At 35.8% G+C, this 62,919-nt stretch overlaps 4 protein-coding genes across 9 annotated transcripts; 1 reads left to right on the top strand and 3 right to left on the bottom strand.

Annotated features, from left to right (window-relative positions):
• The first annotated feature begins 7,826 nt into the window (after positions 1 to 7,826).
• LOC132158918 (leukocyte elastase inhibitor-like) lies at positions 7,827 to 28,317 on the top strand. Of its 2 annotated transcripts, XR_009437726.1 has the most exons (9): positions 7,827 to 7,891; positions 11,240 to 11,416; positions 12,085 to 12,222; positions 22,885 to 23,040; positions 23,142 to 23,259; positions 26,291 to 26,433; positions 26,516 to 26,683; positions 26,996 to 27,638; positions 28,220 to 28,317. XR_009437726.1 is itself a non-coding variant. In XM_059568543.1 (8 exons), the coding sequence occupies exons 1-8, from the start codon at positions 7,859 to 7,861 to the stop codon at positions 14,748 to 14,750; spliced, it is 1,338 nt and encodes a 445-aa protein (XP_059424526.1). In that variant the 5' UTR covers positions 7,827 to 7,858; the 3' UTR covers positions 14,751 to 15,297. The 2 variants fall into 2 exon arrangements, 1 of the variants encoding a protein (XP_059424526.1); XM_059568543.1 differs by lacking the exons at positions 22,885 to 23,040; positions 23,142 to 23,259; positions 26,291 to 26,433; ... (1 more) ...; positions 26,996 to 27,638; positions 28,220 to 28,317 and adding exons at positions 12,365 to 12,520; positions 12,622 to 12,739; positions 12,877 to 13,019; positions 13,102 to 13,269; positions 14,346 to 15,297.
• Positions 28,318 to 43,800: 15,483 nt separating this feature from the next.
• On the bottom strand, positions 43,801 to 50,960 carry LOC132158917 (putative transmembrane protein ZNF593OS). Of its 4 annotated transcripts, none has more exons than XR_009437724.1 (3): positions 50,827 to 50,960; positions 46,435 to 46,555; positions 43,801 to 44,903 (listed from the first exon to the last, which is right to left on the bottom strand). XR_009437724.1 is itself a non-coding variant. In XM_059568542.1 (3 exons), exons 1-3 carry the CDS (start codon positions 50,622 to 50,624, stop codon positions 44,757 to 44,759), a joined length of 285 nt encoding a protein of 94 aa, XP_059424525.1. In that variant the 5' UTR covers positions 50,625 to 50,815; the 3' UTR covers positions 43,801 to 44,756. The 4 variants fall into 4 exon arrangements, 2 of the variants coding, with proteins under 2 accessions (XP_059424525.1, XP_059424524.1); XR_009437725.1 differs by lacking the exon at positions 50,827 to 50,960 and adding an exon at positions 47,247 to 47,536; XM_059568542.1 differs by lacking the exon at positions 50,827 to 50,960 and adding an exon at positions 50,608 to 50,815.
• Positions 50,961 to 51,895: 935 nt separating this feature from the next.
• hmgn2 (high mobility group nucleosomal binding domain 2) lies at positions 51,896 to 54,786 on the bottom strand. Of its 2 annotated transcripts, none has more exons than XR_009437723.1 (6): positions 54,582 to 54,786; positions 53,453 to 53,488; positions 53,040 to 53,069; positions 52,912 to 52,962; positions 52,674 to 52,768; positions 51,896 to 52,518 (listed from the first exon to the last, which is right to left on the bottom strand). XR_009437723.1 is itself a non-coding variant. In XM_059568540.1 (6 exons), the coding sequence occupies exons 1-6, from the start codon at positions 54,594 to 54,596 to the stop codon at positions 52,483 to 52,485; spliced, it is 231 nt and encodes a 76-aa protein (XP_059424523.1). In that variant the 5' UTR covers positions 54,597 to 54,779; the 3' UTR covers positions 51,896 to 52,482. The 2 variants fall into 2 exon arrangements, 1 of the variants encoding a protein (XP_059424523.1); XM_059568540.1 differs by having other exon boundaries at positions 52,706 to 52,768; positions 54,582 to 54,779.
• Positions 54,787 to 56,109: 1,323 nt separating this feature from the next.
• On the bottom strand, positions 56,110 to 61,024 carry LOC132158915 (dehydrodolichyl diphosphate synthase complex subunit DHDDS-like). The gene is made up of 8 exons (XM_059568539.1): positions 60,906 to 61,024; positions 60,701 to 60,817; positions 59,560 to 59,702; positions 59,357 to 59,473; positions 58,588 to 58,689; positions 58,385 to 58,499; positions 57,242 to 57,349; positions 56,110 to 56,497 (listed from the first exon to the last, which is right to left on the bottom strand). The coding sequence occupies exons 1-8, from the start codon at positions 60,966 to 60,968 to the stop codon at positions 56,255 to 56,257; spliced, it is 1,008 nt and encodes a 335-aa protein (XP_059424522.1). The 5' UTR covers positions 60,969 to 61,024; the 3' UTR covers positions 56,110 to 56,254.
• Positions 61,025 to 62,919: the final 1,895 nt, after the last annotated feature.

Here is a 62,919-nt window from a genome sequence, read left to right as displayed (position 1 = left end):
TATGGGTGGAGTAGTCCGGAACACGCATGCTGGGGTGTACAGCATTGAACAGAGCGGATATGTATGTTTCCTTGTTTTCTATTGTTTTCATTAGAGATGTGCTGAGCAGTGTTGCCAGATTGGGCGGCTAAAGATTGTCTTGGGCGGGTGGACAAAATTTGGGCTGGTTTGGGGTCAGTTTGGCGGTTTTCAAAAATATAAATTGTATAGGCTAATTGGCTAACTAACAAGCTCAAGTGTGCATATACTGCATCCGAACAATCATCACGTTGGGTCCGTGTACGTTTTGATAGTTTGTTTTCCAATTTGAAATGAAATAAGCAGAAACGAGAAAACGGCCCCTTTATTCGTTTTTTCGTTTTTTAGTTCAGAGGCATAAAACGAATAAATGACTTCAAAATTCGTTTTCCACATGTGGGCGCTCCTGAGACGCCCCTACCGCCGATTGGTCAAGCAAATCTGAGCTTGTGACGTCACCAGTAGTCGCTCAGGTCTGTTCAACAAAATAATAGTCCTCTAACGTTACTATGGCTACCGATTCTTAAACTGTACAGGGCAGGTCCTGTTGGGCTTTCTTCTGTGCAACTTTACGCGTTTCACAGAAATCTTTACATCAGAAATATTAAATATTAGTCTGCCACCAGCCAGTTTTATTTAGCTGTGCGGAGTTAAATCTGTGTGGTGAAGCTGCGCTAGACAGCGCCGAGCGGGAGAGGATCACTGACCAGTGTTCAGTCAGCAGTCAGAACTTGGGTACCGATGATGGTCAAATACATTTCTACTGAAAATGACCCGCGAGTTTGATTGACAGGACGATAGCGGAGGCAATTAAAAGCGCACTATTAAAAGCGCACAACTTCTGTTAACAAAAACATAATTTTTTTTTTTTAATATAAGTGCTATGTCCTTGTTTTAATCAAATAATTGTGAACCACAAACCGTTTTAAAGGGCGATTTCCAAATATATTTTATTTATTTGTTATAATATGGGTATTTTATGTCACCCGTCTTATTAGTTTATTATTATTATTATTATTATTGTACTTTTTTACTGTTGTTTTTTAATTAACAATATATCATAACAACTTATAAGGATCAAAATCTACAGAAGAGATGAACAAATAACATTGGTGTTGTCATAAGTTAACTAATCAATGGGAAAATTTCCTCACCGGCACAACCCTATTCTTAATGTTGGCTACATGTTACAGATTTAATATTGAGCACATAATGTTAAAGGCTTCTTAAATACCATTTCACTCGGTTGAAGAGTCAAGAAGGATGTGTTAATTTACTGTAGATTTCAATCTGTCATTAGTTGGTGACCCGGTGTAATTATAATAGCATAAATAAAAACAAATACACGTAATAGGCTATGTATGCCAATAAGCAAAACACGTCTGCTTTTCCTCTAGATCACTTTACAGTGTGATGGAAATAAACTTTTCTTAAAGCGTGTTGTATATCACCACAGCTTTATTGGCACGCTTCTATATGTGTTGTATACTGTAATAGACAATTGTCCTGCAAAATGATGAGGTTTCGTAAAAAAAACATTGCGAGCAAATGTCGAATTGTGTTTTGAAATTTAAATCAACAACGTAAGGCTTCAGGCTGTCTGATGGACTCTGTATGAACAAACACCCAGCTTTGCAGTATAGGTGGCACAGAAACAGCATCTGACCTGGCATTTAGATGTACTTTACACACTGTCTATTTCATCTCAAAGGAGGCACTGTGAATTTACATAGCAATTTCATTCTTAGAAGCTATTAAATGTGAAGTGACAACATGAAACTACTTTCAATATGTATAAAAAACACCAGCAGTTGGTGGCAAGTCACCCTGATAATGATTAAATAGCAATTTACTCATTTAGGCTCACAATAAGCAGATTACATAATTATACCATGAAAAAAATTAAATAAATAAATAAATATATATATATATATATATATATGTGTGTGTGTGTGTGTGTGTGTGTGTGTGTGTGTACAGTCGTGGCCAAATGTTTTGAGAATTACATAAATATTGGAAAAGTTGCTGCTTAAGTATTTAATAGCAATTTGCATATACTCAGATTTCACTGCATTTCATTGCTGTCATTAAAGGACCTGCTGAGATCATTTCAGTAATCGTCTTGTTAACTCAGGTGAGAATGTTGACGAACACAAGGCTGGAGATCATTATGTCAGGCTGATTGGGTTAGAATGGCAGACTTGACATGTTAAAACCAGTGCAGAGCTTGCTCAGGAATGGCAGCAGACAGGTGTGAGCGCATCTGCACGCACAGTGAGGACAAGACTTCTGGAAGATGGCCTGGTGTCAAGAAGGGCAGCAAAGAAGCCACTTCTCTCCAAAAAAAACATCAGGGACAGATTGATCTTCTGCAGAAAGTATAGTGAATGGACTGCTGAGGACTGGGGCAAAGTCATATTTTCCGATGAAGCCCCTTTCCGATTGTTTGGGGCATCTGGAAAAAGGCTTGTCCGGAAAAGAAAAGGTGAGCGCTACCATCAGTCCTGTGTCATGCCAACAGTAAAGCATCCTGACACCATTCATGTGTGGGGTTGCTTCTCATCCAAGGGAGTGGGCTCACTCACTATTCTGCCCAAAAACACAGCCATGAATAAAGAATGGTACCAAAACACCCTCCAACAGCAACTTCTTCCAACAATCCAACAACAGTTTGGTGAAGAACAATGCATTTTCCAGCACGATGGAGCACCGTGCCATAAGGCAAAAGTGATAACTAAGTGGCTCGGGGACCAGAATGTTGAAATTTTGGGTCCATGGCCTTGAAACTCCCCAGATCTTAATCCCATTGAGAACTTGTGGTCAATCCTCAAGAGGCGGGTGGACAAACAAAAACCCACTAATTCTAACAAACTCCAAAAAGTGATTATGAAAGAATGGGTTGCTATCAGTCAGGATTTGGCCCAGAAGTTGATTGAGAGCATGCCCAGCCAAATTGCAGAGGTCCTGAAAAAGAAGGGCCAACACTGCAAATACTGACTCTTTGCATAAATGTCATGTAATTGTCGATAAAAGCTTTTGAAACGTATGAAGTGCTTGTAATTATATTTCAGTACATCACAGAAACAACTGAAACAAAGATCTAAAAGCAGTTGAACTTTTTGAAAACTAATATTTATGTAATTCTCAAAACTTTTGGCCACGGCTGTACACATTGTCTCATTGACTTCCATAGTAGGAAAATATATATATATATATACTATGGAAGTCAATGAGACCAGAAACTGTCTGGTTACTGACATTCTCCTAAATATCTTCCTTTCTATTCAGCAGAAGAAAGAAATTCGTACAGGTTTTGAAACAATATGAGAATGAGTATATGATGACAGAATTTATTTTAAAGTGGAGTATCCTTTAACAAGTGAACTGGATCAAGTTCCTGTGGAATAAAAAATGTTATTGATGGCATGCATTGTTTCTCGATTTTATTGTTTGATTATACTGCCAGGACTGGACTTCCGTTTGGGTTCCACCCAGTAGGTGATCCTGCTTTTACACACACACACACACAAACACACACACACACACACACACACACACATATATATATTTAATTTTTTTCATGGTATAATTATGTAATCTGCTTATTGTGAGCCTAAATGAGTAAATTGGTATTTAATCATTATCAGGGTGACTTGCCACCAACTGCTGGTGTTTTTTATATATATTGAAAGTAGTTTCATGTTGTCACTTCACATTTAATAGCTTCTTAGAATGAAATTGCTATGTAAATTCACAGTGCCTCCTTTGAGCTGAAATAGACAGTGTGTAAAGTACATCTAAATGCCAGGTCAGATGCTGTTTCTGTGCCACCTATACTGCTCGACGTACATTCTCATCACATGTTAATGCAGCGGTAGAGTTACACTCACGGGACACTGCACTTATTCGCAATCATAAAAGTTCATTATTTGCTTGTGCTTTAAAGTTTTGCCGGGTAAACATTTCATTGGCATTCTGTTCTGACATGATGCACTTTTTCTGAGCTCTGAAGTGCGCGCGCACTGTCCAACAGCGCTGGATTTTTGTTGGGTCAGACGCATCTGATAGCGATGGGGGGCCGAGACCACGAGAGCTACATGGAGCTACATGTAAAAAAAAAAATATGCACCAAACAAGCCACTTTGAGATGTTGCTGTTTTCACAAAAGTTGGGTGACCCTCCCCCTAGACAAAAAAAAGTTGGATGACCCTCCCCTCAACAAAGAATAAAAAGACATGACCCTCCCCTATTTTCCTCCGGTGGCCCCTTCCATAAATACCTAACGGTCCCTTGGAATGAAATTGCTATGTAAATTCACAGTGCCTCCTTTGAGCTGAAATAGACAGTGTGTAAAGTACATCTAAATGCCAGGTCAGATGTTTCTGTGCCACCTATACTGCAAAGCTGGGTGTTTGTTCATACAGAGTCCATCAGACAGCCTGAAGCCTCACGTTGTTGATTTAAATTTCAAAACACAATTCGACATTTGCTCGCAATGTTTTTTTTACGAAACCTCATCATTTTGCAGGACAATTGTCTATTACAGTATACAACACATATAGAAGCGTGCCAATAAAGCTGTGGTGATATACAACACGCTTTAAGAAAAGTTTATTTCCATCACACTGTAAAGTGATCTAGAGGAAAAGCAGACGTGTTTTGCTTATTGGCATACATAGCCTATTACGTGTATTTGTTTTTATTTATGCTATTATAATTACACCGGGTCACCAACTAATGACAGATTGAAATCTACAGTAAATTAACACATCCTTCTTGACTCTTCAACCGAGTGAAATGGTATTTAAGAAGCCTTTAACATTATGTGCTCAATATTAAATCTGTAACATGTAGCCAACATTAAGAATAGGGTTGTGCCGGTGAGGAAATTTTCCCATTGATTAGTTAACTTATGACAACACCAATGTTATTTGTTCATCTCTTCTGTAGATTTTGATCCTTATAAGTTGTTATGATATATTGTTAAATAAAAAACAACAGTAAAAAAGTACAATAATAATAATAATAATAATAATAATAATAATAAACTAATAAGACGGGTGACATAAAATACCCATATTATAACAAATAAATAAAATATATTTGGAAATCGCCCTTTAAAACGGTTTGTGGTTCACAATTATTTGATTAAAACAAGGACATAGCACTTATATTAAAAAAAAAAAATTATGTTTTTGTTAACAGAAGTTATAGTGCGCTTTTAATTGCCTCCGCTATCGTCCTGTCAATCAAACTCGCGGGTCATTTTCAGTAGAAATGTATTTGACCATCATCGGTACCCAAGTTCTGACTGCTGACTGAACACTGGTCAGTGATCCTCTCCCGCTCGGCGCTGTCTAGCGCAGCTTCACCACACAGATTTAACTCCGCACAGCTAAATAAAACTGGCTGGTGGCAGACTAATATTTAATATTTCTGATGTAAAGATTTCTGTGAAACGCGTAAAGTTGCACAGAAGAAAGCCCAACAGGACCTGCCCTGTACAGTTTAAGAATCGGTAGCCATAGTAACGTTAGGGGACTATTATTTTGTTGAACAGACCTGAGCGACTACTGGTGACGTCACATGCTCAGATTTGCTTGACCAATCGGCGGTAGGGGCGTCTCAGGAGCGCCCACATGTGGAAAACGAATTTTGAAGTCATTTATTCGTTTTATGCATCTGAACTAAAAAACGAAAAATCAAGCCGAAATCTCGTTTTTTCGTTTTTTTTCAAAAAACGAAAAAACGAATAAAGGGGCCGTTTTCTCGTTTCTGCTAATTTCATTTCAAATTGGAAAACAAACTATCAAAACGTACACGGACCACGTTGTTCTGCAGTGCAGAGGTGCTGATGCTGATGTGGACGTCGCGGCCGTACTTTTAGCCAATCACTAGTGATCTACAAACACACGTGATGATTCATGAGCAATAACGGATCTTATTTTAACCCTCTGGGCTTCTTCGCCCGAAAACGGGCGAAAACTTGAAAGTTTTGAAATGTTTAATTTTTTTGCTTCATCGGATGGGGATGAAACTTGGTGACTTTTGTTGTATTACCTATATGAACACACAAAAAAATCAAGGAGATGATTCTGATATGTTAAAGGGTCGTAAAAAAAAAAGTCACACTTAGCTTCCTCCCGCCCGAAAACGGGCGACATAGGAAATGAATGGGAAATACGAAAAAATAGGAAAACTCAGAGAAACTTTTGGTGGTACAAGCTACAGATCAGCAACTGTGCTGAAAAAAAGTGTACAGCAATGAAGGGGTGACACTCTAGAACATCAAGAGTGCAAATAAGATCCCCCCCCCCCCACACACACACACACCCACGCACACAAACACACACACACACAGATAAACTGGCGACTGCAACAGCAAATTTGTAGAATATTCCACATAAAATCAATAAATGAAAAAAAAAAACTTGCTCAAATGCACACACACACACACACACACACAGAGAGAGAGAGAGAGAGAGAGAAAGAGAGAGAGAAAGAGAGAGACTGGTAAGACTGCAACAGCAAATTTTGAGAATATGCAAAAATAAATAAATAAAAAATACAAAAAGAGACTCTCGCTCAAATGCAACACACACACACACACACACACACACATTCACTCACACATACACACACACACACACACACATTCACTCACACACACACACATTGTGTTCCCTTTCTAACCAAATGCTATAGTTTGATTCTAATCATAATGCAAAACCTGATACTTATCTAAACATTTTTGTTAAGAAAATAAAGTAATCATCTTTTAGAATATCTAAATGTATATCTAAATAAAAAAAACGAATAAGATAGAGAAATCATGTCTAAAACAACAAAAGGAATCAAAAAGCCTTTCTATATAGGATATATAGGAAGCTATAGACAGCCTACAGGCTGGTACAGGACATTACACAAAAGTGGCTATTTTTTAAAGCCACTAGATGAAGTTCTTCTCCTGGAACATTTTTTTTTAGGCTGGCACTCTATTTTGATGTGAAATGCTGCATTTATTGAATTTTTTTTTTAAATAAATATAAAATAAAAATTTATATATTAATTCTAATGGAAAAAATAGCTCATAAAAATTATATAATTAATGCAAAGTATCATAAAAAAGTCTAAAAATTCTAAATAATAATCAGAAAACATTATAGAACAAAAATATATTTGATTGGTTATCCTGGGAAAAAGTAAAGTACAATTTTAAGGCTTCGCCCGTTTTCAGGCGGGAGGAAGCTAAGTGTGACCCATTTACGAAGAAGCCCAGAGGGTTAAATGTATGAACTGTATGAGTGATCATAATGCCTAAATATATGTTACATGGTAAAGAGTGGGAGAGTGTTTTAACACTCAAAACGTGAATTACACCTGTTGAGGGAAAGATGACACCAAGACTCTAATATTACTGCAACTCCTAAAATAGAGCACAGTTAAATTATTTAATTTATAACATAATCTATTTATATCTAATCTATATCTAAACGATCTTTTTCTTTTATCTTTTAAACAGTACAGATTGGTATATCTTCTTAGTTTTGACTGTGCAAACTGTTACGCACACACATACGGCTGCCGAGACGGAGAGCGCCGAAGTAAAAAAAAAAAGATAACAATAGTCTGTGCAGGACCTGATTTATTTGGACCCAGAATATAAAGCGAGGAGCACTAAACACTCCTGTGTGTGATTCTGTGATTCTTTCATTCCTACTCTCGCGCAGAAACTCGAACCAGGAAATTGACAGAAAGCATCCAGCCCTAGCTGTATGAAAACAGAAAAACGGAAACTTTTGGAAACATGAAGACATTAAACATACGATTGCGACAATATATGGTTTATTTGTGTTTTTCATATCATCTCCAGGTAATAAATAACGTTTATGAACAATGCAGTGCTCAATGACATATCATTTATTACAGTTTAGAAACTTTTCTGCCAAACAAGTGTTTGTAGTATATAAACATTAACAAATTATTATTGATTATTGTCCAGCAGTTATATGATTTCTAAGCCATTTAAAGCTAGATATTAGAGTAAAAATAATGTTGCCTATACTCTACCAGTCAAAAGTTTTTGAACAGTAAAATTGTTTTTTTTTTCTTAAATCTCTTCTGTTCGCCAAGTCTGCATTTATTTTGATCCAGCAGTCAGGGGCGTCGGACTGGGGGGGTAAAGGGTACCGAGTACCCAGGGCCCGAGGCAGGGGGGGGGCCCTTAGAAGTCAGTTTTCTATACATACATATACATGCACTAACATTTGTATAGCATTTATGTACAACTAAAAAAGTTCCTGTGCAAAACTAAACTTGTAGTTAGGCGCTGGTTTGGTATAAAAAAGTCATTTTCATGCTGTGCAGGGCCCCACACCCCTCTCGAATCAATGCAAATGGTACGACCCGCAGGTCAGGTGCTTCTGCTGCGGACCCGCGGTGATTGAATCAGTTGATGAGACAGGAGCTGGAGTGAGCCGTGAAGAGTCATGTCTCTCCTTAAGAAAGGAAAATCAGGGGCTCAAAAACGAAAAGAGAAGCAGAATAAAGAGAGAAGGGCAAATGAGGGCAAGCAGTTGCTCACAAATTTTTTTGAAAAGAGAGGTGAGCTCCAAATGCATCATCAAGCATTGACATTGTTTTAACATAAATATCTACTCCCGGTAGAATAGCATACATTTATGTTTGCATTTATGAATAATATACCAATACTTTATAGTATCACACCCTTCATAGCGAGCAAACAATGTTTCTGATTATTACATGGCTTGGCTGAATTCCAATGTAGAATGCGGTCTGTTATTTCTTGATAACAGACCGCTGCGAAGTATAACAGACCGTTGCCATGAAAAACAGCGTGTTGCTATGGACGCGGAACGGACTATTTTCTTTGGCGGAAGCAATACAATCGTTTTTAAATCAATAAACTCCTTTTTAAATCAATAATTTTTTGTGGCAAATTATTTATTTATTTTGTGGGTAGCCATGTAATAAGCGGGATAATGTATAGAGAGGCGGTCGTTATAGCGAATAACAACCCCGACAGGCTGAACAGGACCCCGACACGAAGCGGAGGATAATGTAATCTAACGTTATACATTATCCCTTACGTAAATAACAGGGAGTGAGAAGCAGACGGAGCTCAACACACTGCCACTCCAGGCAGCTGCCTAAACGCTTGTCTCCTCTTCTGCTGCAGTTCTCCCCACTCTCAGAGTCAGAAGTTTACATGAAAACACTGTATATTTCCCTCCATTGTTAAAATCTAACACCCGCGAAAACACAGATCGTTAGCGCCTATTTTACCGCATTGTTATGCAAATTAGCTCGCACACGCTCTTACATTAAGTACAGGATGTTCTCAGTATAATAATGCACATCTTAATGATTGAAAAATGACTTATTTTAAAACATAATTCAAAGACTGAATGTCTAGTTTGGCGGTTAGTTTACCCTGTGATTCTATAGTCTAGTCTGCATTTATTTTAAACAGACAAATAATCATCAATTATCTTGTACTTAGCCTACACTTTAAAAAAAAGGTATTGTGACAATAAAGGATATTTAAGCAACCATTTGAAGCCATATATTTCAGTTTCAGAGTCAGACCCTGCAGCAGCAGGCCCCTCATCATGGCTAGGTGAAAGCAATGACAGTGAGGTGGATGTGAGTGTGACAGTGAGACAAGGTGAGCTTTTTAACACTTAGTAATTAGTAATTAAGTGTTAAGAGGAAATAAGCAAAAATAGTACATTGTTATTGTACACATTTAAACTTTAAAGTGTAATTACTAATTACAGTTTAAAGTTTACAGTTTAAAGTTTAAATGTGTACAATAACAATGTACCCATTTTGCTTATTTCCTCTTGTAGCAGAGGCAGAAATAGAAGATGAGGTTGATATTCATATAAGTGATCAGAGGGAAAGTGAAGAATGTGATGAAGGTAGTCAGGAGCAGGAGGACAGAGCTGAAGAGGAAAGAGAAGAGAATGAGAGACTTAGGGATACTGGAGAGGGATTGTCAGAGGACCCAGGATTATGGCCAACAACTCTTACTGATAAGCACAGGAAAACTATTGTTCAAATACTAGCAAAAAACTGGACTTTAAAGACCTGATCAGCAAATTTGCGCATGCAAAGACCCGTCAATGGGCATTTAGTAAAAACTGACATTATTTAGTTTGTGTTTCAGACCAAAGTTTTTCTCATTTGGTATGGTCATTTTCAGAACTGCTTTACAGTATATTTGATTTAGTCCAGGTTTGGACCTGCTAGACCTTTTGTCATCTCAGTAAGTAGTACTTTCGACAATAAAACAAAAATATATTAATCAGAGTGTGGCCTATTTTGTTTACATTTTAAGTGTTTTTATGATAAAAATGCAATACCTTACCCATTGGTATCACTATGGTATTGGGGGCCCAGCAAGATGGTTTGTACCCAGGGCCCAAAATTTGGTGCTACGCCCCTGCCAGCAGTACAGCAAATGTAAAAAAAAGTACAGCAAAACAGTACAATTTTGAAATATTTTTAGTATTTGGAAAAACTGAGTATGTTTTTTTTTCCAGGTATCTTTGATAAATAGAAAGTTCAGAAGAACAGCATTTATGTGAAATAGAAATATTTTGTAAAATTATACATGTCTTTATCATCACTTTTGATAAATGTAAAGCATCCTTGTTAAATAAAAGTATTAATTTCTATCATTTCTTTTCCAAAAAATAAAAATATAATGACTCCAAGCTTTTGAATGGTATAGTATTACGTTACAAAAGCTTTTTTATTTCACATAAATATTCAAATAGAAAGCAGTTATTTTAAATAGTAAAAATATTTCACAACATTACTACTTTTGTTGTACTTTGGATCAAATAAATGCAGGCTTGGTGAGCAGAAGAGACTTCTTTATAAAATCTAAAAATTCTTATTGTTCAAAAACTGTTGACTGACATATAGATTACAGAAATGTTGTACTTTAATGTTACTTTTAAATAGTTTATAGTCTAACAGAAATAACACATCAGTAAATTTGATATCTGTGTGTAAATGCTCCTACAGAACTATTGTTCTGATATTAGAAATCTGATGCCGTATGAGACAAAGCATCCATGTTTCTTTGACAAATGTGATGATGTTCACATTGGAAATGACAGCTTGTGTTTGGAATTATTGTCACTTTATTTGTTATGCTGATAATGCATCTCTCTTCTTTCTTGCTCAGCTCGTGAAAATGGAGTCTTTGTCTGCAGCAAACACACAGTTCTGTTTAAACCTGTTCAAGAAGATCAGTGAAGGAGACGCATCAGGAAATGTGTTCTACTCTCCGATCAGCATCTCCTCGGCTCTGGCCATGGTGTCGCTCGGAGCAAAAGGAAACACAGCAGCGCAGATGTTTAAGGTGATCTCACACAATCTGAATTTCTGAACCTACTTTAACTGAGAGAGAGTGAAGTGAAAGTGAATAGAGACAGAGAGAGAACAAGATCAGGAAGTGACGCAAGCCTTTTGCACAAAAGGTTTTTAAAGGCACAGCTCACCCAGAAATGAACATTGGTTATTATATACTCGTCCTCACCGTTGCAGCTTGTGCTTTATATTCCAAATATGCACTATATTTCCAATCTGCAGTTATGGTTTAATGTTCAGTGGACATTATTTGTTAAACATTAACTTGTAAACAGAACATATGTAAAAATGACAGCACAGTCAGTTTTTTGTCAGTTTTGTCAGCTCATCCATTCTTTGAAATGGCATTATTTGTAGTGCATTTTAAAATTTTGTAATTCTTATGTTATATTATCATGAAATTTCAGATTCAATCTTTTTATCGACTTGTTTTCTTATAATTAGCACAAGTTTTGTATTTATTTTTGTAAATGATTGATCATAGTGCTCATTGATATGATATACCTTAGTTTTTGAGTGAACATGTTAAAAGAAATAAAAAACCTGTACTGTTTGGTGATAATATAGCATAATGTGAGATTTACAAAGAATTTTTAAAAGACCAGCCCTTTTTGACTGAGGATACTAAGAAATTAATTCTACCATAATAAAACTGTTTAGGTCCTGAGTTTTACCAATCCTCCCAAACCTGACGGAGCGACTCCAGCATCTCATCAACAAGCTCAGAAGCCCCAGATTGCCTGCGGTGTCAAGGATCAACATGGACCGTCAATGACACAACAATCCCAAAAGTTTGAGGTACCTCCTGAACTTAATATTTATTATGAGTATTTATGTGAAACACTAACCTCATGACTTGCAATAACAGCTGTATTTGCTGTAGTCATACATGTAGTCTTTGGGTTCATCTGAATAAATTAGACATTGTTGATGAAAACAGAAATGTTCTGCGCAGCCGGCCCCTGGACAAAAGACTGAGGACCAAATTCATTCCAGCTTCAACAAGCTCATGAGTGAACTGAAGAAACCAGGAGCCCCGTATGTGTTGAGTCTCGCCAACCGTCTCTACGGAGAGCAGTCACACAAGTTTGTGGAGGTAGGACTCAGTTACAACAATTAATTCAAGGTTTGCTCGTGGTGTTAAAGAATAAGGTTCTGGAAATGATCGCTAATTTAATTGATTTGCTATGTTAACAGAAATTCCTGAATGATGCAAAAAGATACTATGAAGCTGAACTGGAGGAGGTGGACTTCAAGAAGAAACCAGACGCTTCACGTGTCGACATCAACAAATGGGTGGAGAAAAACACTCAAGGTGAAGACCAGCATGAAATTAATCTGAATTTAAAGTGACTCTACACTTTTAAAAACAAAGATTTTTCATACATTTATTTGTAGAGCATTAGGTTTCAAAATAATCTTTGCGATAATATTATAGTACTTTATTTTCAGGGAAGATCAAGGATTTGCTTCCAGAGAGATCCATCGATGCGTTGACGAGACTGGTCTTGGTGAATGCCATCTACTTCAAGGGGAACTGGATGGAGAAATTCCCAAAAGAAGCCACCAGAGATGGACAGTTTAAGCTGAACAAGGTGAGATTTCATCTTCTTGTTGATTTAATGAAATTAAATGAAATCAGAGGAGTTGTGATGTGTTTGCATTGATGCTCGGCAGACTCAAACTAAACCAGTGAAGATGATGAATCAAATGACAGAGTTTCCTCTGGCCTTCATCCCAGAGATGGACAGTCAGGTTCTGGAGCTGCCGTATGTTGGGAAGAATCTCAGTATGTTGATCATCCTTCCTAACGAGATTCAAGATGAAACCACTGGCCTTCAGAAGGTGAGAAAGCAGAGATTATACTTCATTCAGCATATACTGACTTTATTAAAAATGAAGGTCCCAAAAGGGGGTTTTCACAGTTAAGTCATAAAAGAGCTATTTTTGGTTTCCCAAAGAACCTTTCAGTGAGCAGTTCTTAAAATAACCATTTTTCTTAATGTGAAGAACACCTAAACAACCATTTCCCGCTGTAATAGGGTTGTGTTGATAGACGATAGTGTTGTGTTCCAACGATAGTCAGAGATCTCGACGATTGCAGATGTCTCTGTCGATAGTCAAGATGATATTAGGCTCATTCTCCTTTTAATGAATTATAATAATTATTATTATTATGGGGTGCATGGTCCGGAGCGCTTTATGGCTGATCCGTCAGTTCAATTGAACTTCACTCCAAATATATGAACTTACCTGTTTTGAATACTTTATATTTAACGTGTTCGTTTATGTCCAATATTAGTGTTAAACTGTTGGGACTTTAAATTAAATCCACTATTGATTTTCACCGTTGACTGATTTGCAGAACATTTAGACTGATAACTTCTGTGCTCAGATGCAGCAAATTTCTCACAGGACGCGCAATATGATGAGTTGTGTCCGACTATATATGAACTAGCTCTTTTAAATACAGTATTTTTATATTTAAAGTTAGTTTATGAGTATGTTTGAAAGTATATTTTTTTGATTATTGGTGATTCCATAGGCTCTCTCTGGCGTACATGCATGGTTTAAAACTCCAAATAGTTATGCTATGACAAGAACAAAGAGTCTCTCTCTTACTCCACCAATGCACGATAATATTGTGTATCATCGATCTCACGGGCTGACGATATGACAACTTGAAAAATGACCATATCGCCCAACACTACACTGTAAATAATCTTTTGTGGAATGGAAAGGTTTCATGGATGTTAAATGTTCTTCATGGAACCATAGATGCAAATAAAGGACCTTTATTGTATATGGATTGTTGTTTCATTATTTCTTAATGGCAAATACATTTGCCAAGTTCTTTGTATAAATTTTGGTTTCATATGGTTAAAAAAAAAAAAAACCTTTAATGTGACTTTCTTCTGCAGCTTGAAAGGGCACTGACCTACGAGAAGCTGATGGAGTGGACGAGACCTGAAGTCATGTATGAAACAAAAGTTGAAGTATCTCTGCCCAGATTCAAGATGGAGGAAACCTATGACATGAAGAGTCTTCTGATCAGCATGGGAATGGAGGATGTGTTTGACGGGAAGAAGGTGAATCTTTCAGGCATGTCACCCAACAATGATCTGGTGGTTTCGGAGGTGATTCATAAAGCCTTTGTTGAAGTAAACGAGGAAGGAACTGAAGCAGCTGCGGCCACCGGCGTCGCCATGAACAGCTTGGGTGTGAGGATCCCGCAGGTCTTTAATGCAGATCATCCGTTCCTCTTCTTCATCCGACACAATCCAACCAAGAGCATTCTGTTTTGCGGACGCTTCTGCTCTCCGTGATCCAGTCCTGCTGCTTGAGACCCTTGCAGCTGGTTTAGTTGGTGATCTGGTTAGAACCAGTAGAGGAGACTCTGGACAACTGCTACTAATTGTCATCTTTACTTATATGTGCCAACAGTATCAGAACCTGTTGCAGTTTACATGAGACAGACTTACATTAAATGAATACTAAAAAACTGTTTTCAGTTTTGTGTGGTAATTGTTTTGCTTCAGTCTCAAGTGGGACCTGCATTATACTTATTTGAAATGCATTAAATACTTTGTACTGATCATTTTATAGCAGGGATATTATCAGTAACTAAGACTAAAAGAAGACCATTTTCCTTATTGGAAATAAAATAAACAAGAACTGAAGTTAAATTAAATATAAAAACATCTTTTTTTTTTCAGCTTGTGCCAAGGCAACATTTCTCATTTTTGTTTAGTTAGTTAAGGTGAAGTAATAAATTAGACATGAAATGACAAAAACACAAAATGACAAAAACTTTCAATTGAGCATTACAAGTTCAATTCACTAAACACAATACAACAGCTATTGCTATAATCACCCCAAATTTAGATTCAAAATATGAATGTCTTTCTCAGATGGAGAGAAGACCGTTATGGCTCTTGATGTGTTTATAATTGAAGATATTAAATGCAGTACAGTTGTCCTGGTCTCAACCTATTGATAATTATAAGGATGTTGTGGTTTTGCACGGGTCTCTACATGTCATATATGTAATCAAATGCATCCTTTTACATTAAGAACTTGTGTTTTTCCAGATTATCTGTATGCCAAAGCTATAAAACAATAAAAAACCTGTTTTGTTCGAATTTTAATTAACTTAATAAAAACAGCTATTACAGGCATGGTGTAAGAAACTCAAATAGATTCTGACAGTTTTTCAGGGACAAGGTGACATGATGCGTGTTATAATACATTGTGTATACACTCACTAAACAAAGAGTGACAGCTTGCTAGAGTTTATGAGCTCTCTTTGCAAGCTTTCTTATTCCATTTATAATTATTATTATTTATTTATTCTAAAGTTAAAGTTTCGGGAATGACGTCTGCATATTTATACGGGATTCACTCTCGAAATAGCAGTGACTGACATGGTGATAACCATAGCAATAGACAGGACAAAATATGTGAAAATGTGCATTAAGACTATAGCACCATATATGCACATATATATATGTGCATATATATGCATATGTACAATTTAATCACTTAACTAAAATGAGTAGGCTATTAATAAAATAAATATAATAAAATATAATCAGCTTACTTCCATTTAGTGAGATAAGCCTACTATTCACCTGAATTAGGAAAAAAAGCTAGTCTTCAGTGATGAGAAGACAACGTTTGAGCGAGTACACGCAATATCTGAACGAGAACAGAGACAATTCATAAAATAACAATAATGTATATTTTAAAGCACACATCCAGTTTTGTGATAGTGAAGGAACTCCGCTTGCGAGTGGAGAGATTCATCCTCGTGCATTACATGGATCACGTAACATTATGCATGCTCGATATTTGTCATATATCACGCTATAGAAACCGCTTAAAATAAAGTATAAAGAACAGAAGAAAGCGGCCCTAGGCAGCAGCACAAGCCAGGATCCAGATGCAGTTTGAAAGTTACTAAAAGCAAGCCGATATCAAGACCAAGTCCAAACATTCTGAAACAACTATTAAATAGGCATTAAAGTGCACTATCCAAACTTAAATTGCTGTAATTTATGAACACTTTGGAATATAAACATAAGGTTGGTCTCTTTTTAACGAAGAAAATTAGCAGATTTTGGCAAAAAATTTAAGTATCAAAAAGTTATAGAAGTTTAAATGTACTGTAAATAATATGCGCTATATTAATTTTATTTTATTTTATTTATTATACATATTTTACATAACAGGTTTTACTCTAAAATTGGTATAAAATTAAAGCCTTGTGTCTAAATAAGTTATGTTACAAATTTGAAGTTGATATGAAAAAAATTGAGGTTCCTGTGAGATTTTAGGGCGACATACCACACACAGCCACTGGGAGTCATCAAAACTATTTTTAATTTTCAACTTCTATCTCAAAATAACCACCAAATATGAAATTCTGAGACTCAGACCTTTCCAATGATATGTTTGTTGCCAAGATTATAAAAAGTTTTGGTTCTAGAAGACCGTAATGCATAATGTTTTATGACACTTGACCCTGCCCACTAAGGGGAGGTGACCGCCATTAGATTTTAAAGTACCATTTCTATGGTAAAGCAATGTCGGATTTCAAAATGATAAATCTTGGGCTTCTAAGCCCTTCAAATGATATATGATTTACGATGATTACTAAAAGATTTTATAGAGAAAAAGACAACAACAAAAAAGAGTGCCAAGCGTCCCACAGGTGGGACATTGACAGTTATGGAGTTAAACATGTTAAAATAATGTTTTTGAGAACATTATTAAAAACCAAATAGCTTCGCAAGATCATTCTATTTATTTGGAAAAACTTGGCAAAACGTTCTGAGAACATTCACTGTTAGCTGAGAAGGAAAGCGTCTCAAGGTTATGTATGTAACCCTAGTTCCTTGAAGGAACGAGACGCTGCGTCGAAACGCTTTTGGGGAATGTCCCTGACGAGACCGACTCTGAATATCGTGTGCAATCAGTCCATCGGAAAGGCGTGACGTCACGGGCGGGGTGACGTAGCGACCAGGAAGCTATAAAAGCACGTGCCGTGCAGCTGGCTTCAGCTTCGAGTAGGGAAGCAAGCGCCGGCAGGGGTGCCGGGAGTATGGCTCTGCGACGCAGCGTCTCGTTCCTTCAAGGAACTAGGGTTACATACGTAACCTTGAGACGTTCCTTTTTATCTGTATGCCAAAGCTATAAAACAATAAAAAACCTGTTTTGTTCGAATTTTAATTAACTTAATAAAAACAGCTATTACAGGCATGGTGTAAGAAACTCAAATAGATTCTGACAGTTTTTCAGGGACAAGGTGACATGATGCGTGTTATAATACATTGTGTATACACTCAGTAAACAAAGAGTGACAGCTTGCTAGAGTTTATGAGCTCTCTTTGCAAGCTTTCTTATTCCATTTATAATTATTATTATTTATTTATTCTGACTACGCACACGTTGTACAGTTTCGGGAATGACGTCTGCATATTTATACGGGATTCACTCTCGAAATAGCAGTGACTGACATGGTGATAACCATAGCAATAGACAGGACAAAATATGTGAAAATGTGCATTAAGACTATAGCACCATATATGCACATATATATATGTGCATATATATGCATATGTACAATTTAATCACTTAACTAAAATGAGTAGGCTATTAATAAAATAAATATAATAAAATATAATCAGCTTACTTCCATTTAGTGAGATAAGCCTACTATTCACCTGAATTAGGAAAAAAAGCTAGTCTTCAGTGATGAGAAGACAACGTTTGAGCGAGTACACGCAATATCTGAACGAGAACAGAGACAATTCATAAAATAACAATAATGTATATTTTAAAGCACACATCCAGTTTTGTGATAGTGAAGGAACTCCGCTTGCGAGTGGAGAGATTCATCCTCGTGCATTACATGGATCACGTAACATTATGCATGCTCGATATTTGTCATATATCACGCTATAGAAACCGCTTAAAATAAAGTATAAAGAACAGAAGAAAGCGGCCCTAGGCAGCAGCACAAGCCAGGATCCAGATGCAGTTTGAAAGTTACTAAAAGCAAGCCGATATCAAGACCAAGTCCAAACATTCTGAAACAACTATTAAATAGGCATTAAAGTGCACTATCCAAACTTAAATTGCTGTAATTTATGAACACTTTGGAATATAAACATAAGGTTGGTCTCTTTTTAACAAAGAAAATTAGGAGATTTTGGCAAAAAATTTAAGTATCAAAAAGTTATAGAAGTTTAAATGTACTGTAAATAATATGAGCTATATTAATTTTATTTTATTTATTATACATATTTTACATAACAGGTTTTACTCTAAAATTGGTATAAAATTAAAGCCTTGTGTCTAAATAAGTTATGTTACAAATTTGAAGTTGATATGAAAAAATTGAGGTTCCTGTGAGATTTTAGGGCGTCATACCACACACAGCCACTGGGAGTCATCAAACTATTTCAATTTTCAACTTCTATCTCAAAATAACCACCAAATATGAAATTCTGAGACTCAGACCTTTCCAATGATATGTTTGTTGCCAAGATTATAAAAAGTTTTGGTTCTAGAAGACCGTAATGCATAATGTTTTATGACACTTGACCCTGCCCACTAAGGGGGAGGTGACCGCCATTAGATTTTAAAGTACCATTTTAAAGCAATGTCGGATTTAAAAATGGTTTTCACAGGATAAATCTTGGGCTTCTAAGCTTTCAAATGATATATGATTTATGATGATTACTAAAAGATTTTATAGAGAAAAAGACAACAACAAAAAAGAGTGCCAAGCGTCCCACAGGTGGGATGGTGACAGTTATGGTTAAACATGTTAAAATAATGTTTTTGAGAACATTATTAAAAACCAAATAGCTTCGCAAGATCATTCTATTTATTTGGAAAAACTTGGCAAAACGTTCTGAGAACATTCACTGTTAGCTGAGAAGGAAAGCTAATGTTTTCTGATCACTGATCTACTGAGAGATGCTGAATCATCCACCCTCCCCTCGACTACATTCAGCTCTAACAAGCCTTTAGTTTGACAGGAAGTCAGGATTTCTTTTAGAGGCTGGGCAACATTTATTAAAAGGACACAGAAGAGAATACATTGACACACGGGACACTTCTGCTGAATGCTCTAGGTAAGGCTTTTATTTCACTTCTCTTTTTTTCGTTTGTTTGAAGGATTTTTATTTAATTAATAGTCTGATAGAACTAAGAAGTATCTGTGTGTGTAAATGACCCTCAAACAACTGTTCTGATGAACTGATGTCATATGAGACATAAAGCATCTGATAAGGGCTTCTACCTATCCCTTTTCGAGCAGGTTGATTATTATGCTATAATTAAATAATTAAATAATTATTTATTTATTTTTGTTGTTGTTGTTGTTGTTTATTTATGTGGATATTTCTTACACATTGCTCTCATTTTTATTTTTATTATTATTTTATTAATTGTTCGAAATAAAGTTTTCATTCATTCATTCATTCAAACCGCTCCCTATTCACTATATAGTGCACTATATGGGGTGTCAGCCATTATGTACTGCTGTCCGAATTCTGAGTGAACTACTTCATTCCTTACATTCGTCCACTACTTTTTAACCACAATTTATTATATTTCCCACAAGCCAATGCGGAGTAGCATCGAGCTGGAAGCGAGAGCTGGAGCGAGCCGCGAGTTTGAATGAGAGATATACATACATTATTTATATTAAAATATGTTATGTATATATATATCCACAGATGACAGCACAATTACTAGAAATGTGTTGGAAGAAACCTGAAATCTTTTGCAAGAACATGTTGTGGTTTGCAGACTAATAAACTGGAATTCTTTAACTTCCAATGAAAACAATCTACTTGGCACAAAGCCAAAGACACAACGAATACGCAAGCACTACTATATGATGGTGAAAGCATGTTTGCACACTAGTGTCTTCATACAATCACACCCAGAATAACTCACAGTTCGGACTTAATAACCTTCATTTTAAAGCAAGTAAGTTTCTTCACATCCATTCACATGTATAACATCAGCCTGACCGTCCAGTGTTGTGGATAATGTGCAGAAATGATGCTTGATGTCATAGTTTATTCTTTTTTTTAATTTTTATGAATTATTGAATAACAATTTCAGGAACAGTAATATTCCAATTCAAACTGTGCACTCCAGTTAAATATACTGTCTTACTTGCTCTCCGCTGAGCATGATGGGAAATAATAATAATAATATTTCATTGCATTTATATAGTGCTTTTCTAGGCACTCAAAGCGCTTTACATTTTCATGGGATATCTCCTCATCCACCACCAGTGTGCAGCATCCACCTGGATGATAGGAAATGACCTTATGACGGCACAGTTTGAATTACAACATTTAACTTTAAACTTGCTGTCATGTGTTTTGTAGTTGTCCTTTTTTAGCTTGATTTTGGTCAGATTTCTCTTCATCCACTGTGATTTGAATCTAATCTGCTTCTTCTTTTAGTTAAATATAGTGTATAGGCTATAAATGCAAATATGGGGGAAATTTGCATTTGTTTGTTGTTTGAAGTGTAAAAATAGCATACATAATTTCAGAATGTTTTCTGAACAGTCAAACTGCAAAAATTATGGGAACATTACTTTTTGAACTAGGGACATTCTGGTTACTCAAAAAACCTTTGCTCAATAACTTTGAGAGAACCTTGGTGAAACATTTTGAGAACATTCTCTATTAGCTGAGAAGGAAAGTCAGTGTTTGTTTTTGTTTATGCAGATCGCTGATCTACTGTGAGATGTTGAAACATTCCCCCTAACAACACTTTTCCACCGCTCCCCTCGACTCCAGTCATCCACATTCAGCTCTAACAAACCTTTAGTTTGACGGGAAGGCTACATCTTGTTTAGAGGCTGTTTTTTGGGACGAGTCAACATTCATAAGAAAGAGAATTCATTCATCTCCAACACACGGGAAACCTCTTCACTGCTGCTGAATACTCTAAGTAAAGCATTTGATTCACTTCTCTGTTTGTTTGAAGTACTTTTATATAGTTTATAGTCTAATAGAACTAAAAAATAAGTAAATTTGATATCTGTATGTGCAAATGGTCCAACTACAGACTCCTGAACTACTGTGAGAAAAGGCATCCATGTTTCTTTGACAAACATGTGATGTTGTTCACATTGGAAATCACACCTACTTTTTTAGAATTGTCACTATTTGTTATGCTGACTATGCATCTCTCTTCTTTCTTGCTCAGCTTGTGAAAATGGAGTCTTTGTCTGCAGCAAACACACAGTTCTGTTTAAACCTGTTCAAGAAGATCAGTGAAGGAGACACATCAGGAAATGTGTTCTACTCTCCGATCAGCATCTCTTCGGCTCTGGCCATGGTGTCGCTCGGAGCAAAAGGAAACACAGCAGCGCAGATGTTTAAGGTGATCTCACACAATCTGAATTTCTGAACCTACTTTAACTGAGAGAGAGTGAAGTGAAAGTGAATAGAGACAGAGAGAGAACAAGATCAGGAAGTGACGCAAGCCTTTTGCACAAAAGGTTTTTAAAGGAACAGCTCACCCAGAAATGAACATTGGTTATTATATACTCGTCCTCACCATTGCAGCTTGTGCTTTATATTCCAAATATGCACTATATTTCCAATCTGCAGTTATGGTTTAATGTTCAGTGGACATTATTTGTTAAACATTAACTTATAAGCAGAACATATGTAAAAATGATTTCATAAACAGGATCTTCATTCTGCTTATCGATATTTGAGTGCTAGGCATTGCATGAACAAAAAAGCTGCCAGATATTTCAACTTAAGATAATCAATGGCCTGAGAGCGCAAATCAACAATTTTTCTGACATCATCCATTCCTTGAAATGTCATTATTTGTAGTGCATTTAAACTTTCTAAATTGTATTTAAGAAATTGATTCACATTAGATTGTTGAAGTCATCAGAATAATTATATTATATTTATTAAGCCTCACAGTCATCACAAAAATGCTAATGTTATCAAATCTGAGTAAAACTTGCTGGCTTTGCTCTCACAGGGTAATACAATTGCTTATATATTTCTCGTTATGTTACATTATCATGAAATCTTAGATTTGGTAAAAATAAAGCATAATTTGAGATTTAAATGTTTTTTTTAAAAAGACCAGCCCTTTTTGACTGAGGATACTAAGATTTGAATTCTACCATAATAAAACTGTCTAGGTCCTGAGTTTTACCAATCCTCCCAAACCTGACCCATCGACTCCAGCATCTCATCAACATGGTCAACATGGACCGTCAATTACACAACAAACCCCGGACGTTTGAGGTACCTCCTGAACTTAATATTTATTATGAGTATTTATGTGAAACACTAACCTCATGACTTGCAATAACAGCTGTATTTGCTGTAGTCATGCATGTAGTCTTTGGGTTCATCTGATTAAATTAGATATTGTTGTTGCAAACAGAAATGTCCTCCTCAGCCAGATGCTGGACAAAAGGCTGAGGACCAAATTCATTCCAGCTTCAACAAGCTCATGAGTGAACTGAAGAAACCAGGAGCCCCGTATGTGTTGAGTCTCGCCAACCGTCTCTACGGAGAGCAGTCATACCAGTTTGTGGAGGTAAGGCTCTATTACAACAATTAATTCAAGGTTTGCTCGTGGTGTTAAAGAATAAGGTTTTGGAAATGATCGCTAATTTAATTGATTTGCTATGATAACAGAAATTCCTTAATGATGTAAAAAGATACTATGAAGCTGGACTAGAGGAGGTGGACTTCAAGAAGAAATCAGACGCTGTATGTGTCGACATCAACAAATGGGTGGAGAAAAACACTCAAGGTGAAAACCAACTTAATCTGAATTTAAAGTGACTCACTGTTAAATAGATAATTCCTAGAATATCTAAATCAACTGCGGGCAGCAGATCCTTTTCCTATTTGGCGCCTAAACTCTGGAATAACCTACCTAACATTGTTTCGGGAGGCAGACACACTCTTGCAGTTTAAATCTAGATTAAAACCCATCTCTTTAACCTGTCTTACACATAACATACTAATATGCTTCTAATATCCAAATCCTTTAAAGGATTTTTAGGCTGCATTAATTAGGTAAACCGGAACCGGGAACACTTCCCATAACACCCGATGTACTTGCTACATCATTAGAAGGATGGCATTTACGCTAATATTAGTCTGTTTCTCTCTTATTCCGAGGTCCCCGTAGCCACCAGATCCAGTCTGTATCCAGATCAGAGGGTCACTGCAGTCACCCGGATCCAGTACGTATCCAGACCAGATGGTGGATCAGCACCTAGAAAGGACCTCTACATCCCTGAAAGACAGCGGAGACCAGGACAACTAGAGCCCCAGATACAGATCCCCTGTAAAGACCTTGTCTCAGAGGACCACCAGGACAAGACCACAGGAAACAGATGATTCTTCTGCACAATCTGACTTTGCTGCAGCCTGGAATTGAACTACTGGTTTCGTCTGGTCAGAGGAAAACTGGCCCCCCAACTGAGCCTGGTTTCTGCCAAAGTTTTTTTCTCCATTCTGTCACCGATGGAGTTTTGGTTCCTTGCCGCTGTCGCCTCTGGCTTGCTTAGTTGGGGTCACTTCATTTAAAGCGATATCATTGACTTAATTGCAAATGAATGCACAGATACTATAGAGCATCACAGTCACGCCCACAGCCCGAGAGAGCTTTGGTGCCGGAAGTAAATTTCCCATTCATTTCTCCCATTGACTTTCGGAAAAATCCGTATCTAAAGAGTTTTAGAGCATGTGTGAGGATAACCAGCTACGGCTGAACTCCTAAGCATATAACATATCATTTGGAGTGAAAAAATTAAGAGAAAATTCAAAAGAAGTCAAAGGTACAAGACTGTGTACATATTTTCATTTCGAGTGAAGGAACTACTGATTCCATAAACCACCGCGCCTCACAGAATTCGACTGAAGCCACAACCGCGAAAGAGCCATTTGAGCGACATCAAATCTGATGACGGCCACCTGCGCGAACTTTTTCCTCCAGTGAATTTTATTTTATATAGTGAATGTGCAGTAATAGCAGTTCTTTCAGTATTAATCGTGTAAATAAATAGTGTTTTATACAGGTATTGTGTATTGATTTTTATATTTATCATCGTGTATTTTATATATTTGTGCGTGTGTGAAAGCGGTTAACGATAACGTCAGCAATGGTGCAGTGCTTTGTACCTGACTGCAATCACCGCTCAGTTGTCAACACGTGTCGTTGCCATTACACAAATGTTCAGTAAATGCACAAAAAGGTATGTCTAGGCTAAATATTTTTTTGACAGTGCCATTATAAAATGCTTGATATGACTCATACCATATGAAGGCTACAGTAGCCTAGTTAAAGTGGACGATAATGCTAACTAACGTAACCTCCCTGCAAAACTCACCAAAACTTTGTAGGTCTTGTCCCTCATGCTGGCCCTTACAAAACCCACAAGCTGACCCTCGGACATGCTACACTCAACTACATGACCCTATCTGAAGTGGTTTTCACCCCTTTGAACACTTTTGTTTTACTCCTTGAAAAAAAGCCATCATTGCAGCCAAGGAGATCATGGTTGCACTGATAAGTCTACCGTGCGAAAACGCAACACAGGTTTTTATTTTATTTTATTTTTTTTATTAATGATCTTCAGTCTTCACGGACCTTCGCAGGGTTTAACCAGACGGTTACACGAGTTCCACCAATCAGATGCATCACTGTGGGATTGTGGGATTGTGGGTAATGAAGTACTTATCCAAGACATCGCGAATAAAAGGCATTTATCTCAAAACAAGGTTAGTGCCCCATGAACCTTTGGCGTTTATATGAGCATATACTATCGCTTAGTACAGCCGTAGCTGGTTTTAAGTCTACCATGTATGGTTACGTTTTTATGGCTTATACCCCAACTGTCAATGCAGAAATTGTATTGAATTTTTACTTCTGGCACCGGCTGTGGGCGGGACTGTGATGCTCTATTTGAACTGAACTGAGATGATGACATCACTGCATTCAATGACTACGTTTACATGCTGTTAAAATTCGGGTTATGGTCGGGTTAAGGTCACTATTTGGGTTTCTGAAACATTCAGGATAACCCGTTTACATGCGTGAGCAGAGAGAGTTACCAATCCCGATGTAAACGGCGATGCACGGTTAGTGTCTGGACGTATGGACAACAAGATGCAATATGCGTCATTTCCGATTCTTCTTCTTGTATCCAAAGACAACAACAACAGCAGCAGCAGGCGGATAATGAATAGTTTGGGGCAGATAGCGATTGGCTTTGTTTGCGCTTTGGCGCTGGTACTGATCCACCAGCAGCACTTGACACTACTGTGCCTCTATACTGCACGCGGGGTTTTTTTATGCGCCGTCTCTACTCAAAAGACCAAGATTCCTTGCGAATGGAACATGAGCAGAACACACATTTTGATGGGGATATGCCGAAACGCGTTTACAAGACCAAATATTCGGGTTAGAATAGGGGTACCCCAGGTATAATATCCCAGTTTTTAAAAACCGGGATATGAGCATATCCGGGTTTTTGCCGGTGTTTACATGGCCGTGCGCGACCGGGTTATTGCTAATATCCCGGTTTTGAACGGGTTATTAACTGCATGTAAATGCAGTCAATGATGAACTGCCTTTAACTGTCATTTTGCATTATTGACACACTGGTTTCCTAATGAATGTTGTTCAGTTGCTTTGATGCAATCTTTTTAGTTTAAAGCGCTATATAAATAAAGGTGACTTGACTTAAAAACAAAGATCTTTCATACATTTATTTGTAGAGCATTAGGTTTCAAAAGAATCTTTGAGATACTATTATAATATTTATTTTCAGGGAAGATCAAGGACTTGCTTCCACATGGATCCATCGATGCGATGACGAGACTGGTCTTGGTGAACGCCATCTACTTCAAGGGGAACTGGATGGAGAAATTCCCAAAAGAAGCCACCAGAGATGAACAGTTCAAGCTGAACAAGGTGAGATTTCATCTTCTTGTTGATTTAATGTAATGAAATGAAATCAGAGGAGTTTTGATGTGTTTGCATTGATGCTCGGCAGATTCAAACTAAACCAGTGAAGATGATGAATCAAAACACAGAGTTTCCTCTGGCCTTCATCCCAGAGATGGACAGTCAGGTTCTGGAGCTACCGTATGTTGGGAAGAATCTCAGTATGTTGATCATCCTTCCTAACGAGATTCAAGATGAAACCACTGGCCTTCAGAAGGTGAGAAAGCAGGTTCTGCTCCCAAAAGGGGTATTTTCCATCAAAGCCATAGAAGAGTCATCTTTCAGTGAACAGTTCTAAAAATAACCATTCTTTCTTAGTGTGAAAAACATTTTAATCATCTAAAGAACCTTTAATGGAATTAAACGGTTCTATGGGTGTTAAAGGTTCTTTACTGAAACATCAATGCAAATAACCAGAGTGAATGTGTTTTGTTGTTTCATCATATTGTAACAGCAAATACATGTGCAGAGTTCTTAGTATTCATGATGGTTTCAAAAATCATTCAAACCTTTTTTATGTCTCATCCAGCTTGAAAAGGCACTGACCTACGAGAAGCTGATGGAGTGGACGAGACCTGAAGTCATGTATCAACAAAAACTTGAAGTATCTCTGCCCAGATTCAAGATGGAGGAAACCTATGACATGAAGAGTCTTCTGATCAGCATGGGAATGGAGGATGTGTTTGACAGGAAGAAGGTGAATCTTTCAGGCATGTCACCCAACAATGATCTGGTGGTTTCGGAGGTGATTCATAAAGCCTTTGTTGAAGTAAACGAGGAAGGAACCGAAGCAGCTGCGGCCACCGGCGTCGTCACGATGAAAAAGGGTCGGAGGATCCCGCAGGTCTTTAATGCAGATCATCCTTTCCTTTTCTTCATCCGTCATAATCCATCCAAGAGCATTCTGTTTTGCGGACGCTTCTGCTCTCCGTGATCCAGTCCTGCTGCTTGAGACCCTTGCAGCTGGTTTAGTTGGTGATCTGGTTAGAACCAGTAGAGGAGACTCTGGACAACTGCTACTAATTGTCATCTTTTGGTATAAGAAACATGTATATGTGCCAACAGTATCAGAACTTATTGCAATTTAAATGTTGTGACAATGTATTTTAATTGAAGATATTAAATGCAGTACAGTTGTCCTGGTCTCATCTATTGATAATTCAGATGTTGTAGTTTTGCACGGGTCTCTGAGAAAGACTTAGATTAAATTACAGTAATAAATAGTTTTAAATTTTATGTGGTAGTGGAATTGTTTTGCTTCAGAATTAGGTGGGGCCTGCATTATAAATGAAATAAAATTAAATATAAAAACTTAAAACAAAACTTTTATTATTATTTCAACTAGTGCCAAAGAACCATTTCTCATTTTTATTTAGTTAAGCTGAAGTCCTAAAATAACTAAACTTAAACTAAAAGTAATAAATAATTAAAAAAGAATACTAATAAAAATGACAAAAACTAAATTACTCAAACTTTAACATTATATAAAAATAATTTAAAAGTAATTTAAACAAAATATAAAAATGAATGAAAACTCAAATGTTCATTAGACATTATAAAGATTTCAACTTTCAATTAAGCATCATAATACTACAAACTATTGCTGTAATCACCCCAAAGCTAAAGATCCACATTCATGCAAGTGTTCTCTGAAGATGAAAAAAAAAAATCCATACTTTAAATGTAGATCTTTTGTTGTAAATAAATGTTGTGACGACGTATTTTTAATTGAAGATATTAAATGCAGTACAAGGTTTTGCACGGGTCTCTGCATGTCATATATGTAATCAACGCAACAGTTTATGTAAACATCAAGCACGTTGTTTCCTGCACTAAACGAGGCTGTCATGATCTGGTCACTGATCTTCCGTTAATTCTCCACCATCCACAACACAGACTCTCTAATTACACAGTACACCCTGGACTACATTTCCCATGCTCCATTGCACCAATCACAGTCACCTGAGACCAATCACACACACACACAGCACAATCAACTACACGCTTTATAAGCTTTGGACTTCCACTCACACACGGCCAAGTATTGTTCTGCGAATATCCCTCTCCTAGAGATAGCTGCATACAAAAGCCTTTCCATGTTAGTTCTCTTAGTCTTGTATTAGTTTTTAGTTTTCATAGTCTTGTTCCAGTTTCTTGTTTTCGTAGTCTGGACTCTGTTTCTAGTTTACATAGTCTTGTTTCAGTTTTTAGTTTTCATTGTCTTTTTCTTGTCCTACCCTCCTTGTAGTGATTTGTGTTTTGACCCTTTTGCTCTGGTTACTGGATTACCCCTCTTGCTTAGTCCTCTGGATATTGTTCACTCATCGAGGACCAACGCTTTCCCTTGGATTATTCTTGTGTCTTGCCCTCTATATACCTGTTTGCCAGTGTTTGACCCAGGCCTGTTATGACCACATCTCTGTCTAATAAAAGCTCGCACATGGATCCGCACGTCTCACAACTCGTCAGCCCTGTTACAGAGGCTCTATTAAATCAGATTATTACTGTAATAGTATATCCAAATCAGGGGGGGGGGTTGTATTTTTTGTGTATATATATATATATAGAACCCACTGTTACAAATGAAATCTGGTCATTTAGGCACGATGTAAGAAACTCGAATAAAACTGGTTTCTATTTAACTCTCTTTCAAAACAGAAAGAGTGGAAAATAAATTACCACAGTAGTTAGACAATATATACATATATATATATATATATATATATACATATATTATAAACAATAGTACATGTTGTGGTGTGTTTCAAAGTTGTTATATACAGATTCAAGATTTTATTTGTCACATACAAGTTATATGACGTACAACAAGCAGTGAAATGTAGGTCTGGTATACTCCTTTTAGACTGTGCAAAAAAAATTTAAATAAGAGAAAATTAAATACAAATAATGAAATATACACAATATATTAAACTACTACACAGATGCTGTGTAGCGATGCTACAAAGAAACTACTACACAGATGATACATAGTTAGGTAATCTTAAAAAAGTGCAGTGTGCAGAGAGTAATTGGGTAACCCTACACTACCAGAGTCTCTAAAGTGCAGTGTGTTTAATGTCCATGTTTAGTAGTCTGATAGCGTGAGGGAAGAAACTCCTCGGTTTTTGCCATCAGACTGTGGAAGCATCTGCCTGACTGTAGCAGATTAAAAAGTGGGTTTTCACTGTGGGTAGAGTGTTTGTGGATCTTTACAGCCCTAGATTTACATCTCCTGGTGTGGATGTCTTGCAGAGAGTGGAGATCAGTTCTGGAGATGCGCTCAGCTGAGCTGTTTCCATAACGCGAGATGCACTGAGTCAATATACTTTCTATAGCCCTGATAAAGAAAGTTATCAGGATTCTAGGGGAAACCTTGAATTTTCTCAGGAGTCTCAGATGGTACAGTTATTGTCTGGCTTTTTTAACTTGAGCTTGAATGTGGTTAGTCCAGGTCAGGTCCTCGGAGATGTGTACACCAAGGTATTTGAAGCTGTTTACTGCTCACATAATTCCCTTTATTGCTGAGAGTGGGATGCAGGAGATGGGAGACAGCATCCGTTTACATTTGTACCATTAACGAATTGTTTGTTTTTCGTAATATTACTGAATAATTGTTGCTGAAAACCCTAATACGTAGATTTAATTTAGGAATTTTAGGGATAAAGGGTTGGGGCAAGTTGTCACATTTACAATCAAACTTAATACAATCGATTAACTAGTGTAATTAATGTCATGTTTGATTTTATTTGTTGGCATGTTTTACTGAAAAGACATAAAGAAAGGCAACTAAAATAGGCTCAAAGATCAGCTTGAAATTTCAGATCAGAGATGTGTTTTAAGATGCGTGTCTCTCAATCTGAGATGACAACCTTATAACAAAATCCTGCTTAGTTCATATTGTGACAATTTGAAGAATACAATGTTGTAGGGGCAAGTTGTCACAGAAGGTCAGTGTGTATTTATTGAATTGTATCTGTTTTTAATAGGTAGTATAACGGTAGGAATAATTATAGTATATTATAAATCTGAATTAGCTTTAGTAGCTTAGTTAAGTACGTTTGTCATGTATATTATTTTTATATTACATTTTAATATTTCTATTTTTTTATTCACTTTTTGTTTGAGTAATCTTTGTACTTATACTGTATATATCACTTTCCAAGATATTCACTAATATTTATTTTCAGAAATATACACTGGAGTAAAACGTGTGACAACTAGCCCTTGTATTCTCTAAACAGAAATTATTTGGACACTTAAATTACTGTTTAAAATCCTTCGCATTAGATAACAAAATACTGCTCAGATTATCTTTTTCTTTATTTCGAACTTTTAAATTAAGCATTGCATAAAAATTAAAATGAAATAAAAAATGTTTGTTTTGTAGTCCATTAAAAAAATGTATGTTAAAATGTTTTATGGCATTTAGACATAATAAAGGGAGGTTTTTTTACTATTTTTTTTTTTTGTTCGATCACGTATAAGTACAGGACAAAAAGTATAAGTCAGATAAAAGGCAATGCAGCGTGCAGATGTTGAATTGGGACGCTCGTATGGTGTCACGTTCAATGACGCGTCTTCACCGCCTGATGGCGTCAGAGCGCTTCGTGAACGCGCACGTCCGCCGCGGTCCGCGCTTCTCGCTACGTGACATGTTGAACAAAATGTACAGAACACAGTGTTCGTGTGAAGGACCCACGTGCAACATAATGAGTCTTTGTCTGCATGTATGTGCGTTTCAGTATTTCTGTTGAGAAAGTGCAATTCTTATTCTGCTGGGCTCCAGCAGTGGCCCTAGGTCAAGAGATCACTGATGAAGGGTTATTAATTATTAAAGCACGGCTAATGCACTCGTGTGAATGTAGGGGCCACACACCCTTTATGCAGAATACAACAAGAACTCCTGTCTTGTGTAATCTGTAAACACCACAGAGCCAGAGACACGCAGTGTATAGATACAATTTCATTATTTTCCATGCATCTTGCATTCATAAGTGTACATTTTCAAAGAAAATATCCTACTTTCATTTTATTTTCAAGACAGGTGTTTTATATTTGTTTTCCAACCGATGCGCTAGTTTTATTTAAATAACTCAAATATTTGTATTCTTTAAATAACACTAAAATGTCATGTAAAATGTAAATGTAAAGTTATTTTGGGATCATTGAGAAAGCCTATTTTGAAGCAGTATTTGTTTTTGTGTGCTTTTGTTATTTTAGTAGTTTTTGTGTCTATATAGTTTTTTAGTACTACCCTAATAAAAAACGAGAAATTATGCTTTTATAACTAGGCCTATCTGAGCTAAAAAAAAAAATTCTTTTTTAAAAAACTAGGCTTTTTTTAAATTTTATTTCCGTTAACATATATTTTAAGTAACAACAATGTTTTAAAATAGTGATATTTTAGTATTAATGAAATGCTATTATGGTGTTTATAAATATTTTCTTGTAATCCCCCTTAGAATATATTTTGTTTATTGTCTATGCTTGTAAACATTGTGTTCTTTGTGAAAAAAAAAGAAGACGACGGGACAGGGACAAAGGATCAGAAATATCTTTTTAAGATTTGGCACCCTATTATTGATTATTTTGATCATTCTAAATAATCGCCTATTATTGACAATTTAGATTTTTGGGGGGGAAAAATCTAGAAAAAAAAGGAAAGTGTATTTTTTCCCCAAAAAAAATTGTATACATGCAAATTGTGTAATATCTAAGGAACACATTTCTAGTAAATGCACAGTTACTTCTCATATTGTATTTTCAGAAGGTTTTGTAATATTTGTCATCTCCCCAAGTTTGTCACTACCAAAACACGGGAATAATAATTAATTTGAAGGTTTGAACTAGTAAATTTTTGACCTGTTAAGATTTAGCTTACTTCTAGATTGTAAATTTATATTTTTTTGCTATTTTACTAAAATAAATTTCAGAGGTAAAACCATGACAATAAAAATTTAAACAACATTTCAATTGTAATTTATGAGACTTGTATTTTGAATCCATTTTTTCTTAGTAAAAAGCAAAAAGTTGATTATACTGATTTTAAAGTGAACGAATCATTAGTTTGAATATAAATTGAACCAAAAACTATCATAACATCTTAGTTGATAGGTCAGTATGCTTTATTTTTTACAAAACATGCCATGTTTCGGTAATGACAGTGATGCTTTGGAAGCGACCACATCATATTACAGAATTTTAACACACATACTAAAACACTACTAAACATACTGAGATACAAAAAAATGTAAATGCATAACTGTACAATATTTTATCTATTCCCTTTTGTCACTACCGACACAATGATGACGTGTTTCAGTAGTGACAATTCTATGGGATATTTGGGTTTACTTTAAAATCTTGGCCAATAAACTAAAGCATACACTGTTTGGGTAGTGACATGAAAACTGCGGGACACATATTTTTACATGAAGTTTTATAATTTACAAAGAAAATATCTATATGTTATATGCTATATGTCACTTCACTTTTTAAAAGAACCAAAACAATAGGCTACTTTTAAAAATGAGAATGGAAATAAATAAATAAATACAAAATTATTTCAATATCATTTACATAAGTTGAAATGCATGGATTAGGGTTCGGGAAAGCCATCTTCCAGTTGAAAGTACCTAATAAATTATGATTTTATATATATTAAGCATACTAATATTTAAAATATTATTGTATGTTTCAATAGATAATAGAAGGATCTTAATAAACATCTAAGATCGAATACTTACATATGCTATTTAATTGTGTTTTTTTGGTTGTAGGACAGCAGTTTGCACCAATTTTGTAGAATGGCCCACATACTCGAACTCCTAAATGCTGACAACTGATATAAACATTTTAAATGTCTTCTCTTGCAATGCAGTTCAAAATTATCCATTTGCAACTTAATGATCTCTAGAACAAGAGCTCTTCCTCAAGGTTACACATACCCATCAACCTGTGTTTTAAAGCATCTTGATCTGCAACACAGATGCTCACCAAGAATGCATCAAGCAGAAAGTTCAGCGTCAAGATGCAACAGATGTTGTTTATGACTTTTTGTAAGGTCTCAATATAATTTCTCATGGCCTATATGTATGAATGTGCTGAGTGTTATGTCATATATCATGGCTCTACTGACCTATTTAACAGACCCATCCTCTCTATCCATCTCTGGTGTCTATCTGACACCGTATGCATCCCGCTGTGAGAAGCCAGAGGACCCACTGAGCTGGTGTAGCATTTATGAGCTTGATATACTGTATATATATATATATATGTACATATACACGTGCATAAGTGTGTCAGTGGCACAGCGTGTTCCCGCTCAAATTAGCACTGTGAAAAACAATATGACCCTTAGAGAATTCAAATGCACATTAAATTAGTCTGATTATATGGCCATATCTTTATAAACGCAGCAACATTCTGAACAAGATTCAGCAATCAAACTCATCAATCCTGCATTAAAAAAATATAGGGTTAATTTCCACGATAAAATGCATTGCAAAAGCAACATGCTTCCAGTGATTTCAATATTACTCAATTTGACGTTTTCAAAATGTCAGAATGTTTGGCACTGTTTGTTGTTATCTCTTTCCATGCATGACCTTTAACCTTGTCGTAGAAGTCCCTTTGGTATTGTTATGTTGTGCAAACCCAACTGACATTATGAGTGACAACTGCAATTTGTATTGTTTGAGTTGCATTACAAAGCAGTGACATCTGATGAAGAAACAGCTCATCTTCATCTTGACTGGTGTGTACACTTTCAGCCAATTTTCCTTTAAATCACACATTTAAACAGAATGCCAACTTTTTTTTTTTTACAATTTTGTTTTATTCCCAGCCCACATTTGCATATAACAAAAAAATATGGTAGCAATATAGTTTTACAGAATTACCTTATATTTACAGTACTACATCTGTATATTTCATTAACTGTAATCCTAACACCAATTCACTGAAATGTGTTTCTTACCTTTAGAATAAACTGACAATATCTATAAAAACATAGGTGATGAAGAGAAAGTCACATGCTCAATTAAAGTTTTTAACAGTATTTTACATGAAATGTCACATTAGGTGAATTATGTATAGCGTTTTTACAGTATATACTGATAAAATACATTATTTTTACAGATTGATCAACTGGTAAAAATTTGTTCTGGCATTAAAAATCTATGCTTAATACAAACAGTTAAATACAACAAAGCATATCATTTTTATGATAGGAAAAATAGGTGCGTCAATTTTTTAAAAGGGAGGAGAAAACTCTTTTGTTGTTGATGTCAAAGGCTGTGTGTGCAATGACTGATGAATCATATTTCTGCTGCTGTTTATGCATTTAAAAATGCCAGTTAGATAGATAGATAGATAGATAGATAGATAGATAGATAGATAGATAGATAGATAGATAGATAGATAGATAGATATAGAATTCTGAATTCTAAGTTCTGCATTTATGTATCACAATTCTGATGTTTTGCTCAGAATTTTGAGGTTATATCTTGTAAATGCAACAAATAAGAGTATATCACATTTATAAGAACCTAACTTATAACACTTATAAAAAGTTACAATTACCATGACTACTTTTTATCCTGTGGTGGAAACAAGCTTCCATTTTCCAGCTTCATAAAAGCTGTCAGTGAGGAAACATGCTTTATGTCCCCAGAACTGTGCAATTACTGCATTGACCAGCAGGAGCAACCAGCACAAACCAGAGCCAGAACATCAGGGGGTTTAGGGGGTGTTTATGTGCAAGCATTCAAAAACATCTGGACAGAAAATAATACACATTTCTAACTTACAAATACAGTACTCATGGCTCTGAAAAAAGAGCGTATAGATCGCGTGACTTTCTGAATCTGCGTAACCAAACCTGCTGTTTACTAGACAGAGAGTCGATAAATCAGAGCTCCTCTGTTACATGAGTGCCATTTGACCTCTGACCTGCATGTAACGTATGGTTATCTGAAGCCCAGTGGTCGTCCTGACTGAGGCATGTGTCAGCATGCCCTGAATAACTCCCCTTCCCCTCAACCTAGAGAAGAACTTTAAACCGTGTTTGTCCTGAGGAACACAATGATCCCAGGTCCTTCTCAAGGAATTTTACAGAACTTTAAGAAAATCTCAATGACAATGAAGAATAATGCTAGTGTTAAAATGTACTTTGAATGTGTGTAACTTATAATAAACAATAATATGCATATTATATCCTGAATGCACTGGCATATATATATTAGTGCTACTTATTTTGTCTCTTACACTCACCAAGCCTGCATTTATTTGAATAGAAATAAAGTAAAAACAGTCACATTCTGAAATATAAAATAACTGCTTTCTATTTGAATATATTGTAAAACATAATTGATTCCAGTGATGCTCCGCTGTATTTTCAGCATCATTCCTCCAGTCTTCAGTGTCACATGATCTTCAGAAATCAATATAATATGATGATTTACTGCTCAAGAAACATTTCTGATTATTATCAATGTTGAAAACAGCTGTGCTGCACAACATTTTAATGGGAACCGTGATGCATTGTATTTTTCAGGATTAGTTGATGAATAGAAAATTATTTTAAACCTTTTTTAACATTATAAACGTATTTACTCTGCATTTTTAAATAATTTAATGCATTCTTCTCATTTTTAGTACAGTAGTGCACTTGTATTTATTAGAATAGTGCATTTTACTTTTACATTGGTGGCATATGTGTTTATCCATAGTACATTCAAGGTGCTTTATGTGTTTGATGTGTATATTTTATTCCCTGGCAATCAAACCCGTGACCTTGCAGTTGTTAGCACCAGTTAAAGCATATGAGCTCGACTCATTTTGAGACTCAGTACTGCTGCCAAACCCTCCCGGAGAAACATTTCTGAACTTCCAGCGTTGTGAACTGTGTGCTGCTCATGGTAACTGGTTCAAACTGGCTCCAGCGCAGGTTTTCCAGCATGTTTGAGCTCACTTCTTACTCTGGAAGCTCTGTGTGTCCTGAGGAACACAAACACATATTCATTCTTACATATCTGGCACAACTGTATCCATGTGCACGGAATAAGTTACCAAAATATCATGTGGCACCAACCTGCAACTAAACTGGCCCCTTGAGTTTCATTGAGTTGTGTCGAAAGAATGTGACACCACACACACATTACAGAACAGATCCTGAGACATATGACAACATGCTAAAGTGTTCTCTTTCTTACACAGAAACCTTGGCTGAGAAAAAATAAATATAAAAGAAAGCATTTACTGAGTTTTTTATCTGCCAATATATAAAAAAAAAGAGACAACATGCTCAAGTCAACACAGTGAAACTTTTTAAATGAAAAAAAGTGTTGTGTCATGCTATACAAATTAAATATTAATATTAAATTTCAATGTTTTTAGTATTTTTTTTTTTTATTTTCAGCAGGGATGAATGTAGCGACTTTTTTTCCTTTTGTCTAATAATAGTTGTGTTTATTATAATATTGATATGAATATGAATACTGATATTGCTGTACATTTTAATTAATGAATTTATTTAATTATTCATATATTTACTTATTATTTAGATAATAATCACTTTAATTTTATAATAATATTGATGTTGATATTAATATACATTTTCATTGTAATATTTTGTGACAGCAATAGGAAGAATTTAGCAAATTAAACATTGATTTTAAAATAACATTGATATTGATATTGAAGTTTTATATTAATATTTATTTATTTATTTATTTGTTTGTTTATTTGTTTATTGTGGTGGCAGGGATGAGTTTAACAACTTTTCAAAGTCTGCATGCCAAATTGTTTTTAATAAAAGTTTAATTAAGACATTTTAATACTGATATTGATATTGCTTTTATTATTATTTGTGTCAGCTGGGATGAATTTAGACATCAAATATTTTCAGTAAAAGCTGTGACATTTTAAATTTTTACAGAATTTTTTATTAATACTGATATTAATTTTATAAAAAATAATATTACACATTAAAAATATATTAAAATCTGTGATATTGTTTTAAAAACTTATATTTTTAATCATTTTAATTTTAGTATAATTTTCTTTTTTTAGTGGTGGTGGTGTTTGATTTTTATAAAAAATGTATGAATGTAAACCATATAAATGCCTTTACGTAAGTAGTTTTGGACGCTTAATGTATAAATCTATATGAGAGAGAAGAAGTTTGTTTACATCAGAATGTAGGACAGATTCATGTATGTTTTATGTAACTCAGTCATGTGACATGACTCAGCCAATCACACGGCCCTTGCCACATTCAGCTGTTTGTCACACAAAATCCTCTTCTCATCCTATTCAGAGCAGCATTTGTGACGGACACATCTGCTGACCAACAGGGCAAAATGGCAGCTGACTGCAGAGAGGGAATGTTTTGGAAGTGAGATTTGGCCGTCAAACACACTCTGGCTGTCTCTCCACATGCCAGGCCTGTATGTTTCCACCTGAACAATTCAGATGTCTCCCAGCACCTGTTCCCTGAAACGCTCACGTCAGTCAGTGTTTTAATGGGTGGATCTGGGTGTTGTCTTCACATGTCTTTCAATAGCGCAGTAGTTTGATCGTTGCAACAATTATGAGGCTGACAGCAATTGCCTTTGAGCAAAAAGCTCTCTATAAAACAACTGCATTCAAGGTTCAGTGCAGGGATCTGGATGCTCTTGAGCTTTCGCTTGAGTGCAACTTGTTTCCTCTGAGCTGGAATTATTTTAAGATGTGAGAAGAAAGTATGATATAAAAGACAAAGGAAATCTTTCAACAGAAATCACACATTTGTACAGTTTAGCATCATAAAAATATCTGGCTACGTAATGCCACAATTGAGCATTCAGAATCAAGTATCCTAAAGAACAACGCAATAAAATGTTATGTTTTTCTAGATCGTGATAGTAATGAAAAATATGTTCACACTCAGATACCTTTATATCTTAATTTCCTTAGGCTAACACTCAGGACCCCATGGAAGCCCTTTCCCACCAAATAAGAAACAAATCATATATATATACATATATATATATATATATATATATATATATATATATACAATATTTAAAATTTCAGATTTATGACATAAAAAGTCGAAATAGTGAGATTAAAAAGGCATAATTATCAGAAAAGGTCTAAACTGACATAATTATGAGATAAAGTCAAAATAACAAAATACTGTCAGAAACATGAGATAAAAGTAAAAATGATGGCATATTTATGAGATATAAAGTCTGAATTTTGACAGTCATAATTATCAGGTGAAAAGTTGAAATTATGACATTGTCATTTATGATATAAAAATTTTTAATTATGACACGAAAAGTCATTAAAATTAGATTAAAAGTAAAAATTAAATACTCACAATTATGATATAAAATATAAAATATATAAAAGTCATAATTAGAAGATAAATATGAGTTAAAATGTCAAAATAATGATATACTATTTCACAATTATGAGATAATTAAAGCATTGACATGCTGAGTCAATAATGAGATAATAAAAAGTCTCAATTATGACATACTTTGACTATAACTATGAGATAAAGACTGAATTGCGACATATTAAGCCATAATTATGAGATAAACGGTAGAAATGATGACTTACTAAATCATAGTTATGAGATAAAAGTTAGTTGTAAAGCTGACTCAAGTCATAACTTTGACATTTTTATCTCATAGTTATGACTTACTATGTCATGTTTTTTTTATCTCATAATTCAGATTAGATTTACCTAAAGCCTATATTTTATTCCTATGTTGTGTAAATGGCCTTTCAGTCTTTTGCTAAAACACGCTTTGTGTGGTTAAACATGCTGATCTCATGTTGCTCCAGGCCAAAGATGCTCTCATTTAAAGATTTATCAAGCTCTTGAAAAAAGTGCACTTAAATGTACTTTTAAAGAGACATACTTTACTTCATATATACTACAGTGTGTACCTAATGTGTTATAATGTATTATTTGAAATGTATTAATTTCCTTCTCATTGCATTAGGTTAAAATCCAATCAGCATGTTTGGAGAGTACAACAGAATGTGCCAACCGATGGTATGGAGTGTAACTTACAATTATCTTCAGATTAAATTAAGATGAAGAAAATTAATCCATAATGATAAGATTTTATTATCGTCTTCATTCTCATTTTCCTGACTCATCATTTCAACTTCTCTAATGCTATATATAATCTTTACAAAGCTGCATTCCCCATAATGGTCACGTCTAAGAATGTTTTTTTCTGCAGAAAGCTGTAGTCTGGCTTCACATGCAACAGGAAAGACTTTGCCTTTCAAGAGTATTTGACTGAAACACATGAAGTTTTACTATAGCAACTACTGCAAACACACAAAGAAGGACAGTTTTACTGCTCCGAGCACACCAACACTGATTCATGTTCTCATGTGATTCACAGTTTTAATTAAGCATGAACTTGTTTACTTCTTAGAGAGAAGGGTTAGAAAATGAATGAGGAATGTTTGTTCTTATTGAAATGTGTTTGTTTGATTCCAGATTGATGAATCTGATCACATCTAATCACATCTGTGGAGAAATATCTGAGAACCAAGACTACAATTTTATTTTTAATTGCCTCATATAACACTGAAGTTTATTTTTACCAAACAAGGAAAAAACGTTTTTGAAGAATCAAAAGTCAATAATGATATTATGAGAATAAAAGATTACAATTATCAGAAAAGGGTCAACCTTACCATACAAATCAAAACTATAAATCGAATTTATGTCATAAAAAGTCAATTATGACAAAAGCTAAAATGATGAGCTAAAAACTCAATTACGCATTCAAATTTAAATTTATAAGATAATTATGACTTTTTATACCATAATTACAACTTAATATGTCATAGTTTTGACTTTTTCATCTTATAATTATGAATTGGTATTTTGTAATTTTGACTTTTTAAATCATAATTTTGACCTTTGACAAAAAAGACATAAGATAAAAAACTCAAAATTATGACATACCAAGTCATAATAATGAGATAAAAAGTTGAAACAGACAAAAAAAAAAACAGTAACATTAAAAGTCAATTTAAATAAATACTAAGTCATAATTATGAGTTAAGAAGTTGAAATTATGAGATATTAAGTCATAGTTATGATATAAAGTTACAATTTAGTATGTCATGATTTTGACTTTTTTTAATCTCATAATTCAGATTCCCCTGTAGCATGATTTTTTTATGTTGTGTATATAGTGAAGTGAAGTGAAGTGAAGTGAAGTGACATTCGGCCAAGTATGGTGACCCATACTCAGAATTTGTGCTCTGCGTTTAACCCATCCGAAGTGCACACACACAGAGCAGTGAACACACACACACACACACACACACCCGGAGCAGTGGGCAGCCATTTATGCTGCGGCGCCCGGGGAGCAGTTGGGGGTTCGATGCCTTGCTCAAGGGCACCTAAGTCATGGTATTGAGGGTGGTGAGAGAACTGTACATGCACTCCCCCCACCTACAATTCCTGCCGGCCCGGGACTCGAACTCACAACCTTTCGATTGGGAGTCCGACTCTCTAACCATTAGGCCACGACTTCCCTAAATATATAGTCTGCTGCTTCTATTAATGTGCACTGTGAATGAAGCTTCAGTCGTCTGATTTGTTTTTGTTTTTGACAAATATGTCAAATCAAGGCCATAGGAAATGACCACAAGTGAAGTTTTATAGGCAGAAATCTACAGCATTGCTTTAGTGATAAAGTGCCTACAAACCCTGATCAATAAGAGAGAATGAGAAACATGGATTACAGATTAGAGAAGAAATTGGCCTATTTGCACTGAGCGGCTGACAGAGCAGATCCTGAGAGCACAGGGATGCTGCAAACACACAGTGAGCTTTGTGATGGTCCAGACAGAGCATCAGACTGCAGTCACAACACTGTGATGCTGCGGGCTTCAGCGACTGGCACACGACAGACCGACACGTGAACCAAGCCAATAGATGACTCTGCTTCATATCAAACCCCTCTGAATTTGTGTGTGCTTGTGAAATAAGTTCAGAGGTAAACGTTCAAGTCTGTCTAGAATAGATATACACTGATAAAGTCCATATTTTAAGCATCACTGGTCCTCATGGTTTTGCTTCAGGGCCAAGATACTAAATTCATAATTCGGCACAAACAGCATTTTTTCCCACAGCTATTGAACCTGTATTCAATGCTGTCTGGATCTGTACAAATACTGAGTTGATGGATGAAAACTGTGCAATATTATTAATATTAAAACAGTTATGTTGCTGAATGTTTTTGTGCAAACTGTGATGTATTTTCTTTCTCAGGATTCTTGATGAATAGAGTAAAAATAAAACAGCATTTATTTAAAAGCTTTTGAAACAAATGTTTTTACTGTCATTTTCAAGCCATTTTAATGCATCATTACTGAATAAAAGTATTAATTTATTTTAAAAAAGCAGTAGTGTATATGGAAAGTGTTCTCATCTATTCATTTTGCCATCTACAGATGCACAAATAAATAAGTTGCATTGTACTATTTACATTCACCATTATTTTTCTCTGCGGTCTGCAACTCACTGACCCAGTTATTTAGAACAAATGTGTAAAGTAATAAATACAATGAAAAATAAGATATATTATTGAAGTTAATTTAATGAAACATTACATGAGCAACAAAAGCATTTCAGTCCTTCACATTTTAAAGTTTCATTCATTAATACAAAACATTCATGTATACAATATCAGTCACACATTATTTGAAAGTGTTTCTTCCACTTTTACATCCATGAACCTCCATCAAACTGAACAGAAAAGACCACATATTAAGGTCTATTTCTTTATTCATCCCTTCTCTGTTTTTATAAAACAACCATATGCAATACTCTTTCGCCAACGTGATCCCATCGCTTTGTTTCTGTAACACATGATGCATCACCGGACAGCCAATGGGATGAGCGTGTTGCAGTTCATGTCCTAAGCTAGCCTGTTAAAACTGTCCCAGCAGTATTTTTCAGGCAAATTTGCCCAGTGATCAGACAGCAGAGCGCGAAAGGGAGGAGCTAAAGGTGATTGGAGGAATAACTCGTGTCACGCAATGTGGCCTCGTCCTGTCACAGGACATCACATCTGCCCCAAGCATCCATGCGAACGCTTATGAACACATACAGACTGCTATGCCACAATAACTGCAAGGAAACAAAAACAATACAGACTTGTTTGGTGGCAGCTAAAATGCATTTCACCAATGGGTTTTAACCAAAATAAAGCAGGCAAGTTGAAGTGTATAAACTCCACCAAACGGTAATGTAATTGTTTTCAAACAGGTTGGCTGAGCCAAAGTTGTAGTGTCAGACTCAAATGCATGCTCAAATAGAGCAATTTTTTTAAAGTACCAACATTTTTGAGAAAAAAAAAACCTTTTAGCTGAAATAAAACATAAAACAATTGCACGCTTCATCTTTAAGGAACTTTCAAAAAGGCAACCAACAGAACTAATCAGCAGTAACCAGTGTGCAAGCAAGCAAACAAAATGCATGACATTTCCAACTTCCTCATGTCCGTCACACGTTCAACAGACTCAAGATTTGGGTTTCTGAAACAATTCTGAGTTTAAGGAAGACTATGATAAGGTTTTGATTCACAGAACATCAAGTTGTAAGTAATCTCACTTCATTTATCAGACTACACAAGTCTGTCTAATGAAAGTGATAGCTCACAATGATAATATGCAGATATTAGTGGAATGAAAGGCCAGCAACATACTTTTTGCAAGCACACCAACACATTCTAACACATTCGAAGTACACCGTCCCATTTTTGCATTGTTGTGGTAGTAACGAAACTCAACACTCATATGGTGAAAGATTTTTTTCTTTTAAACAACTGTCATTAAACCACCACATCAACCCCTGTGCTGTGCTGATAAGCCAGTCAAAGGAGATCATAGGCCCTTATTGATCTGAGCTTATGCACCTCATTTTGAGTTCAAATAAATACTTTGTGTAAAATGTTGTCAATTTTCAGGTGCATGAGCTCTACGGAAAAAAAAATGCTAATTGAAAAGGAGCAAATCAATAAAGAAAAAATATTGAATCCAAAGTTTGGTAATAAGAGCATAACAAGAAATTGATAATTTTTTTGTATGACGGTTATTTTTCACTGGGAAGCATAAGTGTAACAAGAACAAAAAAAATCCCCCAAAATAATGAAATGTCAAGACCCCCATAGCACACTTTTGGAAATGCTGAGAATGCAATAACAAAGTTACACTCAAACCCAATTTAAAGCACAATGACATCTAAAAAAAATGCTTGATAGCTTGAAGCATCTGCATTCTTGTAGGAGTAAATTTCTGTTCTAAATTGCTTCACATATCAGGGGATCCACACAGAAGACACACCTCCAGTTACTTGGTGTGCAAATGTTCTATTAATGTCTATTGAATTTGGTAAGTGGTTCAGACATAAAGCCAGCTGCAGCACGCTGGTAGACAAATATTGCGTGCAGATAGAGGAAGCTGTTGCCTGAGGCTGTGCCCACTTCCTGTTCAACAGCACGCTTCTGTCGACAGGAAAATCTTTCATATGGTTTCGTGTAAAACTCGACTCAGGAATGAGTTGGCCAAATTTCATAACTTTCTTCTAACTCTTCTTGAGTCACGACTTGATCGTGTTCAAAATAGTCACAGCTTTATTTGATCGTGGCGTCTTAAAAATAAAACATACAGTACATTCATTTTAATCACATTATCATAAAAAAGCATTAGAAATAACATTACAAATTTGTTGCACTTAAAACAAAACTGCTTTAAACTAATGCGATTGCACACAAAGTCAACATTTACATCGAAAGTGTTTGAAGACCAATTAGAAGATATTTTCTTAAGTTATAATGAAAAGAAAGTGTCTGACACCAAGTGTAGTATTGTAGAGCAGCGCTGTTGTTCTTCAATAGCATCATTCGGGGGAATATCTGTGCATTTTACTCTTGTGCATTGGACCTGCTTTCAATAGTTGCTTGGTACATCTCAAACAGAGGTCCTTCCCTTTTTAAAACTCATTATGGCTCAGAGTGGAGTTTCAGATGCATGTGGAGCTCAGGTTTTGAAATGACTAACTCTCCGATGCATGTATCAAGTCAACTATCTAAACTCAGGCCACAACCCCTTCCAGATCCATTGAGAGCTAAACTAAAGCAAGAGAACCCCTCAGCGGAAGTCCCATGTTGTGTGATCCCTAGAGGTTATAGAAAGGTAGATTCTGAATCTTTGACATCTGAACATCTGCAGTTTGGCTTCAGTTTAGTCAATCTTCACGGGGCGGGTTCGCGGCGAACCTTCTCGGTCATTTGTTTGGCACTGTAATATGACAGGCTGAGCCCCATGATGGCCAGCATCATGGCGATCTGGTTGACGGAGCGGTCGTGCGTTGGGGCCTGAACTTCACCTGCTACCTGCCTCTGCAAAAATAAATGGAAGAAATTGATAACAAGGCCAACCCCCCTTGCACATGAAATTTTGTACTCTCATCAGACTTCCTCATGAGGACAAATGTTCTGCTCAGTCGTGTGGGTTGGACGAAATCATTAAATATTTACTGCCAATGAACCCACATTCAGACAGCAGGAGAGCGACGGTTTGGGATTATGACAGCACTTGTTATGATAAGTGTATAAAAGAGTTAGACGAGTGATGCCGCACACAGGTTTAAGCCAATCTCAGGAAGGTGACATTAAGACGGTTTAATAAGTCACTCTGCAATTAAATCAAGTAGGTTTAGACAGGTCTAAGAATAGTAAGCTGCTTAAGATTAAAAAGATTAAAGTATACAATCATTAGGCATGGCTTGACAATAAGGATGCACGATGGGGTTTTTCGGGACCGGTTCACAGAAATGTACACATTTTTACACAGTGCAAACTTAAGGTTCAGATTTCTGTGGAAAATTGTTGTAGAATTGGAAGATAAACAAAGGTTATTCAACTTATTAACATCAATGATTTTCCAAACTGCAAGAAAGCAGTCTGATAAAATATGCAGTATTTTGAGCTTTTATGACGCTATGGAAAAATGTAGCATAATGCACCAAAAAAAAAATGTTGGGATATGATTTTCACTCATCATTTGCTAGTAAATTTCACAATTAATTAAAAAGAAATGGCAAGTTACACATTGAATTAAATGTGAAATTTTAAAGACTGAAACGTACACAAATAGGCCTAATCAGTTTATTTACAACCTTTACAGTCTAGTGCTGCTACCTCTCGATATTAGACAGAGTGCTAAATCTGCGATTCTAGAGAGATGAACATTAAAACTTTGAAACAAATGTCAGTCAGAACAAATTAAACGAGACACTTGCTTGTTTACAACCAAGCCCCCCTGCTGCTTTCATGCTATTTTTATATTCCAAGTCGTGAGATTAACATCCAGCTCATGATGGATGACTCTAAACTGGTATTTCCAATGTGTACACAGACTTCATTCAGCCCTTCACGGTCATTGTTCACATAATTGGAGTTCAGTCGCTTTTAGCCATGAGGAATGTAGTGGACAGCGGAGATCTGGATTTGGGTGAAAGCCAGACCGGCACCAGTCTGATCTTTCCAAATGGACAGATTTACATATCCCAAACTAACATTACTTTCTCCTAGCAAAAGCCATTATGCGCAAGTTTTACATATGCATGCATTTTAAAGGATAATATCATAATCATATCAGGAATCATTCGATTTTGAATCCAAATATGTGTTTGACGTGTAAATGTGAGCAATCACATTAATGTTGGGTCTCCGATGTCCAAACAAGCCATTTTCGCAGATTATTTTGAACAAATGCCGTTTTCCACTTGGAAGGAAGTTGAGTTTGGAAAGCTACAGTATGTTGAAAATAAAGTCTTTTAAAAAAAGGCTGAGGAAATTTTGGTTCCTCATGATATGAGCCATTTAAAGAACACATTCACAAACTGAACCAAGTTGGAACAAAACACACCTGCAGGAGACGGAAGTATCCAGGAGTCAGTCTGCCAAGCCTGATGATCATCACTGCTGTCTTTGTGCACGACGAGGCTGAAACGAACCTCCCGAGGGTTGTGTAATACCAAAGAGTGAACCTGTAGACCAGAGAGGAAGAGTCAATGAAATAACCATCCGGGGTGTGTTTCCCAAAAGCATAGTTGGTAACCTGTTAGCAACTAAGTTAGCAACTTTGTTGGTTGCAATGCAATTTCCCATTGCCAACCAACTATGGTTTTGGGAAATGCTCCCCAGAATGCAAATTATTGCAAACATAATCAGTGCACCAACGAATGACTATTCCATCGTTCTGACTTAAAATTATGTGGTACATGAATGCTACAACTTCAAAATGGCCTTTTCAAGGTTCAAAAGGAGAGTTAAAAAGAAAACACAATAAGAGTTTGTTTTGCCATGAACCAAATATGGCTGATCCAAGAGAAAGGGAACACTTCTAGCCGTAGGCACAATCCTAAATGAATGTAAGTCCATCTGACTTTGGTTTCAAGGAATCACGAGTGACAGTAATCTGTTCTCTGAAAACACATACTGTGCTCGTTTAAAACCGGACCTACACTGCCCCAAATAAGAAACATGAGTGAAATAATCCAAAGCCTGCAAGGCACCATTACTAAAAAAAAAAAAATCTATAAAACATGATCCGACCTCATCAACGATTCTGACGATGCTGTAAAAAAGTAAAATTAGGATTACTAAAACTACCCTAACCACAATTGGTAAGCAGTAAGAAGGCAATGGTAGACACATGTTTGGGATGCATCTACCAACCTTGCTGCAATTGCACGCTTGTTCGGGAAAAGGAAAGACCACGCTGTCAAAGTTGCTCCAAGGCAAAGTCCAAAAACAGCTGGAATGGAAAAACCAGCAGGACCCTCAAAGGTTAGCTATGAAGAGAATATGGCTTTTCTAGCAGCCAAAATTGGTCTTTAAATGCAGCGGACTGACTGCCAGCCAGACTGCGGACAGCAGGAGCGCTCCGTGAATGAAGCAGCAGCTTAAAGAGGAAGTTTTCTCTGGAGCTCCGCCCTTTAATACAACCTGACATCTCACGATCAGATTGGTGGATTGACTTGCTCGCTCTCTTTACCATGCACAGCTGTCAGAATGCATCATGCACTCTCTGGCTTGCTTGCACACATACACACCTACTTGGCCAACCACCACAACATTATGGTATTGAAGCACTGATCTTGTAAGATATAAATTCTCACTTTCTTAACCACTGGAGAAATAAGCATGAGCTAAATTAATTTGTTTTTGATAAAAACATACTTCCAAAAAGATGCAACATGTTTTCAAGCTTGTTCTCCATTATCCTGCCTCCAAATAAAGGACAGAGTGAATGCATTCACCCAGCATTATGCTTCATCTCGAACCACATGGCCATGCACCGTGTTTTCGTTATGTAAGTCTATTCCACTTCGCCAGTCTGAATTACTGAATGCATCACTGCAGATTTTCCAAAGAGTGATGTAACAAAAAGGTCATCGCATTGCGTAGGGATGACCTAATTTGGTAGGGGTCTTCAGTAAATGTCCAATTGCGTTAAAGTGAAAAAAAAAAACCTTAGACATAAGAGCCAAGAAAACAGTGTTAGGGAAAGATAAAATATGCAACCAAAGACCAATGCATGCAAAACTTAAGAGCCCTAGTTTCTCGCAATTAAAAATAAGCTTGAAAACAAACACTTGTGACTTCAGTCAGCAGAAGTAGGAAATACCAAAGCCTGTGTAGGGGGGCCTTCAAATATTGACAATGGGGGACCTTAAGTTGAGAATCATTGACATGATTCAGAGTTGCCATGATTGTTTTTTTTCTTCCTTGAAGCATGGTTTGGTGAAGGGAACAAATGTTTCTTTTCAGTGAGAAAAACTTAATTTCCTCATAGTTTCTATTGTAAATTGTCATGGTTGATGGGATTAAAGATGGGGAAAGCATTGCAAAACAGCCACAGGCTACATCAAAATTATCACTTCACTTTAGATCAGCCTATAAAAATGATCAAACTTTCAGATCCATCCTTCAACATTTTCCCAGGTTGTTTTGCAAGTTCGTAAGTGCTCAGTTAAAATTATATGAATCCCTGAGGTCGGTCTTGCTGACACATGCCATAAAAATCCAGCCATACCTACCCCTAACTACAGTAAAAAGAGAAAAACACCTGTACATTTTTTTATGTGTGGTGAACAATGCTCTTTTAACTCTTATCTAGAACAAAATCTTGTACCTTTTGATCTTGATTACTGTATCTTCATGAAAGCTAAAGTAGGACTCATTTTCCTTTTATTTTAGGGGCAAAATGGGACTTGAATTACTGATATTTACCCATAAAATGGGTTATTTATTTAGTTATTTTGTATTTTGTGCATATGTAAAGACAGACTGAATGAAAAACCCTCACGCTTTTTCTGTGCCAGATCTGCGCAGTAATAAGCGGATCACAAAAAGACAAGTCCTCCACAAAATATAATGACTACAACATATCCAGAACTATGTGAATCTCTTAGTTAAACCCATTGGATTCCTGGATTGACCGATTTTGGAGAGCAATCGAAGCACATCCCCCTCTTTCAGTCTTCAACAAAGACCCTCATTGGAAACCCCCCTCCCCCACCATCCCCACATTCTCCGCCCACATCTTTAACTCCACCCTCACATCTAAAATGAGTCTGGGGGGCTTCCCTCCATTGTCAGACAATGGCACCAAAGCAAACTGGAGTATCAGAGATGCTGCACATCATTACATCATGGCCCAATTGGATTGACTCCGGGCCATAAGCATCATTCCCACTCCTCCTAAAGCTTAAGCTCCGCCTACATGTTTGTGGCATGTGCATAGTTTCTATGGTTTCTTTAACAATGCATATGCCTGCAGCAGTTCTCAGCAGCGACATTTAAACATTTTGCATCACCTAACATGCTCATGTTCTTGTAACACAAACCGATTCAAGAGATTAGCGATCAATCATCCACTGTACAAAGGCAAGAGTTAAAGCAAATATAATTGTATGAAAGCAACATACACGTGAACATCTTCGATATGCATATGAACACACAAGATCATGTGTAGCACATCCTCATTTTAGTTAATATACACACCCTACTAAAATAACGGAGCATTCAGCTTGAAACATTACATTTAGCACAGAAAATGTAGGCTTGTTTCTTTTTCACCTAATCAACATGCATCAAAATTATTAAAAATATTACGCTTCAATTATAAAAATCAGAAACTCCACCAGACATCATAAGTTGTCAAAAGAGACATTTAAATATGAGGTGTAAAGATGGTTTTCTGACCATTTGTGAACAGATCGGTCCAAACACATGAATATTCAGCCTCCCGCACAAAGCTCTACAGACATGAATATAGTCCATGGTTCACACTTCTATATTAATGACATGAGAGGAATGAAGAAACAACTAAATATGCAGGAGACGTTTGATCTATGAGCTGACACTCAATCAATTGAAATGGCCCTCGTTTTCGAACACAATGTCCCACCCTTATGTGCCACTGACCTGCATTCAAAAAGCAATAGTTTAATTAATCAGATGAGTCATGCAAAATTTTCTGCATAAGCAAATGACTAATGAAACGGGTTGCAAAAACCTGCTTTCCTACAAATGCAGAAAGCAAAATGACAACACTGATCCGAAACATCTTTCAAAACAAGGCATTTCTACTTATCTTGTACCATCAAAACTTAATTTCCAGCAATGCAATTATGCAGCTTTACAATAGTAAACCATCTTGAAGTACTATTGCAGTGACATTCAATACAAGATCTTCGAATCAATCCAATTTTCCTTTTCTTTTTTAATTGACAATTGGAATTACTCAGTTGCAAACTGTAGTCAATGTTTCTTATTTACACAAAACCTATTTGAACTGGGACTAACAGCATTCAAAAAAAAATAAGATCCATAATGAACAACAATAGCAATTATATTAACCTTTTCATAAAATTGTAAGAAATTTTCTCATGAAACTATTTAAAAGTAAATAAATAATGCTATGTATAATAAAAAGACTCAGAAAGTACGTTATCAAAAATGTTTAAGTTAAATCAAAGGTAAAATATGATCTGAAATTTGATCTGACAAATGCATCAATGATTTCACTCACCTACTTTTTGGTTGCATTTGATTATATTAACTCCCAGTAGCACCACCACATATTAATGTCATCAGCTGATCTCCAAGAGTTTGTGATTGAATCAAAAGTATCTTTAATACTCTTTATAAAAGAAGTTTTTATATAAATCCCAACTTGCGTTGATGCTGTTATTGCAGAAACATGACAATCATGGATCTCTCATCTTGTGTTTGTGTCTGTGTTACTTACCTGAAGATTCGAGGAAAGTATCAGAAACCTGAAAGCACGCACTGACCCTCCACGTTATATATATGAAGGTCCTCCTATAGATTGAATAGGGGGCGTGGCTCAGGCTGGGCACGTGGAAGACCCTCACTGTAGACTTGATGATTGTGTGTTTATTAGAACAAATCCTGCACGTTACCCTCGTCTCAGGAGTTGTGTTTTTACATTTCTGACGCGTTTGGAACATTTTTGACCGGTTCTGTTTGATTTCCTTTCAATAATTAACAGCTGTGTTGGAAAAGAACTGTTTTTGTCAATAAACCATGATTTACTCCACGCGTTATCATCTCACTTGGCATTAACATGCAAATTTGGCTTAAGTTCCCAGATTGTTTGTTTTTGTCCTTTTTTTTTAAAATCAGGTCACTATGTTCCTCGACAAAGACGTGTTTATAGTGTAAAAACTCGTCGTACCCCTTTACATAGGCTTTCTAATCTAGATTTTTAGACTATAAACAATTGAATTTCCAATTTTTTATCCATGCACATACAACCAGTAAGATAAATCCATCATGGCCGCTGTGGTCAGCTTTTTATTTGTAGCAAATTAGTGAGTCAGTCAACTAATTGTCCATCTAGAAACCTACCCAGAACAACTGTGTTTGACGAATTCAGGTGTTGCTGAGATTTAAATCTTTTTTTTATCCCATATTGTAGTTGCTGAAAAACCACGCGACCGATTTTGGTGAAAGAGCCACCAGCTGGACAGTAAGCGAATTACAACCAGTTTGAATCGATTTCGCTCAACTTTTACACATCAGCGACATCTAGCGATAAACAGATGTAACTACAACCTACATTTCAAACAGATTTTTAAAAAAACATGCTTTTTTATTTACTTCTGGTCATTGTTATATTTTTGATATATATATATATATATATATATAAATACTATACATATATACCTATAAATATATCTTCACGTACCTACACTCATACACACACACAAAACAAAGGTAATACATTTTTTTCTGGACAGTTTTTTTTTTTAATTTTTTTATTCAAAACCATTTAAAACAAAGCATTTTAAGAGTCACTGAAAATCCTTCTACGGCTGCAGAACATAACTTAATAAACAAGACAAGCTCAGAACACACATCTCTAAAGAAATTGAAGGTTCACATTGTAAATTTATTCGACAATGTTGCCTTATTTACTTTTTTTTTTCCTAGTGACAATTTCATTGTAACTTACTTAAAAAAAAAAAAAAAAAAAAAACACAGTATTTGTACGTTTAAATGCTAACAACATGGTGAAAACCCTTCCGAAAACAATTTACAACCACTCTTAAGCTGCCTTTTGAGAATGTTTGGTGTTTAACATCCAAAGATAGACCAAGAAAGATAGAGCAAAAAAAACAAAGTTTAGGACAATATTCTTGCTTTTTTTGCCGACAGATTTAGCAAGGACAAACTGTTTCGCCAAGACATAGATGGCTTGATTAAAAAAATGGGATACAAATGGATATGAATGAAATATAGTAACTCCTGTCAAATCAATCATTACATAAAAAGCAAGTCAACTATAAATGTTATTCTTAATATAAAACTTGGTAAAAAATAGTCATTTCAAACTGTACAGTCACCAAGTACATAGAAGGATCAGACACTCGTTAGCTTCTCATTTGGCATCGCCAGCAGCGTCAACCTTCTGTGCCTAGAAGAAAACGTGAAGAAAACAAAAAAAAAAATTCAGTTGCACAGTGATTTGGTTGAGCAATTAGCAAACTTTAGATGCTTCACTAATTAGCTGCTTTGCTAGAGCAGATATAGTGAATGAAAGCAGAAGTATGTATTTAGTTATTTGTTTACTTAGAACTCTTTTAAGCGCTTTTCAGACCGACCTGGTCTGCCTTGGCGTCTCCATTTTCAGCAGGGTTGCTGCCTTTCTTCCCTTTGGCTGCCTTCTGTGTAACCAGTGACAATAAATATGATTGCAGAAATAATAACTTTAGCGGTTTGATGGTTAACAAAGCCTTCTGTCATTAGTGGAACAAAATTCAGAGACTAAATGGTTATGTGATACTATCGCAAAGCTATGCATCCTTACCTTGGGGGCGGCTTTTTTGGGCTTTGGTTCTGGTTTAGGAGGAGCTGGTTTCTGTGAATCAATTCAGAGATTAATTAGACTTGGCGTTAATATTTATTTATTAAAAAGATCCTGAGGATTATACTTACAGCAGACAACCTTGCGGAGCGTCTCGTTGGCTGCAGAAACATAGTAATTAATTAATACCAATCAATGATGTAATCAAATAATCAAGACTAATAAAATATTTATTAATATATTTTACTAAAAATAAAAGTTAATTGGCTGTTATAGTGAATATGTCTACAGTGGCTGATATGCAAGCATTAAAAATGGTCAGGTTATTAATCATCAAGCATAAGCAGGGTATATTTAGAATTAAATAAGAAATGCATAAAAAAATATTATGTCAATTTAACTTATTATTTTTTTATATGTTGAAATATGTTGTGCATTAACGCTAGCTTCATAAGGCTTGCAGTCTGATATAAGCACACAAAAAAACTATATAAGGCAATAAAAGATAAAAATATATTTAAAAAAAATACATAAATGGACAAACCTCCTCCTTGCCTTTGGCGGCCTTCTCACCATCAATCTGTAAAAAAAAAACACGAAAACGTTTTAGAAATCGAAAAATATATATAGCTATATATTTATATATAAAACAAAAATAACATTCCTCGAACATAAATGAATAGAATGGAACGTTCTCTGTAACAGTTGCGCGCGCGTTTACGTCACAGACGATAATCCCGCAGTTTTTCGTAACGGATGACTTTGTTTCTGCTGCAGTGTCTTCCCGCGCATATTCAAATTCAAATCCCGGCTGTCAGTGCGCGCGGGCAAAGACGGCTTCCTTTTGTTTGCCTGCATCACTACGCGCCTTTTAAACGACTAAAGGGCGATTCTCAGCGTACAGTTCCTTTGTTTTCCTCACGAAACCACTGTAAATCGCACAAAAGCACGTTTAAACGATGAAAGTAAAAAAAAAAAAAAAAGAAATGTACACGGTCCAAATGTAGATAAATAACAAAGCACCGTCTTTAGAAGACACAGGTGCTGTAAAGATGGCAGCTTGACTTAGAGCAGGCGTAATGCACATCAACAACGACACGAGCACGATAAAACACTTCAGCACGAATTGTAGTCAATAAAATTTGCATAAAACACGCATGCAATCTTATACCAAGCCAAACTATTAACTGCGAGCTCTTTTCCAAGTGAACTTGAAAAAAAGACAGAAAAAACACTCATCTGCTGTGTTAAAATGGCAATATCTTATTAATTATGAAAGCTTATGTTTATATTGGTAATACTAGTTAACCGCGGGAGCTGAACCAGCAACACTCAAGTTCCCTCCATTTACATTATCTAGTGATCAGGCGGGTCTTTCAGGGTGTTTTGCTCGAATAATCATCGAAATATTAACGCACATTAACAGGTTACAGTATTTGTCGAGTTTAAAATGCCCGTGTGATTTTATTTGAAGTTAAAAGTCGTTTTTTTGCTCGTGTTTTCGTCAGATTGACATCCCGTCTGACGGTGATGGTAAAAACCGACAGTCCGCCATTAAAAAACAACCACACGATCAGAGCAGCGAAAAATTAACAAAATACACACACTTACGTACAATAAACAAAATTCGAGATTTTTTTCAGAAATATAAAAAAATCGCAGTGCATCCTTACCTTTCTTTTGGGCATCTTGACTGCAGAAAAACCCCGAAAAAATGTCAAAAATTCGGAATACTTGTGTAAATATTGTGCTCCTGAGTAACGACACCCTGCACGCCTCACAGCGTCTCGCGTAAAATACAATAACGGCTGTATATGTTTTATTAAGTTTTTATATTGAAATTTAAGATAGAAACCGGTTTAAACCAGATTTTGCACATCCCGTGCAGCGATTGGCTGCGAGAGAGATCACGTATCGCTGGGCGTCGCTTATCTCTTAAAGCAACAATGACAGAATTCCCCGCTCGGGTTTCAGAGCTCAGACGGAAGCTGTCTATGGCTGCTGCTTGTCTTGGTGAGAACGGCACCTCTGCTGGCCAACAATGGAATTACACCGGGGAAAAAATACAGAGTAAACGTGCTAGACATACATACGCATTATTTACATAATTTTACATGCGTGTGTGTATACACCTCTTTAAGAACAAGTAAAGTACATTCACGGAACAAACCTGAATAGAACACAATAGCGTTTCAAAATGTAAATATATTTTATTAGCAACGCTTCAAAGTTTTAAAATACAACTTTCAACAGATCTCCACTACTGTTAATCCATTGCTGCTCCCAAACACTGTAATAATTCCTTTTACTGTACCCTTTGATCATGTTCTCCAACAGTATTTGTCTCGTTTATTAGAGCAAATATCTTAAGATTATTTTTACTTCTGAAGAAAAATCTGTGCAAACAGGAAAACACGTTTTCATTATTAACAATCATTTATTCTAAATATAAATGAACTTTTATTAAATTTCTCAGAAAAGACTTCATGTCTTTATTTTGCTTCTCAAGTAAATTAATCTTAATTTAAGAACGTTTAGATATTTTTATAGGGGGAATAAAAAAGCAAAAACATTGAGGAAGATTTTTTTTTTTGCTGTACATTTAATGCCATGCCTATGAATTTAAGACTTTCTACTCTGATTTAAGACCTTTTAAGGCCTTCAATTTTTGAAAGGCTGAACTAATACCATTTTAAGAGCCACAGAAACGCCACACACACACACACACACACACACACACACACATGTAATCCAACTTACAAAATATTTGACAGATAACAGCTAAACATTTTTTTTTATATTTGTCAAAACTAATTTCAAGCAGAGGCCTTTAGCTAAAAAGGTTTTAAGATAATGAAAAGATAAATTCAGTCAATTGTGTGTCCAAACTTTTGACTGTTACTGTAATTTACCTTTACAACATATGCAGTCATTTCAAAAAGTCTAGTTTGAATATGCATATTTGAATATTTTTTTTATGCTCCAGTAAAACTGGCTCTCAGGCAAGTTATATTTGATTTGTGAATTAAATGTTTGTGAGGCTTCAATGAATTGGTCAAATCAGTCCACAAATCTGAGATTGAATTATTTATAAAAAAATTTATATCATGAAAATTCAAGTGATATCAATCATATTTAACCCATTGAATTTCCTAGCATTTCTAGAACCCCACCTAAAAAAAAAAAAAAATGCCCAAGGGGTCAATCAATCAAAAAAATTATTTGAAGATTTAAGATAATTTCTAGATCAATATCAAGCATACATACCCACTGCCCCATAAAACGGGGTATAACATCCTTCCAGATTTGAAGTATTTACAGATCAGTAAATATAAAAAGTTCAATGCTAAGCCACGACAGCCTGGCTGCTTAAATCGCTGAAGAACGTGTCTATCTTGAGCTGAAGGGCGTTGAGAAAGCAGCGAATCCTCTCCTCTCGGCCAGCGGTGTACTTCAGCAGTTCTTTCTGTCGACGCTGAGCATCCATGGTTTCTCCGTTCCCATGATGCTGCAGGAGCGCAGCCACACAGGAGCGATCCGCTTCCATCTGCTGGAGCTCTTGGCCTTCTCTGTGCAGATCTCGAGCTTTCTGCAACACACAACATGTGCGCTCAAGGAAATATGAGCATAATGGCACTTGTGAATGGAATAAAGTTCATGTTTATGCTTTTGCTTCTTCACTACACTTTAGTTGCTTTCAGGAAATCATTTAAGGAAACAATCGTAGGAACGTTAACACAAATATGTGCATTAAGCAACAACGGTACATTCTGTAATACAATATCCTGTGTGTTCAAGCTGAAATGTTCTCTATTAGCATGTTGCCTTTCTTTTATAGGTTTGGTCAAAAATAAAATAGAAAATCAATGGGTCTCATTCACTTATAATTACATGCAATATTTACTAATATATATATATGAACAGAAGAACTTCTCATGGAAAATGTCTGCATATTTGTTATTAACCTTTTTTAATGTGTAATTTTGCATAATCTAAATACAGTTTTTAAAACTGCTAATAATAATAATAAAAAATCAGCATATCAGAATGATTTCTGAATGAATTAATGATGCTGAGAAGTCAGCTGTGCATCACAGGAATAAATTACATTTTAAAATGTATTCACATCTAAAATTGTTATAATAATAAATCACAATATTACTGATTTTACAGTTTTTTTATTAACTAAATGCAGCCCCCAAATAAGCAAAAATGTTAGTAAGATTTAGCTGAGAGTGAGACCCAATGTTTTCAAGTAATAAAAAATGCAGCAGTTACCTAAATAAACTGTAAATCACCATAAAAACAGGATAACAAAAGAGTTCTGGCTTACCTGGAGAGATCGGTAGCTCAGCTGGTACTGTAAAACAGCTTCACATAGATTCCAGAATGAATATTCCGGCCACAGGACCGACTGGAACACTAGACAGGAATAAGAGGTCTGTGGAGTGTAAGATGATGCAGGAATATAAAAAAACATTCATCATTTCAAGGCTGCAGGGGAATGTAAATATTAAGAGCAGTATGAGCTTAATGCACAATGGACAAGTCAGAGAGATATCCATGGGACCATTAGTGTCGATTTGATGGGAGATCTCATTGGAAAAGACAGTGATGGGAATTATTACAGCTCTTAACGCAATACTTCAACCCAAAATGAAAATTCGCTGAAAAATGTACTCACCCTCATGACATCCAAGATGTAGAGGAGTATGTAGTAAATGTAGTACTGCATCACTTGCTCAGCAATGGATGCTCTGAAAGTGAATGGGTGCCGTCAGAATGAGAGTCCAAACAGCTGATAAAAACATCACAATAATACACAGCACTCCAGTCCATCAGTTTACATCTGGAGAAGAGAAAAGCTACGTGTTTATAAGAAACTAATAGCTCATTAAGGTGTTTAATCCATTGTTTCTATCCGAAATATAAAATCTCCTGTTGTCTTTCAACATCAAAATCCACTCACATATTTGTTTAGAGCTGTTTTGGCTTGTAAACAGTGCTTTATATGAGCAGATTTCTCTCCTGATTCAGACTAAATGAATTTTTCTCTGGAGGAAGCATTATTATGGATAGAGGAATCATATTATAGCTGGATACTGGAATTTTAAAGTTAACAACATGCAGCCTTTGTCTTCTCCGGATGTTAACTGATGGACTGGAGTGCTGTGGATTATATGGTGTTTTTAATCAGCTGTTTGGACTCTTATTCAGGGATGCAGTGCTACATTTCTCCAAATCTGATGAAGGAACAAATTCATCTACATCTCGTATGGCCTGAGAGTGAGTACATTTTCAGCAATTTTCATTTTTGGGTGAACCATTCTTTATATTCATCGAGAAAGACTCACTGTAATTATATATATATTACAGATTGTTCCAAAGTGAATCAAACTATGAATGCCATCTAAACTGAAGTCCTGTATGTCTGTGTATGTGCTGTTTTTGTATGGCAATATATTGACTAATATACCTGCCACAGTAGGAAATCACTAAGACGCACTTCTCCAGACGTTCGGATGAGCAGATCGGGGTTTGGAGAATTACTGCTATAGAGACACTCACTGAGGAGCACCTCAGACACATCACTGACACAGACAAGAACAATTAATAATACTTTACAGATAATAACACAGCTGTAGTTTTCTCACACTGTGTGAAAAGCACATAGTTTACCTGGATTTTATCAGGCCCTGCTCTACTCCCCAAGCCATTTCCTTCACTGCATTTGTGATTTCATGTCTTGAGGTATATGCAAAGCACACGTTCAGAAAACACCTACATAATCAAACAGAAAACCAGTCAAAAATATGAGAAAAGGATACATTTACGCTAATGCATCAGATATACATCATGCTCTAAAGTGGAAGGAATTTTTTTTTTTTTTTTTGAAAGACATCAGACAGTTTTATTCTGGAAGGATGCATTAAATTGATCCAAAGTAACAGTGACATTTATAAAAGTTTTCTATTTCTATTTCAAACAAATGCAGTTCTTTTACAACCTTACAACTGTTTTCAATCATTGACGATAATCAGAAATGTTTCTTGAGCAGCAAATCAGCATATCAGAATGATTTCTGAAGATCATGTGACACTGAAGACTGGAGGAATGATGCTGAAAATACAGCTGCGCATCACAGAAATAAATTAAATCTTACAATATATTCAAATCTGAAAAAAATATTTTTTAAATTGTAATAAAAGATCCCATTATTACTGTTTTTACTGTATTTTTGATTAAAAAAAAATTGCAGCCTTGGTGAGAAGAGACTCAAAAACATAATAAAAAAAAAAATGATTGTAACCAGTATTGTAAAGAATAGAGTCCAAAGTGTACTTGTTTATCGAGTAGTTTCTAGGCAATATTGTGAAAAATTCTATTTATTGTACATTTCCATTCAATAGAAGGTCAAACTAATAAAACAGCATGATGCAGTGCTTACTTGTTGTGTGCTTTAGTTGCCACCACAGCTCTGGCAATGAGCTGCTGCAGATCTGCAGGCAGAAGAGTCAGATCTCCCAGCACACGAATACACACACCATGCTTCTCCAGATTCTCCCTACAAATAAGGACAAATTCCCATATAGATTGTATCGATATTCAGCCATCCACCAGGTGAACAGATCTTGTGCAGGAGCCACTTACTGCTCTGTCAGCAGGCGGCTGAACTTCTGTCTGGCCAGCTCCATCAGACCATCCACTTCGTCCTTGGAGCGCTTGAAGTTCTCAATGCTGAACGCATACACAGTCACCTCGTGAATGCCCAGGTGTAGACACCAGCGGAGCGCCTATGTGAGTTTAAACAATGTATATTAAGCAATTGAGCATACATATACACTGTTCATAAATTTGTTACAAAAGATTTCCATTTCAAATAAATGCTGTTCTTTTGCACTCTCTTTTCATCAAGGAATCCTGAAAATGTATCATGGTTCCCATAAAAATATAAAACAGCACAACTGTTTTATATAATAATCAGAAATGTTTCTTGAGCAGTGAATCATCATATTAGAATGATTTCTGAAGATCATGTGACACTGAAGGGTGCAGTAATGATGCTGAAGATTCAGCTGCGCATCACAGGAATAAATTACTTTTTTACATTTACAATTTATTCAAACAGAAGACAATTTTTTTTTTAATTGCAATAATTTTTCACAAAACTACAGTTTTTACTGTATTTTTTATTAAATAAATACAGCGTTGGTTAGCATAAGAGACTACTTTAAAAATCACTTTACAGAATAGTAATGCGATGCAATGTAAAGACCAGTGAGAAAACACAAATTACTGAAAAAAAATTAAAACATTTATTTTACACAATATTTATTAAAATATTTGGTAACACTTTAGAATAATGGTCCATTATTTAATGTTATTTAATTTATTAATTAACATGAACAAACAATGAACAATACATTTATTACTGTATTTATTCATCTTTGTTAATGTTACTTAATTTAAATACAGTTATTCATTGTTAGTTCATGCTAATTCACAGTGCATTAACTAATGTTACCTTTTGATTTGAATAATGCATTAGTAAATGTTGAAATTAACATCAACTAAGATTAATAAATGCTGTGGAAGGACTGTTCTTGCTTAGATCATGTTAACTAAAGTACAGTAGTTAACTAACATTAACTAATGGACCATTGTTCTAAAGTGTTACCAAATATTTGACAGAAAAGGGAATACTTAACACTTCTGTTTATCGGTCATGCAGTCGAATTGGCAAAATATTGATCAATTAATTCATCTAAATATATATTATCTGCATACTCACCTCTGCTAGTTTCTCAAAACCCTGCGAGTGGCCCTCCTGTCTCTGCACATGTGCCTTTTGGGCGAAACGCCTGTTACCATCCATGATAAAGGCCACATGTTTTGGCATAGGCCCTGCCTGAGATATACAAAGAGTTTGAGAAAGTCATTAAGGTGTTAGATCATGGTTTGAGTTCAGTTTACAGCACAGGTCCTCTGAAAACCACCTTTAGGATGTTGGCAGTGAGCTTTTCTAAAAAGGAGAGTTCTTTCTCTCGAATCCACGACATCACAGTACTTTCTGTGAAAAAAAAGTAAAGATAAAAAAAAGAGTTACTTAAACAAAATGCATAGCAATGGCAAGGATTTTTGAGAAATGGTTAAAACACATCTTGAACATAAGCCATAAAGAGGCACTTATTTTAATCCATTTCCATCCTTTGTAGTACATTTTCAACTATTCATATCATCATCAAATAGAATTAGATGTCATTAAATATAATTACATTCATTGATTAAACATTGTTGATGTCTACAGAGCAGGGTGGTAGATGGCTACTAAAATATTAATATAATAAAATTAAATAAACCCAGAATTGCTGGATCTGGAACACACAAATATATATATATATATATATACAACCCGAATTCCGCAAAAGTTGGGACGTTTTTTATATTTTAATAAAATGAAAACTAAAGGAATTTCAAATCACATGAGCCAATATTTTATTCACAATAGAACATAGATAACGTAGCAAATGTTTAAACTGAGAAATTTTACACTTTTATCCACTTAATTAGCTCATTTAAAATTTAATGCCTGCTACAGGTCTCAAAAAAGTTGGCACGGGGGCAACAAATGGCTAAAAAAGCAAGCAGTTTTGAAAAGATTCAGCTGGGAGAACATCTAGTGATTAATTAAGTTAATTGATATCAGGTCTGTAACATGATTAGCTATAAAAGCTTTGTCTTAGAGAAGCAGAGTCTCTCAGAAGTAAAGATGGACAGAGGCTCTCCAATCTGTGAAAGACTGCGTAAAAAAATTGTGGAAAACTTTAAAAACAGTGTTCCTCAACGTCAAATTGCAAAGGCTTTGCAAATCTCATCATCTACAGTGCATAACATCATCAAAAGATTCAGAGAAACTGGAAAAATCTCTGTGCGTAAGGGACAAGGCTGGAGACCTTTATTGGATGCCCGTGGTCTTCGGGCTCTCAGACGACACTGCATCACTCATCGGCATGATTGTGTCAATGACATTACTAAATGGGCCCAGGAATACTTTCAGAAACCACTGTCGGTAAACACAATCCGCCGTGCCATCAGCAGATGCCAACTAAAGCTCTATCATGCAAAAAGGAAGCCATATGTGAACATGGTCCAGAAGCGCCGTCGTGTCCTGTGGGCCAAGGCTCATTTAAAATGGACTATTTCAAAGTGGAATAGTGTTTTATGGTCAGACGAGTCCAAATTTGACATTCTTGTTGGAAATCACGGACGCCGTGTCCTCCGGGCTAAAGAGGAGGGAGACCTTCCAGCATGTTATCAGCGTTCAGTTCAAAAGCCAGCATCTCTGATGGTATGGGGGTGCATAAGTGCATACGGTATGGCCAGCTTGCATGTTTTGGAAGGCTCTGTGAATGCTGAAAGGTATATAAAGGTTTTAGAGCAACATATGCTTCCCTCCAAACAACGTCTTTTTCAGGGAAGGCCTTGTTTATTTCAGCAGGACAATGCAAAACCACATACTGCAGCTATAACAACAGCATGGCTTCGTCGTAGAAGAGTCCGGGTGCTAACCTGGCCTGCCTGCAGTCCAGATCTTTCACCTATAGAGAACATTTGGTGCATCATTAAACGAAAAATACGTCAAAGACGACCACGAACTCTTCAGCAGCTGTATAATCTATATAAGGCAAGAATGGGACCAAATTCCAACAGCAGAACTCCAGCAACTCATAGCCTCAATGTCCAGACGTCTTCAAACTGTTTTGAAAAGAAAAGGAGATGCTACACCATGGTAAACATGCCCCGTCCCAACTATTTTGAGACCTGTAGCAGAAATCAAAATTGAAATGAGCTCATTTTGTGCATAAAATTGTAAACTTTCTCAGTTTAAACATTTGCTATGTTATCTATGTTCTATTGTGAATAAAATATTGGCTCATGTGATTTGAAAGTCTTTTAGTTTTCATTTTATTAAAATTAAAAAAACGTCCCAACTTTTTCGGGTTGTATATA

Source organism: Carassius carassius, chromosome 15, assembly GCF_963082965.1.
Source record: "Carassius carassius chromosome 15, fCarCar2.1, whole genome shotgun sequence".
Classification (NCBI taxonomy): Eukaryota; Metazoa; Chordata; class Actinopteri; order Cypriniformes; family Cyprinidae; genus Carassius; species Carassius carassius.
The sequence above is the reverse complement of the archived record's forward strand: the minus strand, read 5'-3'. Positions and strand labels throughout refer to the sequence as shown.

Bases quoted from the DNA above. Each gene is read 5' to 3' on its own strand.
- hmgn2 (XM_059568540.1), bottom strand. The intron at 53,070-53,452 runs GTTTGTCCATTT...ATGTTTCTGCAG, and splicing joins CCGCCAAAGGCAAGGAGGAG to CCAACGAGACGCTCCGCAAG. The intron at 52,963-53,039 runs GTAAGTATAATC...ATTGATTCACAG, and splicing joins GCTCCGCAAGGTTGTCTGCT to AAACCAGCTCCTCCTAAACC.
- LOC132158915 (XM_059568539.1), bottom strand. From the start codon at position 60,968: ATGTCGTGGATTCGAGAGAAAGAACTCTCCTTTTTAGAAAAGCTCACT. The intron at 60,818-60,905 runs GTGGTTTTCAGA...TGTATATCTCAG, and splicing joins TCACTGCCAACATCCTAAAG to GCAGGGCCTATGCCAAAACA. The intron at 57,350-58,384 runs GTATATTAGTCA...TACACTCCACAG, and splicing joins GTGATTTCCTACTGTGGCAG to ACCTCTTATTCCTGTCTAGT.
- LOC132158918 (XM_059568543.1), top strand. From the start codon at position 7,859: ATGGTTTATTTGTGTTTTTCATATCATCTCCAG. The intron at 7,892-11,239 runs GTAATAAATAAC...TTTCTTGCTCAG, and splicing joins GTTTTTCATATCATCTCCAG to CTCGTGAAAATGGAGTCTTT. The intron at 12,521-12,621 runs GTAGGACTCAGT...CTATGTTAACAG, and splicing joins AGTCACACAAGTTTGTGGAG to AAATTCCTGAATGATGCAAA.
- LOC132158917 (XM_059568541.1), bottom strand. From the start codon at position 49,807: ATGTGTTTGGACCGATCTGTTCACAAATG. The intron at 46,556-49,778 runs GTCAGAAAACCA...TCTGGTCTACAG, and splicing joins GACCGATCTGTTCACAAATG to GTTCACTCTTTGGTATTACA. The intron at 44,904-46,434 runs GTGTGTTTTGTT...TTATTTTTGCAG, and splicing joins GATACTTCCGTCTCCTGCAG to AGGCAGGTAGCAGGTGAAGT.